The sequence below is a fragment of the Macrobrachium nipponense genome, chromosome 9 (genome assembly GCF_015104395.2).
Source record: "Macrobrachium nipponense isolate FS-2020 chromosome 9, ASM1510439v2, whole genome shotgun sequence".
In the NCBI taxonomy this organism is placed as follows: Eukaryota; Metazoa; Arthropoda; class Malacostraca; order Decapoda; family Palaemonidae; genus Macrobrachium; species Macrobrachium nipponense.
In genome coordinates, this window is record NC_061110.1 from 66,393,747 (window position 1) to 66,465,835 (window position 72,089).

Consider the following 72,089-nt stretch of genomic DNA (forward strand, 5'->3'; position numbering starts at 1 on the left):
GGGAATTTGACCCTAACCATACTTTTCTAGTGGCAGTTACCTCACCCAAAGGAGTATCATGTGCTCCAGAATATTTTCTGCAACTTATTAAATGTTCTTGTGCTATTGAAGGAAATATATGTGGAATATATATGTCAATGTAAAGGTTCAATCGAGTGTTTGAACCGATTCGCTAAACTGACGAAAGATAGAAGTGAAAAAGAATAAGAAAAAAATGAAGACAAGGCTATTCTTAGAAATATTTTAAATGATTGCTAGCTAAATGCAGTAACGATCTATCACAGTTTGTGCGGTGTAATAATGATATCTATTTATGTCTTTAATTGATTTTTCACAAGACTTTTTTCTGAATATTAGTCATTTTCTTCTCAATTATGGCCATGTATTTTTCCAAAAAACAATTAATAAAACTATTTACCTGTTCGAAAGAAGAGATTGATAAAAATGTCACGCAGAAGTATAAACTTGTAGAGATTTTTTGTCGCATAAATTCCTCAAACTTACTTAGTGCATGGATAATTTTCCCCAAAGGTGACAGAGTGTCACCCGGCAGTTTTTTAATTGTTATACCCTATAGTATTAGAAAATGCAAAAAAAACCTTGGATTCTCAACATTACCACTTCATGTGGAATTTTCAGTCGACGAGAGCTCTCTGGGGTGGCGTTTAAAGATCTGCCCTGTTGCCAATTTTACAAAAACAACAACTGATACGTGTGTGACAGACCTTTGCATGTCTTTGAGACAAACCCTGAGGCCATAATTATAAGATCGTAAGGGCTTTTCATTTCCAGGTATCTACTTTAATCTTCCTATTCCGCCATGCTCTCTCTCTCTCTCTCTCTTCTAAATCTTACATCAGTTCGAGCGTGAGCTTTTTCATGGGATAACATAGGACCGCCATTCGCTTTTTCATCTTAAAAACACCTATTTATTTTGTATACGATTGCCTTTTCTCGGCTGAGAAAATGATGTCTACCCATGGCTGCGAGATGACCAGGAATGACTTGTAAGTCCTTGTCAAAGTCACTCTACGCTTCAGTCAGGCCAAAACTTTGTTGCCATATCGTATTCAAGCAATATTCAGTCATTGTTTCCTATCTATTATTTTGTCAGAGAGAGAGAGAGAGAGAGAGAGAGAGAGAGAGAGAGAGAGAGAGAGAGAGAGAGAGAGAGAGAGATCTGTCTGTATAAATTGTTTATTTTTTCACTATACTCTGTTTTTTTTTCATCTGTCCATCCGCCTGTGGTGTTTTCGCATGGTAACACTGCGTCCCAGGCTGTAAATAGTTACCCTTTACGTACGTTTTAGGTAAATAACAGAATATCTGGGTGTACGTTTGCAACTGAAAAGTGTTTTAATAATTTACTGTATGCGAATTACACCGTTAAGATTCGAAACAGGATATTATTCAAAGCCCGTGACGCAGTGTTACCATGCGCAAACACCAGAGGCGGAATGGACAGATGGAAAAAAACAGAGTAAAGTCAAACTTACTCTGTTATGCTTTATTTCATATTTCCTTCCTCACCAATTTATTCTATACCTACGATATTCAGAAATCAAGATATTTGTAGAAAGGAGAAATGCCTCCAAAGTCCAGAGTTATACTGTGACCACCAAAAGTGGCCCCTGGAGAGAATCTTAAGCAGCTTATCCGTAGATTGAAACGCACGTGGAGCGGTTGGAAATATTGGCAACAGAACCAAAATGAGATGCCATGTTGATAGAAAATCTGATTCCATTTCTTATTATTGCATAAAAAAAACTTTATCAATCGCGAACCTATGTAAATGATTTAGAATTCTGCGTAACGGAAAAGATTTGTGATATCTGTAATAACCAGAGAGGTCTGGTCATTTTGGAAATACTGTGGATGATCCAGGGATACGGTTACAATGTCTGCTGTAAACATTTGAAGGTGGTCAAGATGGCCTCCAGCACAACCATGAATTGCATAGATGTCACTGGCCTCTTCCACCGAGTTGATGTGAACACCATTGTAGAACTTGCAGACTGCTGGGAGGAGGTGACAGTTGTAGGTGCTTGTGGGTTGTTTATCTACTAATCTTACGTATTTACTTATTTCCTGTCACTTTCATCATCTTCCCTTTGTCTTTCTTCTTACTTTTGAGGACTATTTGTTTGTCTTCTCTTGCATTATTGTTGACATTTCCAAATAAACTCTATCTCTGGGAATAAAACTGACAGCTCTTCCAACTATTTCCTGATCTAAAGTTGATGCTGGATCTTCTTCATTTGTGTTTTAACATTTTTTAAGGCAGTTTAATAAAATGAATAACTTCAGAAGTTTCTTTTGTTATGCTTTAAAGAAAGACATTCGGGTTCCATAAATGAAAAAAAAATAGCAAAGTTATAATAACGATGATAAGGAAATGGTAGACAGCATAACTGTCTAACATAAGTGGACTAAACTTCACTATTAGCTAAATATAACCAACCCTAAGGTTAAAGGTAAGCTACTTCTCTGGGCTTTTGAAGCTGAACGTCACTAAGTGATTTTTTTCTAGATAAGAGCCACCTGAAATTCCTTATCACCAATATTCTTTTTCATTCAAAGGACAATAACATGACACTAGATAACATTGATTACTAGGGGTGGAGAAAATATAACTGGGGTGAAGAAAATGAAATGAAATTGTATAATACAGTGCCTGTTACCAGGGGATATATAAATGATGACTACAACCATGTTATCCTAATCTCCATCCTCCCATTGCTCTGTAAGGATGATAAAGAATTTATCTTAGATAAAAACCTCTTATAAAAACCTCGTATCTACATCTCTTACCTCCAGACAGCTTTAATCAATAAAGGAAAAATTATAGGTAGTTCCTGGGTTAAGACGTACCCGACCTATGCCAATCCGACCTTATGAGACTTCATAATAAATCTGGGTCTGGAATGGAATATGAAATTTAGGCTTGAAGCCAAGCATTGGAATCCAGATAAATTATTCAGCGCTATAATGAATTTGGTTTAAGGCGAATATTTATGGTGATGAAATTATAAATTAAAATAATAAAATAAAGGTGATTTTCAAACTATGGTTAAAAAGTGATATCCCTCATAAAAATTATAACTTTACATTTCAAGTGTGCAAACAAGAATGAAAAAATTATACATACATGCCATATACATATGTATATATGTGTATAAACATGCTTATAAAAACAATTTCAAGTGTATATACTACATTTGGCATTGTACAAAAGGGTCAAATAATAAATTTCATTAAAAAGGTTAATGTCTTTGAGGAATCTACCAATTTTATTGACAGCTACATCCGGACCAAGCAGTTCTGCTATATCCGTGCCCACTAACTCGTCTCTGCAGTGCTGCGGAATACCTATGGCAATGTAATATAATGTGTTCCACAGTAAGAGGAGAGTCACACTGCATACAGACTAGTGCAGTTACCCCCTCTAAGAGGAATCGGTGGGTCAATCGAGTATGGCCAATTCTCAAACGACATAATATAGTTTCTACCCTACGGTTTTGTTGGAATCCAGATGGCCAATGTTCAATACTTTGTCTGATATTCTTGTAATTTTTATTGTTGGTCAGAAGGTGAGATGACCAACGTGCTTGCCATTTGATTTTTATATATGAGCGAATAGTCCATTTCATATCAGTAGCAGGAATGTGGTGGAAGAGAATTTCTAACTTTAATATATCTATCTCTTAGAAATGACCTGATGAAATTTAACATATTACCTCGTATTCCCATGTCATGAAGCTGTTTAATAATACCAAAACGCCAAGTAGTGTCATAAACTTTTTCGAGATCAAAGAAGACTCCAATAGTCTGATAGCGTTTTGAGAAACCTTGCTGAATTTCGGTTTGATAATCTTAGTAGTGGGTCCAGAATGGAACGATTTCTCCTAAATCCAAATTGGACAGATGATAACAAACCATTTTTCTCTAGATGCCACATTAGTCTAGAATTCACCATCTTCTCAAACAATTTGCACACACAACTTGTAAAAGAAATTGGCCGATAGCTTGTAGGAAGATGTGGATCTTTCAATGGTTTCTTAACAGGAACAATAATTGCAATCTTCCAAGAAGGTGGAAGAATACCAGTTTCCCATAGTTTGTTAAAGATTTTAAGGAGATAAGATTACACCGAGTCTGGAAGATTCTTCAGCATGCTATAAAGAATGTTATCATTACCGGGGGATGCTGATTCAAATGATGATAAAGCATCCCCTAACCCTTAAACGCCGAGCCGCTATTTCCCAAAGTGTCTCTCGTATGCTGGCGGCGTTTGGGAGTTAGCGCCGAAGCGGAAAAAAGTTTTTTTTTTTTTAAATCACAGCACGCTTAGTTTTTAAGATTAAGAGTTCATTTTTGGCTCCTTTTTTTTCACTGCCTCAAGTTTAGTATGCAACCATCAGAAATGAAAAAAAATATCATTATCAAATATAAATATTGGAATATATGACAGCGAAAAAAAAAATTCATATATAATTGTATACAAATTACGCTGTGAGCAAAACGGTTAAAGCTAATGAGTTATTTTTTTTCGTTGTATTGTACACTAAATTTCGATGATTTTGGTATATAATAAATTGTAAAACGATCAAAGCAACACAGAGAAAATATTATCACAAAATGATGCATGAATTCGTAACACACGGACGTAAAAAAATGTTTTTTTTTTAATTCACCATAAATCGAAATATTGTGCTAGAGACTTCCCGTTTTTTGCAAAATGAAGGGAATTGATTGAATATTACTAGACTGTAAGTGTTTTAGCTTACAATTGCAGTTTTCGACCATTTCGGTCGAGTTAAAGTTGACCGAAGGTCGAATTTTTTCTATTTATCGTGATTTATATGAAAATATTTCAAAACTGATAAAAGATACAACCATGAGTTATTTTTTGTTGTATTCTACATGATATTGAGCACATTTTCATGTATAACATTTTATGCAAGGCCTAATATAAAACGGTACGAAAATTACGACAAGGTGACTAAAGAAATTCTGAGATTTCCAGCAGTTACCGCACGCGGAGGGATGGAAAAGGTTTTTTCAAAAATTCACCATAAATCGAAATATTGTGCTAGAGACTTCCAGTTTGTTGCAAAATGAAGGTTTAGCTTACAATTCCATTTTTCAACCATTTCGGTCGAGTTAAAGTTGACTGAAAGCCAAATTTTTTCTATTTATCGTGATTTATATGAAAATATTTCAAAACTGATAAAAGCTACAACCATGTGTTATTTTTTTGTTGTATTCTAATGAAATTGCACACATTTTCATGCATAACACTTTATGTAAGGCCTAATAGCAAACGGTGCAAAAATTACGACAACGTTACTACAGAAATTCTGAGATTTTCAGCAGAGTTACTGCGCACGGAGGGATGGAAAGTTTTTTTCAAAAATTCACCATAAATCGAAATATTGTGCTAGAGACTTCCCGTTTGTTGTAAATGAAGGCAAATGATTGAATATCATTAGAATATTAGGTTTTTTTTGCTTACCAAAAAATACCAATATCCCATATATTATATATATATATATATATATATATATATATATATTATATATATTATATATATATATATATATATATATATATATACACACATACACACACACACACACACATATATATATATATATATACATATACTATATATATATATATATATATATATATATATATATATAATATTATTTTTTTTACTCTGGTACGAATACACAACTAAAAGGAATGCAGGTGAAAAACTTTTTTTTTTTTTGCATTAAACGAAATAATATACAAAACACCAGTAAATACAGATATATAAAAACTTGTAATAAATATAAAACTAAATATAAAATCAATGCAGAATACTCACTCGTAATCCTGACTCTTTGTTCTATTCTTGTTTTCTCCCTCCTCCATTGAAGAGTCTTGCATTTTTTTCCTCTCGACATGACAAGTACAGGTGGAGGAGGGAGATGTGCGCCCTTACTGCCGACGGGCCGCCTTTCGGCATTCCGCTGCGCCCTCCATTGTCCCTTGGGTAGGAGCACTCCAATATATGACCGCAGTGTGGTATTTGCGATCACACTCCCCGAACTTGCTGCAAAGTGCTACCTTGCAGGTGTGACAGACGTACGTACCGGGTGTCTCTTCTTCTGCCATTCATATGGCACACCTGGCACCGTTTCTGCCTGAGGCCTTCTAGGAGCTCCAGTGTGTGATCCCCTGGCTGCAGCCGACACACAGGGTCCACTATCCGAAGGGAAATTGGAATCTGAGAGAGGGTGGCATCATCAAGGGCGGCGGCAGCAGGGGCAGTGGCAGCAGGGCAGTGGCAGCAGGGTGGTGGCAGCAGGGGCGGTGGCAGCAGGGTGGTGGCAGCAGGTGGCAGCAGCAGCAGGGGCGGCATTGGCAGGAGCAGGACAACCGAGGTTGGCCCTCCTAACATCTGCCAGTGTTGGAATGCCACTCCTCAGGATTGAAGTTCATGAGGGCATTCCCGGCTACCTCGAGAAACTGCATGTGGGACAACCTCCAGGGGTCGGAATTGTACCCACAGTTGAGGATGTAGGCATTCTGGAGGGCCAACTGAAGGATGTATTTGAGGAGCTTCATTGTCCACCTCCTGGTTCTCCTAGCAAAGGGATAATACTGGATGAGTTGATCAAAGAGATCAACTCCTCCCATGTGCCTGTTGTAGTGCCCAGTGACAGTAGGCTGCTGGACACGAAACTCCTCATACATAACTTGGCCCTGCCGACGTGTCTTCTTCCGCTGGACGATCTCTTCTTGGATGGGCTCATGACTGGTCGTAATCAAGGGCACGAGTCGGAACCCCCTCCAATAGATGACGAAGACATCTCCCTTCCGCCGCCACTCTGTCTCTCCTCTTGCCAGATGTTGCGGCTGGCTAGCGAACATCTTGAGGACATTCGGGGCCCCACGTACCAACCGAAGGGTACCACTGACATGCACACCTGCTTCATACAGTTACTGGGGCCAGGGATACCGAGTTATAGTAATTATCCATTAACAGGTGGTATCCCTGGTTACGGAAATGATCCACAAGACCAAAGACAGTGTCACACAGTGTGGAGAAGACCCCGGAATACACAGAGAAGTCCACAACGTATCCAGTGTTGGACTCCATAATAAAAAATAATTTTACACCATATTTCTTTGGCTTCTTGGGGTTGTACACTTTTAAATTGAGACGTCCTTTGTATGGCATTTTCGGATGAACGGCCTTCACCTAGGCTGCTGTGAAGTTGTGACCTTCTATGGGCCCGTGGGCGTGCACGCACGCACGCACGCACGCACGCACGCACGCACACGTGCTCGGGCACGACTTCGCACTCCCAACATCCCCCACCGACCTGGCCCATCTCCCTCGCTATCACCATCGCTCTCTGTCTCATCCCAACAGCAAAAATCGGCGCCTCCTCCTCCTCCTAAGACTCCCCCTCATAGGCACTGAAACCACTAAATTCCAGCTCACTCTCAGGCTGTGGCTCCCGTATGGACATTGGGGGCAAATATTCGTCATCACTAACATTGGGCGTGATGTCCTTGTCACTAGATGACCAACTGCCATCAAAATGAGGACTTTCGACCTGCTCTCAATCGAGCTCCATAAGTATTCATCAATGTCCTTTTGTTGGAGGCCTCCCAAATGTTTACAAATGCCCCTCAAGACACCCTGATGCTTCCTAGGGGTCCTAAAAGGCACAGGATGTGGTCCTTGGACACTTTCGGCCACACGAGGCCGCACAACACGGCGTTGGAAAGCTGGGTCACCTTGGGTGCTTGGTCCCTCTCCAGCATCCAAGTCTAAAACTCGCCTCACACGATCACTACCAACGTTGGGACATCTCTGTGAACGTCCTGTTATGTCACAAATACTCTAACACTCACAAAAGCTCTGCAAAACACGAATGTGGCAAGAGATCACTCTCCGACGATGCGTCGCTGATGCTTGCAGGTGCGAGAAGAAAGCAATTCGCGCATGCACGCCTGGGTAATGCTTGTAAACAAAACACAGCTTGCTCCTGCTCCGAGAACTCCTAGCTTCCCTCAAGGCGCGTGATTTCAAATTTTTCGCAAACTAGGCCTATAACTATTTTTCTGCGAATATTTAAAAAAAAATTTTGTAGTTGATGTATCGTACTTCCGATTAGCACCCGACAGACAATTTTAGTCGGCGTATAATACTTCCAATAGGCATTTAAGGCTTAATTCCCTTATAAGATTCTATATTTTCAGAATTTCAATTAAGGGAAATGGTTGACTTCCTAATATTCTGGAAACGAGTTGAATAGTTCTAATAACTTGATACTTCAGAGAAATGCTCACCCAGTTTTTCAGCAACTTTATTAGGCTTGATAATAAAGTCTCCATTGATTTTCAGACAAGGCTTTGGTGATGGAACATATTTGCTGCTTAGTTTTCTAATCTTTTTCCAAATCAACCTGGTTGGAGTCTTAAAATTTATGCCATTTATAAAAAAAAGCCAGGATTCTCTTTTTACTTTTTAAAAATATTTCCTGTTTTTTCATCGCTCGTTGGTAAATAGATTTTGCTGTTGCAGACTGACTGGATCTATAATGCCTGTAACATTTCCTGTGGTAATTTTCCTCAAATTACCACAGCTTTTATCCCACCATGGAACAGCAAATCTGCGTGGTTTCCCTTTGGTCTTTGGTACAGAGTTTTCAGCACTGTTCAATATTTCAGAGGCAAAGTACTCATAAGCCTTTACATGAGACTTGAAGGACTCAAATTCCTGGGAAGTTAATACCTTCTTGAAATTTTACCCAATCTGCTTCCTTTTCCTTCCATTTAATAGGAAAATTCGAGGGCACATTTCACACAAACTTCAGATGAATGGGAAAGTGATCACAGTCATGTAGAAATTCATCTACAGACCACTTAAAATACAAATAGAGTGAAGAGGAGCAAATACTCAAGTCTATAGCAGATGCATCACCTGTGTGAACATTATGATATGTCTTAGTGGCATCATTAAAAAGTGTAAGATCATTATCATTAACAATGTCATCAATGATCTTACCCTCTGTGTCCAAAAAATTACCACCCCAAAGTGGATTGTGAAAATTAAAATCACAAAGTAGTAAAAAAGGAGGCGGAAGTTGACCAATTAAACATTGAATGTCCCTAAGAGTGAACCTCCATCTCGCGGCAGATTGTGATTTCAGTCAAAAGTAGCCCGGATAGTAATTGCTTGAAGCTGCGTGTTAAGGGGAACAATACAGTGTTGCAATGATTGCAACTCCTCCATGAGCACAGTTCCCATCTGTGGGGCTCATTGAACTTTTATTGCTAGGATCTCCCAAGGGGAATTCAACTGTAATCTATACTATTTCTTTGGTTTATTTTCTCTATGGGTCTTTATAGTAGTTTATCTAGATTGTCTTGATATATGAGACTTATGGTCAGATCTGTTGTGTTTTTTACTGGCTTTCTGATACGGAGCAAAGTGGACCTGTACTACAATAATCTTAATATCCAAGGAACTTCATTCACTGGCTGTTTCTGAGGCAGACGTACCCTCATTGTTGGCTTAATTTTTGTTACGCTTTTTATGGTGTTTTGATATGTCCATAATTTGAGCAGGTGGAGGAGAGGATGAAGGAGTTCTTACTATTTTTGGACCTTTGTTTTGTTCTTGTTCCATTTCTTCAAGGGTTTCTTGTTGCAGGAATGGGAGAGACAGAGGGAAGGTCTCATCAATTGGAGATGATTCTACTGTATAAGTAGGCCCAACTTTCTTAAAGAGGGGGGCTTCAACTCTAGCAGGCTGAGCACCTTGACAAGATGACTGGGTCTTAGTCTCAGGAGTTCTTACTTTTAAACCAGGTACAGGTGCTACATTGTTAGCTTGAGTTTTTATATGGGATAGAGAATTCAAAGCCATAGCATATGCCTTTGTTTGACCAATTAATTTTTTAGCATAACTAATGCTTATATGTTCAGCAATTTATGCATTTTGGTTGTCTTGACGAGGACCATGTTCAAGGGCTGAACAATTATTACAAATTTTATTATTTTTGCAGAATCTGGATGGATGGCCAAACTGAAAACAGTTATAGTACTGCAGAGGTTTTGATAAAAATGGTTTATCTTTGACTCTCATTTCCAAAATTCACATAAAATGGTACATCAGAGTCCTCAAAAGTTAAAATAATCATATTTGCCTTTGGAACTTTTCTTACCTTCCATACAGAAGTTGGACTTATTTCTAATATTTAATTTTCTTTCAATTCACAAAGGTCTCCTTTTCCATAACTAAAATTCATGTGAGGTCTAATTTCTTTATTGTTTCATCTTTGTCAAACTTCTTTAGTGTGAGCATACATGACTGGGTTTTTGAATTGGAGTGGATAAGGACACTGCGTTTACTAAATCTTGATATGTTACCCATACCAATACCCCCAACCTTCTTTTGGACGTACTTGCTAAATTTGTAATAGTTATAATTTTCCTCCCTTGCAGATACTACCAACCACAATGGAGGTGGATTTCTCTCAAAAGTATCATTATCCTCCAAATTTGGTTGGGTTGCTTGTACCCATTGACATGGTCTATAAACGTTCATGTTTTTAGGGGTCTTGTCTGACAGTGCTCTTTGACAGCTGATTTACAGATTTTGATATAATCAATATTGCTGCTAGCCCTGAGTGCAGCGCCATGCTCCTCATAAGCCACCCATGCTTTCCACTTTCCTTCATTTTCATCAAAGTTCACTCTTATCTCTATTATTTTACCATAACAGCAAATGAGAGAGAGAGAGAGTATTGTGGTCACATTCCATGGGAATGTGCTTTACATGTAATATTTTCAAATTATCCACTGTGTTCCACAGTGGCGAGTTTTCAATTTGTGATCACTACCCTGAGAGGTAGTAACACCACTGGAGCATTCCACATCCATAGTAGAGTCCATGCCAAGGTTTGCCATTCGTGTCGAGGCCTTTTCACTGGTCGTCATCTGTGCTAAATCATCATCAAAGAGCCCAGGAGTACTTGAATCTTTATTTGTATTTTTCATAAAGATTTAAGTAAATAAAAATATAAATAAATAAACCTGAAAACCTTAAAAAGATATATTCTTCCACCAATGGCACAAGTGAGAAACTGAATCACAAATGTCTGCGTCCCTAATCACATTATGGGCAAACCGGATAGAATGCCGAGAGTCCTAAAGCCAGAACCAGACCCCCCTGGAATCCGTGGTCCAGTCCTGCAGAATAGTTCCGCCTGATAACTCTCAGGTCCAAACATTATCAGGCAGTTGATGGTCCCACCACAGTTCCCACTATTTAGCTTCGGATATAAACCCATTCCCAGCTATGATATCTTTTCCTATTTGTCAGGTCCAACAAATTTTACAAAAATTGGAAAATTCCACAAAAGTTATTCATCATATATATATATTATATATTATATAGATATCTATATATAATATATATATAATATAAAAGAATGTATGGGACTCTTGGGTTTGAACCCGGGAATAGATTCCTGGGGTTCAAGAGCCCCCTCACCATGTAAAGGTGGTCCCAATTCGAGAGGGTAAATCTTGTTCTGACATACAATGGTTGCCTGGAGTTACCACACAATGTTGGCTTAGGTACTGATGCTAGTGGCATAGGTACAGGACACAAGCTTGTGCTACGTTTTGACTCTCAATGACTTGTGGAAGTCCTACAATATTTATGAAGATTTGAGGAACATTGCAGAAAGAATGGAACCTGGAAGACACTGTGTCCATGGCTTGTGAATGAATTTTAGGACTTTGAGGAGACACTTGAAAGTGTCACCAAAAAAACTGTTGGAATAAGCAAGGAGCTAAATTTAGAGGCGGATACTGATGATGTTAACAAGCTGCTGGAATCCCATAGAAAGGAGTTTTCTGAAGAGGACCTCATTCAGCTGGAGAAGTAGATCTTTGAGTAAGTGGTAGAGGCACCAGTCCCAGAGCCCAGGTTATTAAGAGTAAAGGGCTTGTCAATTTGTTTTTTCCCTGGTATAGGCCGGGATGGTATGTTTCGAGGTTGAGGACAACTAACATTGAAGGGTGCACCAAGATACTTAAAGGGGTCATAGATTGGCTCAGCTTTTACAGGGAACTTCAGAGAAGACGAAGAAGAAAAAAAGAACTGTCCAGCCTAGCCTTGAACGTTATTTCGAGCAATCTCCAGCACCATCTGCCACTCAAGATACGGTGACCCCAGCAATTTCTCCTAAACCAGACTCCCCAGCACTTGTATCTCTAGCTCCCTCTGCAACATTGCCTCACCCAGACTCCCCCGCACCTGTACCCCCAGCACCTTCTGCAGGATCTCCTCCTGCATCTATGGCTTCCTCATCCCTGTAAACCTCTCTACATCTTTCAAAATGCCCCTACCAGTGTGCCCGCCAACCACAGGATTAAAGGTAAGAAGTTCCTAACTTTTTTCGTTTTTATGAATTGTTTAATGTTTAGAACCGACATACGATGAAATCCGACTTACACCAAGGTGTAGAAATGGATCTCTGTCGTAACTTGGGGACTGCCTGTACTTGTGATCTGAGATAACACTGAACATAGCTGAGTTCTGAGCAGTAAAAATGATGTTAGTGAGTTTGTTACAATTGATTTTAGTAATTTAGATAATCGTGAAATACTCATAATCTAATCTTTGTACCTAAATAACTGGAGTATTTTTACTAAGCAATTGGCAACAGATAGTAACTGAAGTTGGTACTTTCAGTAAGTACAAAGGTATTTTGTCTAGCATTTCTCAGAGTAGTGTTTTGCACCGATCATGGCCTTTAGCTGTCTTTTAGGCCTTATCAATAACACAATTGTTAATCAAAACTTACGAGTACAGTTTCATAACAATGCTGCTTCTTTTGCAATTATTCGCCTCCACAAAAGAGAAATCCAGTTACTGTAGTATGCTTTAGCAAAGATTTGGAATGAATTACAAAACATCGTGTATACTTAATGCTGAACGTCTGCACAAGTAAGGCTCATTAATGTGCTACTGACACCATTCTCCTACACTTTACTTAGGACACAGTCCTTAATGGTTTTATTTCTCTGACATGCACCGATGTTATGTACATAACTATTTGTTTGTTTGTTAATGTACCCTTATTTATTGTTATTTTCTTCTCTATTTGCTCTTTCATTTTTTAAAATATGGATATTCTCATCTTTGCAAGCCAATTGCATTCTTGGCTTGTTTAATATTAGTGTTTGCTTACTCCAAATAATACTGAAAACATGCTGTAAGAAGACATTACATTACAAACTGTAAACAACGTCAACATTAACGATGCTAATGGAATATAAGAAATATGAGCAGAACAGAAAAAAATCGACATTGCTCACAATTGCTCTTTTTCTTCTATGAGATTTCTCCGAAGACCATGATACTACCAATCACAGCCTAAGGCGCAGTACTCAACAAGGAAACTGAAAGGCAGCCTAGACTCGGAATGCTCCACTGCCCACCGATTTCTCACATCCACATTTTCGGGCAATGTCATATAAAAACGAATCCAAGGTCAAGTTCTTTCTTTTTATTGAGGGGGCCACCTGCAGCACGGAAACCAGATTGACTTGCACTTCATTTTCAAGACCATTCGACGTTGTTAACAGTACTTTACAGCCCTTTCTCCAGGAACCAACTCTCTCACATCCACGTAAGTCCTTATGTGTACGTGCGTATGTTTGTACTAAGAATATGTACATACTCCGTGTGTGTCTACGTATTTAGGATGCGGGAAGTATATGAAAACACATACACACACAGGTATATATATAATGAATGGTATTGTCGCCTCTAGATAGTCGGATCTTTAATAGGAACCTTATGGCCAGCAGAAACTTCAGCATATAAATAAAGTTGTAACTGAAAATGCTGAAGTTTCTGCCGGCCATACTGTTCCTATTATACACACGCACACAGATATATATATATATATATATATATATATATATATATATATATATATATATATATACACTGTATATAAGAAAAGGATGTAATGCCTGTTGGGAAACAGGAAAGTCTCTCAGCCTTTTGGAGTAATATTGTTATCTTTATACCTGAAAGAAGCACATGAGCATTTACAAGTCCCAAGTGTTTATTTTGATATCCACTCTCATCTTGACGACCTCCGTTTTCAACACAATGACGACTAAAAGTGAATCGCTAATTTCTGAAGAAACCTGCATCAGTTAAAAAGCTAAAACTTTCTCAGCAAACAATGGTGAAAAGTACCACGGCGAATAAGAAAAAAAAGGAGGAGAAAGACGAAAAGAAAAAACTGGTCCCTCTTCCGTGGCAGGAGGATCCGAAAGCGAAAAGAATCCATTGGAAATGAGCGGCACCTCGACTTCGGTACGCAACCGCCAGAAAGGCTCCCCTGGCCCGCCACTTTCTACTACGCTTTTTGCATAAACAATTAACCAGGACGGACCATCTACGCAACTATGTCACGGAACGAGCGCTTACATGAGAGCCTTTCCTCAAGAATAGCTGGAACGTCTTCTGTCACAAAGCCTCAGACCCAACTGCAGACAATTTATCTCTAATATTTTTTCATTTACATGCACCAAGTCTCATGATCGAAGATTTGTCTGCCTATAAGTACCACATGATTGAACACACAGGATTTACATTTGAGATGACTTTGCATTTTTCACAGCCTTATTATGATGTTTGCTAGAAATACCTTTAACGTTAGAAGCAGTCCAGTCAAATGAATGAATGAATGAAACTCAGGCCATTAAAACCAAGCACTGGACACTTTCAGATACTTTTATTACTTTTCTGACCAAAACGACGACGCAATGACAGAGTTCAGACAAAGAGTAATATGACTAAATTATAAATACGAGAATGATGAATGAGCGCACTCGATGAATAATGACAAAGATTGGCAGCAATACCGAAAAATAGGAAGGTCGATCAAAATGTTTCATGAAAGAAAAATGAAGGTAAGAATGGTAGACGACAAGAAAGCGAGCAGCGACAGAGAATGAAATATGTATAAACAGGAAGTAACCCGAGATATAACAAAAGAAAACGAAGGAAGAACAGTGGTCATAAAGGAAATACTAGCTGAGACTAGCGTTAATACGAAACAGCCGAGGAGAGTGACGGGCAAAGAGGAGCAGGCGACAAAAAAGCACTCTTACTTTTAGGCGAGGACTTTCATTCCGCAAATAAAGCCTCTCGGTCTATTAGGGGCATCACTTATTCAGCACTTCGATTCCTATAGATTTTGGGAGCAAATTAGCTGCAATAAAAGGAATGGAACGACACGGAAACGGAATGAAAAGGACATATGGCGAGAGGGAGGGAGGGAGGGAGGGAAGGAGGATATAAGCTGCTGAACATTTCACGAATTCCTTTCAGTGAATAAAACACATCCACAGTTTCAAGTCTTGACAACGTCAAGTTATTGTTAGGATGCTCTTAGTCGATACACTCAAGGAAATGAAACGAATTCAAGTTTATGTTCTCGATAAGCTCCTCTCCACCTCCCTTTCTTTGTTTGAGCAAAATGGCCATTTTTTTTTTTTACATTGCAAGTCTAGAGGCTATGGCTATGATGGTCCTGTTGGCCAGAAGTCTACCTTACACCTTCCCAATCCAGTCATTCTGAAAGGGCACGAAATGCTTCCATTATTACTTTACCTGAGCTGTAATGGATTCTGCTCTTTATCATTTTCCTCGTACTACTCAATACATCCAAAATAATGCTTCTTCCATTATTGGTTTCTACCTTTGCTCTCTAAGAACATTTTGCAAATTTCATTCAGAATAATGCAAGTGGTAAAACCCTATTACCCTGATCCGTTTCTGAACAAAAAGGGGCTTCTGGTTCTGATCTGATGTCCCTAACTGTTAAATACATAAGCGCATACAACACTTCCTGCTTGAATTATTACATACACACGCACACTCACACATAGTATATGCACGCAGACACACACTTTGCTTCTTTCGCTTTGTTTTTTGAGGTGCATAATTTTTTTTTTTTTTTAATTACCCTGGTTGCTTTTGTATTCACAATCCTGCTCCTCTCCTCGTACTTCTGCCCATATCCAGCCTGACAGGCGGTGTCTTCGTCTTCCGTAACAATGACTGTTAGGACACTAAAGCTGGAGCGCGATTTGTAATACCTCCCTCATTGAATGGGGCGGCACCAGAGTGGTTGCTTCATATAGCCCTTCGAAAACCAGACCATTTCATTTCGGTGAAGCGCCGACTTCTGCTGTGACACAACCTCCACACAGCGCTAGCACCTACTGACACATGACTTCTTTCGAGGTTATGTAGCAATGAAAACTGGGGTGCCGTCATAACGGTAACATTCACATGCGTTTATTGGTCCTCCTGTTTTCAAGAAGGAATGCGGGAATGTATCTGAGAAACCTTCCTGTGAGAAGTTTGCTTCCTCCTCATCAAAACACTTCACGTCTGAAGCAATATGTCAGTGTTAGAGCTTCTTGCAAAACTGTTCTAAATCATGGCCACTCAACATCTGAAACAGCCAAGGAGGCCTTCAACATTTTTCGTCTCCTAAAATAATATGACCAAAAGTTTTAAAGCAATTATACGACTTAACGTTTCTAATAAGTATCATGAAATACTTCTCTGGTAGTATTTTATGATCATGCACGGTAATGAAGCATTTCGTTGGCAATGAGGCATTTCGTTGCTTATTGCTCTAGTCTTGATGCTAATAATTAACGTCCTCTTGCCTAATCTTGTAAGGAAAAAAAAAAAAAAAAAAAAAAAAAACTCTGACACCAACAGTAAGTCTACGTTTGTCACTGAAATTCACTTTCAAATTTATGTATAACTTTCGACTGTGGTAGTCTTTAATATCTGTGTTCAGTTCAGTAAATTTTTATCAACTATAGCAAGAAGGAATCTATTGCCTTGCATGAGCGAGCCAGGCATATTACAGCGGCGATTATTATGTCATGCATTAATAGTGTTTTTATATCTTTTTTTCTTTTATTATTTATACACACACACACACACACACACACACACACACACACACACACACACACATATATATATATATATATATATATATATATATATATATATATATATATATATATATATATATATTACACATTTCCTTGCATTAACTATAACATTTTCCGATATTATGGGTGTTTTCAGTCATTCGGCCATTCTTCAGCCTAACCACTTCAAAGGTTTCACGCTCCTCCTTCTTACCAACACTTGCCATTCATTAACTAACAACCCCGACCGACAGCGGCGCCAACAGAAACACTCCCACCAAAGAAAAACACTTCTGAGAATCTGAGGCTGAAGTACCAAAGGATTCACACAACACGAAAGAAGACAGAGTTCTGCATTTGCACTGAAGCGGAGAAAGGACTGGCCTTGTATTTGTACACAAAACAACGGCATTCTTTCCATAAAGCTCCATCAACCACGTTTCCATAAAACTGAACTTTGCCTTTCTCCGTAATACGACTGAATGAGTCTTAGCGGTATTGGAAAATGACAGCTCATTTTCTCCTGGATCCGCACAATATAAGAAAACAACCAAACAACGCTGACATTCCAGTCACGATGAATGGGATGTGCAATTCACTCTGTATTTATGAAGACGCATAATAATGACGAGGTTCTTCCCGTAATCACAGTCGAGTAAGAAAAAGAAAGATTACTTTTCAATGACTTTTACCAAACTTCGAGAACTCTGCTTCTTAGTGTGAAGTTTTCTTTCGTTAAATCTTCAAGATAATCAACGACAGATCACCAACATAGTTTGATGAAGAACAACAATATATATATATATATATATATATATATATATATATATATATATATATATATATATATATATATATATATACTACAGCACTTTATGGAGATATATCAGTCGCACTCCTTAATTTACTTGCGTGGGAAGCATTTTCATGAGAAGTGTGTCTCTCAAGGGCAAGAAAAGTGCTGAGAAAACAGCATCATGATAAAAGGGTCTCTCGAGGCAGCGGGACAAATTTCAACTGAAAGATCTCCTTGGAATCCACCATCCCCTGCACCTCCGACGGTCAAGTTCTTCCTCCCCCCAAAGAGAGCTTTGAAAATGATGTTCTGTAAGATTTTCCAAACCTTTTCCCCATTTGTGGTCAGTGGTATAAATCACAATTAAGGAATCTTGGCAACCCGGTTTCTTAAGAACAAACAACTGTCTGAACTTACGCAATACATACACAGGCAAGAAATATGCATACGTGCACACGAGCGAAGGGCAAAGTATAATTTATCTTACCTTAATTAAGTTCTGTAGCCACACGAGGTGAATATTCGACATTAATGGTGTATAACTATTTGTAAGGTCAACCCAGATGTAGTAACAGAACGACTACTTTTCTTATCCGTAAGTGATAACACTCGTTATTCGAATTAGTGCAGCTTCTACAAAAGCTTCTGCAAAGAATGTTCTGCCGACAGTGGTCACGCAGTTTTTCCAAGAACAAATAAAACGAAGTTCTCTAGTTTAAGATGCATTTACAAAGTCAGAGAGAGAAAACCGCATAACTATGCACAGAAAGCAATTTGAGATGTCATGGTCATTCAGTCTTCCAAAAATTCTAGCTAAGTGAAAACTTAGGATATCCCTTTATTTATTTATTTATTTATTTATTTATCTATTAATTTATTTACATATTTATTTATATATAATTATATATTGACTGATTTATATTCTTATGTATTTATTTTTCAACGGGAATCTCCCACGAACCTGAAACTGAAACTTCAGTATTAAACTTTAGGCGTTTGGAAGAATTGAAGTGGTGTGCCCGGCCTGTATCCAACCTTCAGTGAAGGTTGAAAGGTAGACAAAATTACTCTCTCTTTCTCTCCTCCCAGATGGAAGATAATGGTCGCGATAGTTGCCGGCAATGGCTATTGTCAATAATAATAATAATATGAAGAAACGATTACTAAAGTTCTGGCAGCGGGAGAACAGGGAAATATGATCATTGCTATTTGTGGACAGAGGAATATAGACGATAGTAGTGATAATACGAGGCTGATATACAGAAGCAATCGTCAAATATGATGCAGAGTTTGATGAAATTACATGTGACCATCTTAGAGCGTAACGAAATACAATATCTTTAAAACTCATGGATCGATCACCCGCAAGGAAAACTCAAGGACGCCAAACGAGAACGTCAAATTCTTCGCACCAAACTACACACGATTACACACACAACACACACACACACATATATATATATATATATATATATACATATATATATATAAATATATATATATAAAATTACATACATATGTATATATATGATGATATATATATATATATATATATATATATATATATATATATATATATATATATATATATATTGCGGCTGTTATTATTTTGAAGATCAATTTTTTTTTTTATTAATGAAACCGCTGATGTCATTCCATTACACAGAAGAAGAATAACTGTTCTCCGTGGTTCTTGGTTTAATGAATACACAAACATGCTTTTCCTTGACTACGTAAAATAGTGGTATGAAAAGGGATTCTGTCCCGTTCATCCAAAGGAGAACTTGTGGATAGAAGACCAACTGTGGGTTAACCCCCTGATTCAACGCAACAGAACCGGCGATGCTCCTCCCATGGAAAGGAAAAGAATGACAGACATTCTGGGAACGAAAAGAAAGGACGGGGCTCCGGCTGGTTGTGGAAAGAGACGGGCGAAGAGGAAGAGCTGATGATCATCATCATATTTTTCCAACATCCCTCGTTACTACCTGTATGATGGCGGGGCCTGCCGGTTGCCACGCTGGGATGCGGTGGCACATACACCCAAGATAGTCATATAACCTTTACACATTCGCGCATACATACATACACATACATACATGGAGACCGAGGCTGGTGGCCAAGTCGATATCGCCCCTTATCAGATCTGCGATCTCTCGTGCAGTGAGACTTTTAAGCCCGTACCACCTTGACGGACTGCTCAGCTGATCCTATCACACGCACAGGTGCAATGATTAACGTTGTGGAACAAATAAGAGAAGAAAGCCTGTACTCTCACAATTTCCCAGGAAGAATTTGGACCAAGAAAACGTGACATGAATGGAACGTAACTGTTTCCATTTCATCTCTGATTCAGAGGCTGATTTTCATAGCAGAGGCCAGTTATCTTCGTCACCTCTTTTCTGTGGGCGGCAGGAGGCGCCTCAATCGTATGTTCTGTATTCATTAACTCGTCGAGGCTGGTATCTACTACATCTGGGTCCTAACCTCAATCACTAGCCATAGGAAGATCAGCAACAAAAAGATCTCTCAGAGGTGATGCGATTCTCACCAGTATTCCAACTGAGTGCCGGGTTGGTTCTTCACGACAATAGGAGAGTAATATCGAAATAAATGTAAACAACTAAGATGTAGAGGACAAAAACAGCAATGAATTATTCACAGAGAACTGAGTATATCCAATAACTACCCAAAACACACTGTACAACTGCACATAAAAGTAAGATGATGAAGCAGTCGTGGTCACCGGCACAGAAATTTCAGGATGCAAAATTTGATCTTTTCATTGTTAGATAAATGGTCTCTATTTTCAAATCGTTCCAGTGATCACACATCTCGGCACAAAAAAAAATTAATGAATGACACGATGACTTAGTGGTCATTTCAATAGTTTCATGTCATAAAGAACTTTTTAAACATATTTTCGTTCTAAGCAGACTCATTAATAATAGCGCTCCTCCTCGAAACAAACGTCATGATTTTACCTCCCGAAACTTTTATGTGTAAATATTTCATGACCTCTGGATTGCTTCAAGTAGAGCTCTCAAAGACAACCGCTGGAAAGCAAAAAAATTGTCCCTTAGACTTTTACTTTTCTTTCCTGTTGTTATCTTCATCTGTAAGTTATATATATGTGCGCGCGTGCGGGTTAAGTACAGATAAGACTACAAATGCATATTTACGCTCATAAAACGTCTATTAAAATGTACAACGATCAATTAGCAATTAAATTAATCTAGAATTCTGTTTTTCTTAATTTCATGCTTCGTTGTACATGGCCTCCAAATTAGTACTTGAATTAACGTACTTATTATAAAAAAAGAAAGAATTAGAATGGAGAGGCCGCTGTTTCCCTAACAATTTCGTAGCAAAAAGAAGAAGAAGAAAAAGAGGTGAATCGGCATCTCTTGATTCTAAGTGAACTGCGAGCTTCAGTTCTACTAAATTCTTCTTGTTGCTGTTTATGTTTTTTTTTTATCTTTTCCTGATTAGGGGAAAATCAAAGTCACTATTACCTCTGGGTCCAGTCCGTGAAGTTAGAATATTACTCTGGGAAACTTGTGTATTCTAAACATATTCACAAAAGTTATGTTCAGCTATCACTGCAATATGCCACTGAATTCTTATGAGAACGCAACGCCTACAAGAATGGCAGCGACAGTGATAATACGACAGTGACATTGATAATGACAATGAAAATCATTATAGCCTTCAAAGTCACTTATGAGGCAACTCACTTTCCAATTTTCCTAATTAGACTGCTGATGTGATGTTGTGGAAGTCAAGATCTGTCTCGCAAACTGTAATTACTACATGACGGAGAGGGAGGGGGGGGGGGGGGGGGGGGGGGGGGTTGCGTGGTTGCTTCCCAGATTTGCTCTTAGACTAAATAGCAATTCTTCTACTAAAAGAATATATTCAGAAAGAAGAAGAAGACGAGAAATTATTGGCACTTCCAAGAGATACGGAGTATTGAAAATACGTTCAAAACCAGAAGAATGATGCAACTAGCAGGCAAAATTAGCAAGTAAATCCATAAAGCACAAGAGCTTTCGACTGGGATAATTTAGTTTTGCAATACATTATTTCTGACCTATTCCTCTCCTTGCCAAGCTTCTGAAAGCTGATTGCTCCTCAGCTCAGGATAACTCATCAGACATGTCGTGGGATTCTTGAAATAACACGCATCCGAAAAATGTCGACGTCGGCGACCGCCGTGAAGCAGAAGAAAGCTCAGGGAAGGCAGTCCTTCTTCACCTTTGGTCCGTGAGAAAGAATGCTTTAGGGGTCACACTTTGAAATAAAAAGATTGCATAGTCTTTTTTTCTGTGGACACCAATATATACTAAACCAAGAACACTGTGTGTGTGTGTGTGTGTGAGAAGAGAGAGAGAGAGAGAGAGAGAGAGAGAGAGAGAGAGAGTTTCCAAATGCTGATCGTCAGTCGGCTGAGTGTGTTACAAAGTGCGGATGAATTCCAAGTATTGTCTTGACAATAAAAGCGACATTGAATTAAACAAGTAAAAAAAATACGTCAAGTTTTCTGTACAGCATATAATGCTGAGCCGTGGCCCATGAAACATTCAGCCATGGCCTGGTGGGTGCCTGTGTTGTTATGTCTAACTTTAACCTTAAATAAAATAAAAAGTACAAAGACTTGAGGGCTGCAATTCTTTTTGCCTGATGATTGGAGGGTGGGTGATCAACAAACCAATTTGCAGCCCTCCTCCTGCAATGAAGAATCATCCACCCTTTTCCTGCAAACCTGTTTGTCCGCTCTGGGTGGTGACGAGGTAATTAGGAGCTTGGGAGGGTAGGGGAAGCAGCATCGCCGAGTTCCAGCGCACGCCAACATAGTGAGATCTAGGGGTAAATGATAACTGGAGCAAGCAGAATCGTTATGACAAGACCCGCTTGATCGATAATTACTAAATTGCTCTTCGGCAACGGATAATCTGAAGAATGAATTCATATTAAGTGCACAAGTATCCTGTTTAACACTTAGAAACTATAGAATAAAATAAATGTCAGTAGGTGACCGTGATAAATGAGATAGGAGTGCACGTTCATTTTAACAGGTATAAAAATTTTGCGAGTACATCCACATTACCGATACCTTGATGCTATATATTCTATTTCTTTCTTATATATATATATATATATATATATATATATATATATTCAAATATATATATAATATATATATTATATATATATATATAAAGAAAGAAATAGAATATATAATATCAAGGTATATACATATAATTCTTGTTGTAATTTCTCCCAAGTTGAGCAGACAGCAATTCTCATGCAGACGGAACTTATGGAAGAAACCTCAATTCTGGTCTACCATCCTCATGAATGCTTCGCGATTGTCCATCAGCTATTCATGAAAGTTACTCCTCAAAAAGAAAGAAAGAAAGAAGAAAAACACATACTTTTAGGCAAACTGGCGTTGAGTCTTTTGAGTGACATGATTAGCTATAACCAAACAGTTTCAATTACCATACAAAACGTGACGACTGTAAGAAACGTTTCTGACGTGTCATCGAGGTTTATGACGTGATTTCCTACAAACCGTCTCGGTTTCGTAAGACAGAACTTGAGTGGATATATAAATAGCTACGGAGAGAGAGAGAGAGAGCGAGACGAGAATGAGAGAGGAGACGAGATGAGGAGAGAGTAGAAGAAGATGAGCTGGGTCCAAGAAGGACAAACCAAACTCCGGTTACTCAATGGCCTCAACGAAACAGTCACTTTCCCCGCAGACCAAAGCAAAAAATCTTAACCTAAACCGGACAACCAACCAAATTACTAGTAAGAGAACCTGCGACTAAAACTCAAGTCCCTAACCCTGACACACTCAGTATGGGGAATGGCAATCATCATACTGCCAGCTATTATTATTAATCGTCTCTTTTTTTTTTCTTTTTTTTTTTTACATATCTAATCAAGGCATTTCGAGGCAGACTTAAAAATTTGATATCTTCCTGGAAAAGGCAATATTCTTTTTAAATACCCACCAAAATATATAAAATATAATTCATAAAATCTGCCGCAACCAGGACGGTGAATACTGTACAAGTTTCAACAGTAGTTTTGCTCACACCAATTACGAATGTGACTACACTATTTATTTATTTTTTTACCAACAACCATTCTAGTCATAAATCCGCTGTCAAAGTGCTCGGTTATCTATTAGGCAACACACCTAAAATTAACTACAAATGTGGTGTAGGAAGACCAAAAGGAAAAATTCTCTTTCGCACAAGTGAACGTTGCAGGCAGTAGAAGGGGAAAGGAACAGGGGGACGAATGAGCGAGCAGGTGTCAGCAGCCAGTACAGTTGCCAACGTCCTTTTTCCCCGACATGAAGCTTTCATTTGCACATTTACCCAAGGAACACCGCCTCAGAGAGACTTAACACAAAAAATATAATCAAATGAGGTAAAAACAATTCAACTTAACTATGTGAGTAAATAAGCAGGAAACAAAATTTACAAAACACACAAACAAAAGATGCAGTAAAGGAAGCAGGAAAGAAATTCCTCAAAGAAGACAATGACTGAGAATGAAAGGGAATGTTGTTGCTAGGTTTTTTTTTCTAAGTTAGCTATCACCCTTGTCGAAACGCCGAAGTCAGTCCTGAAGAGTTTCACTAACTATTAAGTCTCTAGAAACAGTTCATTAATCAACCTATAATTTTAGGAAATATATGAACCACAACGAATTAGGACGAGAGCGACCGCTGATGGGCTCAGCTGAGCTCACACCAGTGAATGTAGAGAAGATTGACCTGATCAACAGGTTTTCTCGTCGTACGTACGTCGGTTTGTTTTTCAAAACGGTACCACGAATGATCTTCGGGTCAGCAGCTCTGTTTCATGAAGTTCACAATATACAGTACTGTCTGCTACGAAGGGAAAGCTCCTATTGACTGCAGTTCTTTGGTGTGACATTAACTAGAGCGGAGAAAAGCAACAGGAAGACATCCGTCAACTAACAACTACGAGCCCATACTCTCCCGCTAGCCGTGGTTAACCTTTAGACAGCAGCTTTATCGTTAGATAGAGACGAAGGCTGGAGGGCATTTTACATCTCATGGTGGACTGAATTTATGTATCTGGTGCTACAACTACCAGGGTCGCTGACTGAGTTTCCCAACGAAATGTAGTCATTAATAGGCGATTTCCAGGAAACGATATCATCATAGCGTTACACGGCATTCATTTCTCACATCGAATCGTATCTACCTGGACGCTGTCAAAGATAAATTAGACACAGACCATAAAAACTTTAAATTCAAGACATTCTATTTATTTGTTGTCTAGGGGAATAATTTACGCTAAAATAATTCCTATACGTCGAATAAAGCACGATAGAGAGAGAGAGAGAGAGAGAGAGAGAGAGAGAGAGAGAGAGCATCATTGATAATTCAAAAGCTATGTGAGACGTAACCTTTAACTACCAGCTGGCTTGACGCACCCAGTCTCTCTCTCTCTCTTTCTCTCTCCGTCTATCTATCTACTTCCGCTGCTTCAACGCCCTGCTCCCTCTACTGCATCTAGGGATATGCATTCCACCACTAGAGGTTGGAATCTGCCTCTCCACTGCAGACAACAGTTTCTGCGGATCATGACCAAAACACATACACTTGAACTTTCACCAGCAAAATCAATCGTTTCAATGACAGAAATCTCGCCTTTCGCAAATATTTCAGTAGTAGCGACCGATTACTAAGCGATGAGATGAGCAAAGGAAATGTCAAAGAGTCCTCGATCGAAGGGATCATTCGGATACAATCAAAAGAGCGAAAGTGTACTGGCTGTCATCTGAGACTGGACGTAGTTTGTCACGTTCTGCCCTTCTTACACACACACATACACATACACATGAAGACGGTCAAAACAGAGCGTTTATCCACGATTCAGCAGGTATAGCCTAATGTGATGGTGACTTGTTATTTTCCTGGTAGACACACAGCACAAAAACACACACACACAACACACACACACACACACACCACACACATATATATATATATATATATATATATATATATATATAATATATATATATGTATAATATATATAGAAAAGAGTCATATCAAATTACCGTGATTCATATACATACATCGAGCTACAAATTTCCTTTAATATCTAATTCACTCTACCTCGGAATTAATATGTTTTCATATATGTTTAACCAAAGAGGAATTCTTTAGTTGATAAGAGATTTGTTGGCTCCCGGGCACGAACCATCGAAACCAAACAAATCCAAGACGACAGTGAAGCTTTAACCCACACCGCCACCGCAAGAGGCTATAAGTTTATGCCGCCTCTCATCTACAAATACCTGTCGCTCTCAGTTATTCGTTGTTTGGAGACTGCATCAACCCACCTCGACCTCGGTAACGTTGTAGTGCTTTTGACAGCACGTAGCCATTATATGAGTCATATCACTTTACCGTACTTCATATACATACATCGAGCTATAAATGTCCTTTAATATCTAATTCACTCTACCTCGGAATTAATATATTTTCATATATGTTTAACCAAAGAGGAATTTTTTAGTCGATATGAGATTTGTCGGCTCCCGGGACCATCGAAACCACACAAATCCAGGACGACTGTGAAGCTTTAACCCACACCACCACCACAAGAGGCTATAAGTTTATGCCATCTCTTACCTACAAATACCTGTCGCTCTCAGGTATTCGTTGTTTGAAGACTGCATCAAACCACCTCGACATTGCTAACATTGTAGTGCTTTTGGCAGCGCGTAGCCATTTTATGAGTCATATCACATTACCGTGATTCATATATATACATCAAGCTACTAATGTCTTTACATATATTATATATTCATATATTCACTATTTCACTTTGGTTGCGCCAATCACGAGTCAATAGCACAACCATTATACCGTGCAAATGAAACAGTGATAGCAAGGTATATCTTCATATATGGTGCCATCAAAACCGACCTGGATAGCATCTCCTCATACTCGTATAACTTAAGCCGCCGAAACAGTTTGAGATTTGAAGCACTAAACCCCTCAGATCTCTCATTTGTTTTATCACTGGTCAGGCTAAACTGACCCCAGGGAAACAATTACGGGCGCACTTGCATGTACCACATTCACTCTCTTGTTGTATCTGGGGAGGGTCATTAACAAAGACTTGTTCTTTGAATACTAATTTGGACATCGGTGTTGATAAATCATTATTTGTATTCCAAAATACACTCATCTGATCTCATATTACGCGTTGAGCTTCGCTATACTACGAAATTTAATCGCATGGAAATCACAAACATGAGATTCGTCACCTTTCGTCAATATTTCACATAATTCACTTCCCAAGTGTGAAATTTTACGTTTTTCCCTGCAGTTCCTGAATCATTCAACTTGCCTCTTTGAGATATGAGAGTCTGTTAGCCTTCAATAAGAGAATGCATTAATGCATCATATTTATCTTATTTGTAATTATTCAACTTGGTTTGGGTAACAATGCTAGTCTGTTTATATATACGTACATACATTATAGATATATATATATATATATATATATATATATAATATATATATATATATATATATATATATAAATAAAGGTGTTTTGCCACGAAGGAAAAAAATGAAAAAGCGAGATAGCCGAGTACTTTCGGTCCTATTCGGACCCTTTGCCTCAGTAAAGGGTCCGAATAGGACCGAAAGTACTCGGCTATCTCTCTTTTTCATTTTTTTCCTTCGTGGCAAAAAACCTTTATTTATACATAGCATCACGTTTTATATACTTCGTGATCAAGTTATTCAATCATATATATATATATATATAATATATATATATATATATATATATATATATATATATCTTAAGCAGTTTCCCAAGAAGATGGCCACAGAAAAGTACTGTACGGTCTCATGGGGACCCACATAACTTCATCTCATCTGGACTGCTAATCCTCCTCACAACAAACATTTTTGCGCACCAAACGCACGAATACAAGAAACGCAGCATACATCACGCAACTTTCGCATCTTTCGTACATATATTTTCATTCATATTATTGTTATGTTAAATATATCATTATTATTATATGCATTACAATGTCAGCATTTCAGCCATATGTACTATAGCTTCAGTCGTGTCTTGTATACCGATTTATATGTATCTTTCCATTCGTCAACAACACAATAGCTCATAAGAGCTATTGACCTATCTGTTTGTTGTCTGAATATATTAGTAAGTTTGCAAATGCTGTCTCTTACTCACGCCTTCATCACATTGGTGACCAAGGAGATGAAAAGCCAAGCCAACCCCAACAATGTCATACTCTTAAGTGACACCATCGCTGCCGCCTCCATTCATGTCCCACAATCTGTCAGACGACATTTTTGAGCAAGTTGCAGGATGGATTGCAGAACTTCAAACGCTTACCACCTACGAATTGCTGAATGACCAGCTAAAGTCATCCTTCAGAATACCATCTACCCTAAGAGCTACGAAAATCCTCAACAACGTGGGGACAGCCATAAGAGACGAGAGTCCATCGCATGTCCACAAGCAGTTACAGCGGCTCATAATGCTACTTGCCACAGATGGTCAACCTGAGTCAACCTTTGATCTTGTGAGAGAGGTGTTCCTCACAAAACTGCCCGGACCTCCACCATACTAATCAAGTTATTCCTGATATTGGTTTACACAGTACACATGGCCCATAAGACGGCGACAGCCACAAACAGCAACAGCAACATAGCAGTCCCAACAATCAAGCAACAAGGAATCTGATAGTGACCCAGAGGGACTGGCCGCCCCCATCCACAAATGAAACGTTCCCAAGAAATTCATCAAGGGGAAGACCAGGCAGAAGAAAGATGGATCACCAGAGGGAATGTGCTACTTCCATTGGAGATTTGGAAAGAAGGTCCACAAATGTGGCAAAGGCTGACTGTATTAAAAAAACATGCAAGGGTGTGACTCAACCAACTAAATGTCAGCGGTGAATAGACTGGTTGCTTCTTCGTCAAGAATAAAAAGTCAAGCACACCATTCCTTGTTGACACTGGGGCATGCAAATCATTTGTGCTAGCCTGCCCGCATAAACGACTCAACCCCACTCCACCCCCCAACCTCCATGTATCCACCACCAGTGGAGCACCACTCAAGATGTATAAGAAGTGGGATATGGATGTGTCATTTAACAGGAAGACTATAGTTGGACCCTCATCACGGCAGACATAACGATGACATTTTTAGGAGCAGACTTCCTAGAAGCACACAACCTGCTAGTGGACATAGCATCAAAACAACTGATCCCAAAAACAACTCCAGCATCATCTAATCAACAGATGCACAGACAAGCTGCCACCACAGCATCACTGCAACAGCAGAGATGACAAACAAGCTACATCGCAGCAGCTACACTACTGGCAAAAATACGCTGACTTGTACAAGGGTTTCAAAGACGACCTGCAGCGTGACTTAAAGAAACCAGCAAAACACATTATCCAGCACATGGGCATCCCCCCCTCATATGGTAACCAAACCTGATGGAACAGTGTGCCTGTGCAGAGACTACCAGCGACTAACTTCAAACAAAGCCAGACTGGTACCCGTTGCCGAACATAGCAGACATAACCACCAGATAAATGGAGCAAAGGTCTTCACTAAAATAGACCTACTGAAAGGATATTTTCAAGTTCCATTAGCGAGGGAAGATATAGAGAAAACCTCAATCATCACACCCATCGGCACCTACATGTTCAACTACAGCTGTTTTGGCCTTCACAATGCAGGGGCAACCTCCCAAAGTTATAAAGTATCTGTAATATGTTAAGACTTCATATTAAAGTTAGCTTAGAGTTAATGTTTGAATAATGTATGATCAGAATACAGAAAAGTATAATTTAAAGTCAAGAAAGAACGTAGAATAAAAAGAGAGAGTGATTAGCTTTGTTTGCAAAAGCGGACATATAATTCATTAATTGAAGCCGTGCGATTTTAGTTTTTTTTATTGTTGAGTCTGTCCTGTATAGCACATGCCTTTGTCCATTCATGTCCATAAACACACGTCATGATTGTAAGACCATTCTCGATCTTTCTATGAAACGTTATCTTTCATTTCATTTTAGTAATTAGATTCTGTTGTTGTGAAACTGTTTAACATTAGTAACCAGATATTTGGCCACTTCGTCACAATACATAAATACTTTAAAAAAACGACATATAGTAAGGGAAGACAATTGCAAATGGGTAGAGAAAACAGTGGAATTCCTAGATGGCATTAAACTCCTACCAGAGAAAGTAAAAGCAATCACTGACTTCTCAAAGCCAACAAAAATTAAAGCAGTGCAAGAATTTTCAGAGGTAGTTAACTATTATCATAGATTTGTTCCTAATACTGTCAAAATCTTGAGTCCAATCTACCAATGCCTACAAGAAAAGCCAAAAAAATTAAGTTGGTTAGAAGATCAAGATAATGCATTTCTTTCAGCTAAACAAGCAATAACCTCTGCAACCACATTAATATTTCATCTACCCAATAGGTCCCTCACTTTGATGACAGACGCGGGTAACACTACAATGGCCGCTGTACTTGAGCAGGACACAGATGATGGTCGTCGTCCTTTGGGGTTCTCAAGCGAGAAGTTAATGGCAGTGGAACAAAAGTACTCAACGTTTGACAGGGAGCTCATAGCAGTCCACAAGCCATTCGTCACTTCTGCTACATGCTCACGGGACGACATTTCGTTGTACAAACAGACTATCAACCCTTGTTGCTGCATGCCTTCACAAAGACATCAGATGCATGAGCAGCATGACAAGAGTGTCACCTATCAACAATGGCTGAATGCTCTTGTACCATCAATTACTTGAAGGGCTCAGCAAACACCATGGTAGATGCAGTATTGTGAAACAGCATCAATAGCAGAGGCGCAAAGAAACGATGTAGACCGACAAAGACGGTTGTGGGACAACTCCGCCTTGCGTGGAGTGACCTGTTAATCAATAATGGAGAGACGACCAATGTCTGCAAAACAAGTACCGGATGACCTTACCCCTGCTTGCCAGAAGGCCTCAGAAGAAATTACTCCACCCTCTCCCACAATCAGTCCCACCCATCAGGCCAGTCAACTGCCTGAATTTAGCAGTGGCATATCTGGTGGCTAATGAAAAAGGACAAAAAACTGGACGAGAGAATGAATCCCGTGTCAAATGTAAAAAATTTCAATATGTGTAGAAAGCGGAGTAGGAGAGTTCAACACAACACACTGCCGACTATGAGGGGTACAGATAGCTGTTCACTATGATCGACAAAGTTCCACGTTGGCCGAGTGCATTTTGCATTCAGCTACCAACCCGGTGGTCCAAAGTTCGATTCTCAGCTAGGTAAACGCGGAACCAGAGGAATCTATTTCTGGTGATAGAAATTCATATTCTCGATACAATGTGGTTAGGATCCCACAATAACCTGTAGGTCCCGTTACTACTTAACCAATTGGTTCCTAGTCACGTAAGAATATCTAATCCTTTGGGCCAGCCCTGGGAGAGCTGTTAATCAGCTCAGTGGTCTGGTAAAACTAAGATATAATTAACTTTAACTATGATCGACAGAAATACCAGGTGGCCTGAAGCAGTGTTGATAAGGCAACAACAGATAGTGGAGAGTTGCGTGAAAACATGAAAACTCTTATTGGATGGGTTAGCAGACACAGAGTCCCGCAGATCATCACAAGCGACAGGGGGGTCAACTTCATGTCTGCCTTATGGAATGCCTTCACAGACAGTTTAGTGATAAAGATTACACACACGATGGCCCACAAACTTGAAGCTAAAGGCATCATCAAAAGGCTACACCAGACATTGAAAGCATCACTCACCAACAGATGTCAAGGCAGTAGCTGGAGAAAGGAGTTGCCTTGGGTCTTAGGAATGACATCACACACAGCATTCAATGCATCTCCAGCAGAAACCTTATACAGCCAAGCACTAACATTGCCGGCAGATGTCTTTCAAAATCAAACAAGCCCAACATCCCCGTCTGACACCCGTAAAGCATTAGAACGGATAATGCCAGTCAAGACGACCTACCACACGACCAATAAAGTGTACATCCCAGCAAACTGTAGAATGCAAAATATGTGTTCAAACGGGCGAACACGCACAGAGACTAAAGGCAGCTCCATTTCTAATAAGTGCAGACTTACTACACCCACAAATGTTGTATCATCGGCATCGTGAACAATCTTGTTTTCCAAGCCAACAACCATATTAGTTTACACTAAAATTAACACTGGACCAAGAACTCTACCCTGTGGAACTCCAGGCAGAATAAGTCATGGTTTGCTAGAGGTCCCATTAATAGCAACTTGCTGCTTCCCACCTGTAAGGAAATATTGAGGTAATCCTTAAACTTATCCACCAACTCCAAGATACTGATGTTTAAAAACAAGTACCTTACTTGTCCAACGAGGAGCTATAGTCGTGGAAGTGTCTCATTCTTGTAAAAGAGGGTCCGAGCCAAAAATGTGTTTTCATATTTTTGTTTAATATTTTCAAGGATGGCAATAATGAGAAAAGTTAGAGAATGGACTGCAGATGTATATTGGAAGTTTTGTGGTAAAAAAAGTGAGGAGGGACTAATGCTACATGATGTTGAAATGTTAGTTAGTGATAGTGAAATGAAGCAACAAAACCTGGTAAAAGAGTTTGGAAGTGTTTTATGAGAGGACAAAATTGAAAATGAGTGCCAGGAAGAGTAAGGTAACAATATGAATGGTATGAGGATATAAATGGATGATTTATACAGATGTTTGGAGGCAATTGCCGCAGATAGTGATGTGATGAGGAGGACGTAAATCGCAATTAGGTGATGCAACGAAAGTGAGAACTATTGAGAAACAAAAGACGACGCCCTAAAATTCTTAGTATCATCAGTGTTTTGAGGGGGAGAGTCAAAGGAACGGTAGCATGGACAAAGGTGCATACTCTGAATTCTGAGAGAAGGGAGGAAGGTGAGACTGGCAAAATGTTGGATGTAAAATGAACCTATGAGTGCCTTCATATGTGGTCAGGATGAATTCTTCTTGCTAAGGTTCTCTGCACAGAGGATTCATCCTTGATGCAGTAGCTGAAAATGAGCCGGTAACTAGTTCGAGAGAGATATTACTTACTGCTGTTATTGAAAGCAATGATTTTGGCTCTGAGTACGAAATTGAGTATGAGATGAGAGTTCCAGATAGATCGCACCCTGTTTAAGTCGTCGAAATGTGTGTATATGAGAGAGAGAGAGAGAGAGAGAGAGAGAGAGAGAGAGAGAGAGAGAGAGCGCTAAATGCTATAAATCATAGAGTAAACTTTACAAAGATACGTGCACTCGGTTAGCCATTGTTTCATCATACTAATTTGTGACTTACACGCAGACGGACAATGATACGTGAAGAATGATTTCCTTGATGTAAGGAACAAAGAATAATTATAACATTCATTACCAATAAAGGACGCCAGGGAAACAATCGGCTCTAAATGAAACGAAATGAGCAAATCCCACTCGCGCGATAAGCCCCCCTTAGACAGCAACTTTGAAAAAGGTCAGAGAACATGAACACTTCATTGAAGATTATTCTTAACAATATTGATATCGTGTAATCCTATTCATGTCAATAGATATCCAAATCTTGAATAAAGTAACATTGCATACTTGAATACTGAATTTAGGGCCAAAGCAGAGGGGTGAATGGGATATTGAGTCTGCAACCTACGTGCATAAAACGGATGGTCTTTTGAACGAGTCAAACCTCAAGCGTCATCACTTTGTCCTTTGGTAGGTCTCATTATTCCCAGCCGTCTTGACGAATGCTTCAATAATTAAGGAATGTCAAGACTAAGTAGCCAGCACACTAGAGAGGATCCTTCCTTGACGTTTTCCTGCTCGCAAACAGGACTGTTATATTTCACGTTGAGGACGACTGGACGACAACTTAGCGTCTTCAAGACGGCATACCCCGGGGAAATAAGAGAAGCTTGGTTTCAACCGTGAAGGAAGCATCAAGAACTCGAGACTGCAAGCGCCAAGAAAGACAGAGGCACAAAGAGAATTCTAATGTTTTACAGAAACCGGACTACTCGCCGAAAAATGCTATTCTTAGAATATTAATTTCTAGAGTAAATATGGGTACCGGTGACCAGATTGATGTTGCAACACCTGAAAGAAGGAGTTGCTGCATCATTGATCTAAAAGGAGCATGAATTCACACATTGCCTTTGATTTAATTAAAAAAAAAAAAAAAACTCCGGCAACCGAAAGAGGGAGAGAGGCCGCCATAAAACTTCAATAGAGAGGATATAGAAAAAGGCACTGAGACGACTGCTACAAACACCTAAATTTTCCGCAGCACACTTCGTCATTAGATCTGTTAAAGATATATATGAAGTAATATTTAAATTCTTACTAAAATTTTTAGAGGCTTCATTACGTATACGTCAAACAGAGCCACACCACCAGATGAGAAAAGACACAAAATATTTTCAGTGTCTTGGCGGCAATGAACTTGGGCCCCTTATGGGATCGTTATTCGGATGAGACCTGAATTGACAAACAATGAAAGCACGACCCGAGATTGACTGCAAGCAAAGGACGAGGACTGAGAAAAACTTCAGAAGGTGCGACCATTACAATGAGGAATCAGTGATTGATAAAGTCATTATAGAAACGACACTTTGAACACTGAAACAGGGTATCAACTTATCTAACCTATTATTATCCAACGAAATAAGAACATATATATCAGTATTCTTCGGTGAAACACATGTTAATTATCACATTAGACACCAAGGCCGCAAACAGTATCGATGTTTCTAGAAGTTCAAAATGAATTGGTCAATATTTGCAGGATAAGTGACTTCACTATAAAACGACCCCATTTGCAGCACGTCTACCTTGAGATAATATCTAAACAGGCTGCTTCGGTTTTGATAAAACCTTGACTTGCTACCTTTCAACATGCAAAGAAATCAGGGTTTCAAATTCAAACTGGCAATCCAAAGCAACAAAACCAATTCTAGCAGCTTTCAGACTACTGAGCCTCGACTGATGCCTCTTAGGGGTTAAGGGATGTAACACCCGCCCCCACCCCGCAATCATCACACACACACTAAAGTTTCCTAGCTTCGTTCTCCTCTTATCCTGATTGTATTTTTAAGGACGTCAACAACTTTCGTTTAACTAACTGTAAATGTATCATCCAGCGCCTCGGGAAACTATCAGCTGATAGTTCCAACAAAAAGAAGAAATCCAGGCAAAAACTAGATTGAGCAAGAATGGAAAACAAATGAAGACTCTCGTGAAGGTCCTCTCGTAACACGCGTCCATTTGTTACGGCGATAGAAAGTATAAGAAAAAACTTGAAGAGCAAAACTGAACCAACCAACGTGGCTGGGAAGGACGCAGATCCTCAAATTCTTTTGATGTTAGTCACCTTGACAAAAATCCCCTCAAGATCTGCGTTTTGGTTTTCCCAGAGGAGGCTCCTCGTAAAACAGGTTTCGAGGAGGAACTACCGAGTTCAGTGGGGATAGGGAAGTCCGTCGTCCTATGAGGTCCACCTCCGGGGCTTTACAATGTCCTATGATTAAGGATGCACTCATAAACAAGTTTATGTTTTGTTGCAACAAACAGGAATGGTCCAAGTATTGTCATGCTGTAGGTGATGTTTTCATGCAAGGGGAAATAGAGAGAGTGAGAAAGATTTTAACCTAAATGTCAGATACAAAAACATCTACCCTTATTTGTGAGTGAGTCTTGCACACATAGGATATCCAACAGCTAAGGTAATTCCGCATCGTTTCTAGCCAAAACTTACCTGCGCTGTACACGTGACATTCAGCTTGAAAGATGAATCTAGAATACATACGCCTCATTAGTTAGCAAGAATACAAGTCAGTTAAGTTGTGACGTTGCTTCACTTATCACACCTACTTCATGTAATTATATATGTATGTATGTATGTATGTATATACAGATATACTATAATATATATATGCATTAAGCTACCAATGTTTTTTAATATAAAATTCGCTCTACCTTGGAATTAATATACTTTCACACACACACATATATGTATATATATATATATATATATATATATATATATATATATATACATATATCTACATATATATATATATATATATATATATATATATATATATTGTGACGAAGTGGCGTAGAGTATCTGGGTCTGGATACCATTAATACTTGGTGCATGAAATAGTCAAAGATCTGTGTCTGGACACCATTAATATTTGTTAACCCAAATTGCCAAGTATCTGGTTACTACACTTACCATTTGTACCTGTTAGTATAAGAGACCCTTTTATTCCCGGGTCTGGGACACCCTTTGTACTTAGGGCACAGTTCATTCAAGTACCTGGTTGTTACTTACCTCACTACGACAGACCATCTGACCCTTCATCCACAAATACTAAAAACGAACTTGAATACTCTAAAGGTAAGAGTGATCCCTTTTTTCTAACTGAACAGTCAAGAAAACAATCAGTCTAAGTTCATTAAAATATGTGTGAGGTAATCTTAATTAAAGGGCTTCACTCGTGCAAATTCAAATTTAAGTATTTCCCTGATTCTGTTTTATTTGTGGGAAAACGTCACAATTATCACTCTATATTTCTACCTAAAACAAAATAAAATATAGCTTAATATTTATATACTGGTGGAATAAAAATGCTCACATAGATTTTAAATACAAAAATTTATTTATAAATTCAAAATCTATAAATGAAATTCACAATCTCAGGGAAATTGTTATTACTTGAAATCAAAAGTTTAATTAATTCTTGAGTTAATTATTAAGCAAAGTTAAATCAAAGTTTATCAAGAAAATTAATTAAATTAAATCATAAAGCAATAATTAAACTTGAAATTCGATTTAATTAAATGCAAGTTAATTCACAAGTGTAAGATTCAAAATTTACACAATAGAATATTATTCAAACTAATTAAACAAAATAAAGACAATGCAGAAAACATAATGCATAAATATGAAAACAATTAAAGCATTGACAGTACAACATTAAGCATATAAAAATGTGAAAAGAACAAAGCAAAAGATAAATGTTTAGAAATGATAAAACCCAGAAGTGCACTTCAAAACATTTGTAAAAATACCTTATACACAGCTGCAGATTCAATCAAAAGGCCTGTTACAATTTTACACTTTTTCACTATTTACGTGGGCGCCTTCACAGATTTAACAGAAATCATACCTATGTTCAGATTCCACAAACAGCACATATATTACTAAGAATTATATGAGTGACCAGCTCGTTACGTTAAGTTACTGAAACAGCCTCGCAACCGAGCGAGCGAGAGAGAGAGATTTTGAGAGAGAGAGAGAGGGAGACTCTCACGCACGCCGCTCTCCTCCAAGCGTATGGGCGATTAGTATCTAGATCAAGACCAAAACATATTAAGTCATCTCTATAGGAAGGGCTATGAATAAGGCTCCCTTGTTCCTTCACAGGCCCGACTGCGATGTGTTTACATCGATAAAGAAAAATGCTTGGCTCATCTATTTTCAAGGGGTTGGATAACATTGCGGCTTGGGGGGTCTTTCGCTTGTTTGCGCCGATAAAGAAATCACCTAGCTAAGACATTCTCAAAGTGCGAATACGACTCCCTTCAAAAGGCTTATGAGCTTTCACCCTCTGTGTGTCTTACGTACTTCAAAATGAAAAATGGATCACTTAAGGCATGTTATCTTTAAATTTGGAAAATCTGAACACAGAAATAAACATTTCATACCATGATACACAAGTTCTGATGTGAATTAATCATATTACCACAATTATAATTGCATTCCAAACTTACATTATAAGAATATATATGTATATGATGTATATATAACATATATATATATATATATATATATATATATATATATATATATATATATATATATACATATAGTTTAGGCGTTACTTTACCTTTTATATGCATACAAATGTGCGTATGTATGTATGCATGTATATGTACATAGAAAAAGTAAATGTAGGAAGAGTAGTGTTAATGTGGAAAATACATGGTAAGATGGGATCATGAATGCTTAAAGCATTTTGAAGTAAAAGTCATGGATGATGGCAGGATGGAGGCGGGTAACAGGATATATGAAGTACGAGAGATGGCTGGTTGTTATGTTCGCAGGGCAAGCCTGAAATGTATGAGAGGATTACTGAACAAACTGCCCCTCATCGAAGTGAAATGTGAGCACTGAATGCAAATGAAAGGTAAAAGAGTGAAGCTGACGAGATGTATTATTTGTCTTAAAAGAACTGAAATGTGGAAAGCGGGGAGATACACAGACAGAATCGCGTTGAAATGGTTAGCGCAAAAGAAAGGATAGATCAGTTCTTAGAGGGCTTAGTTATGCGGGAAGAACGGAAGACAACAGGTAGGGAAAAGACTGCATAAGAGGGGTGAGGAAATGAGGAAAAGGAGAGCTGGAAAGTGCTGGATAGAAGTAACTGAAGAGGAATTGACGGGAGAGGACTCCCCTCACCAGGATATGCGAGACAGAGGAGAAGGGCCAAGAGTATTGTCAGGAGATCTGACAGGCTGCTGATGCTCCTTTCGTATAGGCGTAAGAAGTGGCTCGTGGCAAGGAAGTTTCCCGCACAATGTGTTCATCCTCAGTTCAGCAGTTACAGTGTTAAAGTGGCAGTGACCATTAACTTGTCTTTCACTGGAACCATCCCAAGTTAGGAGAAACAGGTTAGGTTAAAAACAAAAGACAGTTAAAACATCAATTCAGCTTGAGTGTCCAATGTACAGTTTAGTGATGTAACTGAGACACAACAATAAGTGAGTCATCCTAGAAACTGATTGAATCATTGTTCCTTCAAGTAAATCGTCACTGATTCTATGATTTTATATTCTTGTAGCTTTCATATCGTCTGACAGTAATATATCGCTGAACCTTTATTCTTTCCCTCCTTTTTTTCTCTCTCACTTTTTATTTATATTTTCTTTTATTCGTGCCAGAACCAAAACAAACATAATAGACCTTTTCTTGCCGATGATTACAAGGAAGTCAAGGGTATTAATGGCAGCGAATACAGTCATCAAGAACACTGTGAATTTATCCTCACCTTTGCTCTCATATTGTGAATCACAAAAACATACATTTCCTGTTAGGGGCCAGCTATAATTACCTGGGACACAATCTTAATTTTGGACGGTAATTACCGGGAAATTTCTTCAATGTTATCAAGTGACACTGAGACGATCTTCATAAATTTCATTATTTCTCTCTGAAGAACAAATTCGTTAAGTGTTGAACTTTTTTTTTTTTCCCGAGGGAAGAAATAAAGCTCAAGCTACTGGCATAACACAGCTGGTTCAAGTAACTGGTGGCATTGGTGTCAATCTCGAAGGAATCTGATTTTATGTTTAATGGGTGAATACATGGACATAAAAGCAAGGAAGAGAAAGTGCAAGCATTCTTCTTTGGAATGTTATCGGGTGTTTAATTTTCATGATGAAATGTTTTCATTTTGACAGAAATGTAGACAGACTGTTTGGTAATGATAACCCTCCAAATACATAGATATGCTTGCTGCTCGCATGTCAAGAAAAGTTTCCGTTCGCGACTGGTTGCCTTACATCAATATGATATAAAAGTAGTTGGAAACCAATGCAGCTGGAAACGTTCTTTCAACAGCTCATTCAGGATCAAACAGTACACAAGTATATTAATGTTACCTTAGATGATAATGAAGCCGTATTTGTCGCGACCGTCAGGGTATGAAGCCGTTGCACGCCATGAAGGATCGAATGTCACATTCCTCAACAATTCGCAAAAGAACTGAGACAAGTGAATACTATCTAGTCTTAGACTTATATCGAAGAATATGGGTCATGCAGTCGCCTTTATACCCACTCAAACAAGTGTGAGAAGTTTTCTCTTATTTCTCAGTCAGGGAATTGTTATCCATCCTCTCTGATGCCTGTCGGGAACGGTTAATCAAGAAACCGAACTGAACTCGGTCAAATGAGAACATAAAATGAAATGTGGCAAGAGCGGCCCTTTAGGTATCTCAACGGACATTGTAATAACTACTTAAGAGTAATTTTGTGTGTTATGTCAGTCCGTTTCTGTCTGTCTGTAATGACATTTCACCATAGTGGTGAGCCGGGGAAAATGACTGGGATTACACAAGCATTAAATTAAGCATGGCAGTTACGCAAATTTTTTGGATGGCTACAACTGAATACTTGAGCAAGAATAATTCACGGAAAGAACAAATGTCTTCGTAACACCTTGGATATCAGTGAGTGTGAAACAGTCGAATTAAACTGTTTAATAATCAAGCAAAATTCTTCTTATTGCTGAATGCAAGAGCAATTTGTAACCTTGACTTTTCTCATTTGAAATTCTCACAAGTGTAACTACTTAACTTTTTTATCTGATATTCATTCCCGGTTACGTTTCACGATATGACAGCAAATAGGAAGGAGCACATTGTATGTTCGGTTTCAATGTGTCCTCTAGTAATACTCTTGTCTCCTGATATTTCCAATGTTAATGGAAGTCTCTGATCAGGTTGTACTGCACTTACTGCTTCCTGGTGCAAATGAACTCGTTTTAACTCGTTTTCACAAAGCTGATTTCTTCAGGTGTTAAAAATCGATACGAAGAAGAGTAAGTGTTATTTGGTTTATTGCAATGTTTAATTTCAAATACAGTCTTTGCAAGTCTACATTGAATATTGATTTTTTTGTTTCATATTGATTATAAAATGAAATAATCACGATACGAGAATATTGCAATGGACGCGTTTCATTTTCTATTACATGCAAATCCTGCCTTCTCTTATATACACTGAAGTCATTCAAAAGATGTCATTAAATTCAAATATCTAATAATGACAGTGAAACTACTTTTAGGTAGTTTTGCATACACACATACACATACACACACACATGAAGGAGTAGGGTGCACACAGTGGCGTAACTAGCGTTAGTGGCGGCGGGGACGAACTCTGAAAGTGCGGCCACATTCCGGCGCTAAAAATGACTCAAGTGGTGACAATTAAGCGCACATTTTAAGCATTAACATCTCAACCATTCATCTTATTTCATAAAGCTAAAACAATGACAACAGACGGAGAGAGAGAGAGAGAGAGACGATGAGAGAGAGAGAGAGTTCCAACGGTCGACGTGGCTGCCGGAAGAGAAGAGAGGAGCGCGCGCGACCCGGGAGGAGAAAGAAACCTGGGTTGCCTTTGTCAAAAATCACTTACTGTCCAACAGCTGAGCCGATAAATTGCTGTCCAGTGTTCCGATCAGACGAAATATGCTGGACAGTCTAGAATGATGTCAGACCAGACCTGCGCAACAGATGCCCGAGTGCCGCCCGCCCCGAACAGTGACGCCCGGTGCGGACCGCTTCCCCCGCTGTTCCGCCACTGGGTGCAGATGTAAGCTGTCGTTAATACTGACAGAATTAGGATAGATTGGTGTAAAAGCGTTTTGAATATCCTATATCAAACGAATACGGTCAGTTGTGGAGTCATGCATCATTTCTTTCAGCTCATCTGCACTTATATATGAAAGCTTATCAAAATATGTGAGGCTCAGTCAAGCCTATTGAACTTTAATGACTCTAATGATAAGTTTTTTCGAATTTATGATTTGAGTATGGACATATTTTCTGTCTTAATAATAATGTCTGTCAAATCATGAACAGTGTACAGAGACCTTCAACGATACTTTTCCATTACTGATTATGAATTTTATACATTACTTGTAATTCAGGAGAGGGAATGGAACAATATATATATATATATATATATATATATATATATATATATATATATATATCATATATATATAATATATCATACATATATATATATATATATATATATATATATATATAGATATATATATATATAGAGAGAGAGAGAGAGAGAGAGAGAGAGAGAGAGAGAATTTCGGCCAAAGGCCAAGCACTGGGATCTATGAGGTTATTCAGCGCTGGAAAGGAAATTGAGAGTAGGTCCAGATTTGAAAGGTGTAACAGAAGGAAAACCTCAAAGCGGTGCAGTTGCACTATGAAATACTTGTTAGCAGAGGGCGGATGGCAAGATGGAAGAATGATAATATGAAGGTACAGCAAAAGGAACAAAACGGGTTGCGGGTAGGAGCCGCAAGGACGCTGCACAGGACCTTTAGTATTAGCTACAGCGCACCCTGTGCCCCGTGAGATGCACTGATGGCACTAACCCCCTATGGGGACTATTAATTAAGCATCGAGTAATTTCCTTTTCAAATATAAAATGTCAGCTTCATACCACACTAAACAACAGACATCTTAGACACCCTAAGAAATGCTATGGTTAGTAGATGAAAGAGTTTCTTTCTGAACATTTATGTTTGTGAATCGTAGCCGAGAGGGAATTCCAATAAAAAAGGAGTAATAAGAAAATCGTCGCGGTGTCGCTGTCAGCCTCTGAAGGCCTTATTCAGACAACAATGCATCGGCAAAGAAGGTGTCTTGCTTCAGGATAGTATTGTGGCCACAAGGCTCGTTGTTCAGATGTCACACTCATCTATGAATTGTTATCAGACAAAGAGGTTGGTTGGCCCCGTAGGCCCTCGTCCCTTAAGGATTACATTTTATAAATGGCACGACAAATTCCCTTTAACAAATGACCAAGAAGTTTGTTAGGTCAATATGCAGGAATTTCTTTGGAAATTAATCCTTGGGAGAAGTCGCAGACGACAATTCACGACTTTCTCCGACACTGTCCGCGATTCTAAAGGGCGCGATAGCTTTGGACTGCTTCGGCATCTTTTGATTTTCAACTTTCATTGCTTTCACAAAATATTGAGTATTTTTAAGGCTAAGGGCTTCATACAACACATACTGAGGTCAGTGCCCTTTGAGGTTGAGTTGGATGTGTTTACAGAAGTGGTCACGAGTGTAGCACTGCAGCCGACATGAATCTTGTCATTTCCTTACCAGACGATGAGCTTTTCAAAGACCAGTCATCAGTGACGAAGAGAAGACTGACCACTCCAAATGCACCATAAATAATTTTGGAAGAGGCGAGAGTCAGGCTTTGGTCACAATGACCATAGAACAAATTTATGAACGGTAGTTTGCACAATATATGCAGTTTTCTACTGATATTAATAGAACGTCAATATTGAAGATTTTATGGCAAGATGGAATCTTTTGTTTTCCAGAGAAGTCTTATTCTACTTGTGATAAATATGAGTTCTCTAGGACAAAACCAGTTTGCAAATTAACCCGAGGAGTAGACGCGCTCCCTCCATTCCATTTTCGCAGACAAGGACCAATGATTTACCCAGTTCAACGGACAGATTTGTTAAGAGCCTAATTAATGGAAAGGTCGCGTTGGCCTATCGCCAAATGTCATCATCGTTTGAGCGACATATCATTTAACGCTTGATTCCTCAGGAAAGCGCTTTCTAGAGCTTTGTTATGGGTGAATGATAGAAATAAATGCATCTACATGTGCAGTCTCCACAAGGAAAGTTAATTATTTATTTAGGTCTCATGGAAAAAGAAAAATATTATATGATGAAAGACTCCCTCCCTTATCTCTGACTATAAAGCACATCATTGCTATAGTAGTAAAATAATGCCAATGCGTCTATTCTATAACTGCGCGACTTATGAATACGTTCAAAAAACGATTGCACGACGGAGAAGCATAACGCATCATTGTCACTCGTGTCCTGAGAGAGGCCCTTTCTTTCATGCGATTAATTCAGCACCTGAGAATGACGCTTTCTCTTCGGTCATTATGTTTTCATTGACCTATATCTAAACGCTGGGCGTAATTCGTGAATCAATAATTACCAACACGCAGTACTGTCTGCAATGTTGCCCCCCGCTATTTTCTCTCTAGTTTCTTTGTATACGTGGTTACACACATGCTATACGGGTATCACACACCGGCCATCACGCACATCAATGCCACCCAGACTTATATATTGACTTTTTTTTTAATACCGTCTGCTTCTCGATTAAATACAGTGTTTTACAACAGCTCAGACGCAATTCGTGATATTGATTGCAACGGTCCCTACAAAGCGTGAGCCACAAAGCGGTTGAGTCTACTCACAAAGGACTTTGATCGCGATTGCCAGCGGGCGAACGGGGCAAAGCTTGCAGGCAGTCATTTATTAACTCCCCAAAAAAAGCAGCTGCAACAAAGTCAGTTTTAAAATAGTTGTAAACCAACCCTGATCTTGAAAGGCAATGCCCATCAGTATTCAACACCATTAGTGGCCAAGTATTTTGGTTACAACGTCACTGACTTTGGTAGTACTGCTGGAGAATTCAAAGCGACATCTGATTCGGTTCTGTCTGGTTTTTGCATGTAAAGGAGACAATGGCCGTTCTGTTAGAGCCTTATAATACAAGCCGACGAGGATCACCAGAATGCAGCCTGGAATACTTTTAATTTGATTTTCCGTGCTCATGGATAAGCCTAATTAAATAGTTGTGTTTCTACAATAAAGAATCCCTGTACTGTGTTAAAAAACATGCTTTCGATGCTTACTTGATGTGCTGACAACTTTACCTATGAAAATAATGAACAAGATACTTAAAAACCATAACACGAGTAACTCGTTTTAATGTTTTACTGTTAAGCTAGCAACGACTCTCAGGTCTTCAAATTCCTCCGACTTTTGGATACGTTACGACTTTTAAACAGCAGTAGTCACGTGCATCGAAAATTGAGGTCTAGAGAAGTTGAGAGGACTTTGTTGGCTTAATAAAAAATCATCATCATCACCATCATCATTATTTCTTATGATTCACACAATATAAGATTTTCACGCTGAGACAGCACTGTGGAAGAAGTTGAAATAAACGTCTCAGGGTTTTTAACGATTACCCTCTAAATGTAAAATTCCCTTGCGAAGACTCCAACACCAATCAAAATGCTTAACAAGATTTTGAGCACCATAAAAATGCTCACCATATATCACACGAGAGTCTAGACTCTAGACGTTAACCTTTGCACTAATTCCACTCATGTAGCTGCACGGAGGATCTTACTTCTGTCAAAAACTGGCGAATAAATGGGGTTACCACTGACAACTCATTCTCAGTTATACCATCTTTATTCTGGAGGAATGATTCTCTAGTAAAAAAAAAAAAAAAAAAAAAAAAAAAAGACTGCGCCCGGGAGTGAGTCGGTGTTTAAGGTACAAACCAGGATCCAGAGAAGACATTTATTCACGTCATCCAAACAGGAGAAAGCAGTATACAGGTTAGTGAGTGATATAAAAAAGCCACTGATGAATGGAAATTCAAGCAGAATTAACGTTACAGTTCATTCATTTACATCAGTATGGCCGGCGATTTTTATTTTCCTTAGTGAAATATCTCAGAACTCTGAGGACAATTTCTTTACCTGAAGACAAATAACGCTGCGCTGATTTGCTTACATGTTACTGAGGTGTGTGACGGTCCTTGCCCTCTTGTCACGCACTGATGGTGACAGGATTAAACATATGTGGCAGCAAGAGTAAAGACTGCTACATTGACAAGTAAATATTATCTTCAACATCACTCACTAATAATAGTTATTTCTGCAGCGAAGGCTTTTTAAATCCAAGTATATCTGCAATTGATATTCTTGAATTTTGAGACCAACAGTGAAATCCTATAGCTTACATACACTAATGTTGGAAATGTATGGCTCCAATTAAGTTTTTCAGTTTTCCTTGCGTTGCTGTATACATAACGAATGGTCCTCATGTCTTGATTCTCGTGATATTTACTTATATATATATACACATATATGATTTTTTTACTTATACTTGCATGACTTTTATATGTTGAATACATTAAGCCACAATTCACTGTACTTTTGGACTAACTTTCATCCAAGGGGAATTTCAACTGATAAGAGAAATGCTTAGAAATTATAATCCCCATTGGGTGGAGGTAATTCGTAATGTATAGTGAATAAGATATAAAAAGATATTTATGGCTTAATATTTTTTAACATGAAAACGTCACATATATGTGTGGCAAAAATTCACACAAACACTATATATATATATATATATATATATATACATATATATATATATATATATTATATATATATATATATATTATATATATATATATATATATATATATGTATGTATATATATATATATATATATATATTATATATATATATATATGTATGTATATGAATCACGGTAATGTGATAGAGTTATATGATGACTACGTGCGGGCAAAAGCACTACCACACCACCGAGAACGAGATGGGTTGATGCAGTCTCCAAAACAAAAAATACCTGTTCCGCGCGAAAGGGTATTTCAGGTGGGAGGTGGCATGAACTTATATCTCTTGCGGTGTCGGGGTGGTTTAAGGCTTCACTGCCAGTCCTGGAACTGGGAGGTCGCTGGTTCGCGCCTGTCGATCGCCAATTCTATTATCGCTTAATAAATTCCCCCTCAGTTAAGCATATATGAAAATATATTAATTCCGAGGTAGAGCGAATTAGGTATTAAAGGACATTTGTAGTTCAATATATGTATATGAATCACGGTAATGTGATAGACTTATATGATGACTACGTGCGGGCAAAAGCACTACCACGCCACCGAGAACGAGATGGGTTGATGCAGTCTCCAAAACAAAAAAATAGCCTGTCCGCGCGAAAGGTATTTCAGGTGGGAGGCGGCATGAACTTATATCTCTTGCAGTGTCGGGGTGGTTTAAGGCTTCACTGCCAGTCCTGGAATTGGGAGGTCGCTGGTTCGCGCCTGTCGATCGCCAATTCTATTATCGCTTAATAAATTCCCCCTCGGTTAAGCATATATGAAAATATATTAATTCCGAGGTAGAGCGAATGAGACATTAAAGGACATTTGTAGTTCGATATATGTATATGAATCACGGTAATGTGATAGACTTATATGATGGAGGCGGCATGAACTTATACGAAAATATATTAATTCCGAGGTAGAGCGAATTAGATATTAAAGGACATTTTTGTAGTTCGAAATCATATATTATATATTATATAAATGTAATAGATATATATATCTATATATATATATATATATATATATATATATATGTGTGTGTGTGTGTGTGTGTGTGTGTGTGTGTGTGTGTGTGTGTGTACTGTTCAGGATTTTTAGCCGGAAACAAGGAAAAGTAATTCCTCTTTTTTAAAAAGGTCATTCATTCTATATGCTCAAGTTGCCCCTGTGAACTGGAAGCCTCCATTCTCTCTCTAAACGCCCTCTTTGCTCCCATTGGCTGCCTAGATTTACTCTCCACAGGGGCCCTGAATGAGGGAGGAGCCTATCCAGGCTGAGATTTTAAAAGTATGTGGCCGCAGGAGCTCTGCCTCTACTCCCCCTCCATCAGCAGCTAACCGGTCCCTGAATTCTATTTGGCAGAAGAACTCAGGGAACCGAGCCATGTAGCAATAGGCACGGGGACGAGTGCCAGTGACCTAGTAGTCATAGCAGCCGGAGCCGATACCCCTCCGGCATCTTCAAAGGGCTTGAGTCTTTCAAGGGCCCCCACGGCATCGTCAAACCGACCTCAGAGAGGTTGAAGGAAGAAGGGAAAAGGGCGTTAAGGTTTTCAGAAACCTTACGAGAGTCAATAGTCTCTCCGCACTAGTGCCTAGCACAGTGCCACGCTCTTATAGAGAATTCTGACCCTCTCGATCCAGGGAAGAGTGCAAGATTCTGCTACCTACACTTCTTCCTTATCCTTTTGTAACTTTCTACTTTTGTATTGTCTATATCTTCTCTTCCATAGTTTCCTTTCCTCTTCTTCATCGCCTTTTGGCATTTATTTCCATTGTATGCTCCGCTTAGGCAGAGCTTCACCCGCCAGTTATTCTGGCCTTATAAATTAGTACTCCGCTAGGAACTACTATCATAAAAGTGCCACAATTGGCACAGTGCCCTATTCTAGACACTCAGCACTCTATGTGACAAAGAAAAATTTTAGCCAGCAAAAATGCTATTACTTCAGATATAATATTTTAAAGGCCTAGCTCATTTATACAGTGTTTGATTTCATCTTTGATTTAATGTTTCTTCCTAGTCTCTATATTTTGCAGAATTGTGATGAAATTAATGCTGTTAGGCGTCGTCTTCATAGCACGAGACAAAGTCACTTAACAGAGTCGCAGGGCTATTAACACCCCTACGAACGCGTCATATTGCATGTGTTGCCTTAAACAATAAGCTGCCACTATTATACATGATAGAATTAAGTATACTATTAATCCTATAGGTTAATTTGATTTATCTAATCATTGTTTGCTGTTCATTTTAACAGTCATATCCCAGTGTGATGTTATATTTTAAGAGTAATAAAATTTCATTTTTCTTGATTGTGCTATAGCAAATTGTTAGGTATTAGTTTCTTTAGTCACGTCACACTTTATTCTTTGATATATTGATTAAGTACTTTTCAAGAATTATATTTTTTAAAATTCTCTGCCTGTCAAGTAAACCTACATGAATATTATCATTGGCAGACTTTTAATTTATTTTATAAATCCACTCAAGTGAGTATGGAAGGCTCAGTGATTTATAATTGTCATTTGTCCTTGTTTCTGGCTTGTCTTTCCATTCCAACCTGTCTAGGGTTGAAATGTCCTCTAGAATCAATGTAAAGACGTGGGTCGCTTGCAAGGCTTCACAGAGGAATCGACAGGAAGATGGTTCTCATCAGACAGAATCCTACAGGAACTTCAAGGATGAGGACTTGGCCGAGCTGTCAGGCCAGATGTCTACAGAGAGTCCAGTCTGCAGGCAGAACAGGTGCAGAGGGCTAGCCAGGTTCAGCATCAAGACACAGGGCAGAGATAGCGCACAGGCCGAGTCGTCAGGCCAGGCCAATGCGCAAACTGGTAGGCCAGGTCAAGCCATTTTTATACACGGTCGTAAAGAATGAGATTAAAAATACTTTCCATTTTCGCTCCATTGTTGGGAAACAAAAGAAAAGAGGCCAAGTAAAAAATATTTTCACGGCTTTCTAAATGGTCAAAACAAGAAGGGGTCATTTGCACTGGATTCTGACATGAAGTATTTTACTCTAGTTCTCTCGTTTTTCGTCCATCCAAAGTCTCCTTTATACTCAAGGTTCCTTTACGTTACTCCCTCAGTTAATCCTTTAAGTTTTTGAGTTTGGTCGAGAAAATGAGAGTCCTAATTGGTGCTCGTAGCAATATATGTATATATATGTATGTATGTATATATATATATATATATATATATATATATATATATATACAGAGAGAGAGAAGAGAGAGAGAGAGAGAGAGAGAGAGAGAGAGAGAGAGAGAGAGAGAGTTTTGTTGCATGAAGTAATTTAACATATCAGGCACAAATCCAACTACTGATACCTACAAAGTTCGTCGACAGAATAGTGTGACTAATCATCACGATAAAGGACCCATTTCCATCTCATCCTGGTCTTATCTGCAATATACAAGCTGCACAAACTACACACACTCGGAAACAATATACCGGGCACAAACGTCAGCAAAGACACGCAAAAAAAAAAAAAAAAAAAAAAAAAAAAATAAATAAATAAATAATAATAAATACATATTAAAAAAGCATGTGAACATGATTGTTTTGTTGAGCAATCATGTCCAATAAAATTCTTTCTGGTAAGAAAAAGGAACGCGAAGGTCAAGGTAAGACGCTCCCTTTTGGATGTGTTGCGTTGTTCCATCAGCACAACATTTTAAATCCCATAGAAAACGATACAATTCAGATGGATATCACTAAAAGGGTATAAATTTCAAATTTGTATCTTGGCTATGGAACTGAAAATGCGAGGCTATATGGGACAAAGGACGCAGTTGTCTTCCTGGTCAGGTTAGATTTACTAAGCTTACCTGTTTTCACAATAAAGTAATTATCTTTATACAAACAAATCTTTTTTCAGATGCCCTAAAAGTATTTCTGTATGATAATGAAGGTAACAATAGTTTCAATAGAAATAAGGCAGGTTCCAAGCATACTATCCTTCCTACAGTCAATTCATATTCGATATTCAATGGGAAGTATCAAATCACTAATGAAAGCGATTACTTAATTACTTACGAGACAGTAATGAGAAGGAATGAGGTGCATAATACCTCTCAATTTTCTACGAGAGAGAGAGAGAGAGAGAGAGAGAGAGAGAGAGAGAGAGAAGAGAGAGAGAGAGAGAGAGAGAGAGAGAGAGTTTGCCTAATTCTTGCTTACCGAAAATCGTTAAACACGAGTCCATACGCATAAACAATTTACGTTTATAGGACTATCTGTTGATTGTAGTAAGTGGGCCGAGTGTCAAAGACAAGCTTTCTTTATTCACATCCATTGATCGCTTCCGTTATGGTTTTTTATAGGCGCCTGCCCACTCCGTATCTGTCCGTAAACGCGACTGTGTGACATCATAAACGGCCTAGACTTACGTGACACTTTTAATTTTCACGCATATGTAAGTTTCATCGATAACGATACTATTCAATCTTGCATGTAAGATCTGGTTCAGTACACAGCTTTCACAAGAAAAAAAAAAACGCGCCAACATGATGATATTTCACACGCACCTATGCTCATCGATGTAAGAAAGTATACGATAATAATGATGCCACATACATCAAGATTCAGTGTGAAGTAACTTACTGTTTACTTATGAAACATATTTGGTGAGGTACCTACAGGGGATTTAGTTCCAGTGGTAGCACCTCTAGCTCAAGAGGCAATCTGCAGCATTTCTTAGCTATTATTTAACGCACGAAGAGATGACATTACACGCAACCAAATATTCCATGTCATCCCCATTGTCCTTGGAAAGAGCGCCACTAAGACTTACATAAATAAGAACTAGCAATGAAAAAACAAACACAACTCGCGAGGGACATGCAAAGGCTGGTTGCTTAGTTGAGCCTTCCATCCGCTTCTTCCGTATCATGTGCACAAGGAATAAGGGCGACGCACAATGCGAATGCGTATTTATGCACAGCCACAGACCAGTTCATATTATTGAGAAATTTATAACAAATTTAAAGTAGCGTTAAATTTAATAAAAAACGGAAGCTTCTAGTTATTCAGACTCGCGTTTCTAGGAAAATTTGACAACCATATCAACTTGTATTACACAAAGGCTTACTTAATTAATGAGAGAGAGAGAGAGAGAGAGAGAGAGAGAGAGACGAGAGAGAGAGAGAGAGAGGCAATTACGCTTTTCCAACTATAAGACTTGTTCATGCTCCGGCTAGCAGACGACTATTGCATAACAACTGATTATCATCATCATATGAATAGCACGCCTTCACAAACCTTTGACTTACCGCCAAGAATTTTCTTTGGTCTCAGCTCTTCATAATCTATTCGATCTCGCAAACTGCTCAAGCCATCTTAAGATTCAGACTCTCGTAAAACATTTACCTGGACCCTTGAGCGCAGAAGATTGTCAGAAATTCGGTATCAGCTCTGCGTGTCCTATTCAGAACCTGTGTAGTATATGAAGAAGTCGCCAAATGAGCAAAGGCAGGAACCAGTTTCGGGATGGGAGCCAGGGGTGTAGTGATGGAAGGTTCGATACTTCTGCTGTTGCTGCTGCAGCTGCAGCCTTCTTACTTGTAAAGGGTGATGACCTTATGGACTCCCAAGCCAGAACAGGAGCCCAAACGAAAACCTGTAGCTGGAATTTCAACAGAAGATGAAATTTGAAACCTTTAGGCCAAACAGACTAGGAGGTCTACAATTCCTATTACATTTGCTGACAAATGTTGTTCGGTTAAAATATCAATAAATAAATAAATAAATGACCGACGAACGAAACGCTTGTCATTTACGTTTTCTTCTAAGAAAAGTGTGAAAGAATAATTTGTTGCACATAACACACGTAGGATCCAAGATGAGATAAAGTTCGGTTAAACGCAAAACAATGAACAAAGATCTCAAAATACAACCTTATTTCTGCTTATATATTATATATATATATAGTAAGTTCGTATATATATATATATATATATATATATATATATATATATATATATATATATATATATATATATATATATTACGAACTTACAGTTCAACGAGATATTATTGGCAAACGCCCGAAAGCAGTTTACAATGTAACATACTAGGATTTCGCTACAAGTAAAAGATGTCATGTAAGAATAACTAACAGGCAGACTATCAAATAACATAAACTTATGAGTGACCACGACAATTACTACTATTATAATTATAATACTAACAATAATAACAATGATAACAATAACAAGACCTATACCGAGGAACAGGACTAATGTCCAGGGAAAATGAATAATTCACAAAATTATGTATATATAAAATATAAATATATATATACTATATATTTTTATAAAATATAAATTATATAATATAAATTTATTAATCTATATATATATATATATATTAATTATAGATATATATATTAAATATATATATATATGATATATATAAATAATATAATATATATATATATATATATATATATATATATATATATATATATATATATATATATATATATATATATATATATATATATATATATATATATATATATATATATATCTCCATAATTTTGTGAATTATTAATTATTCATAGTCTGCGTACCGGATATTAAGTTAAAATATGAGGAAAACCAAAGTTTTTACTATGCGCAAAAATTTCCTGGTGCGAAACTCGGGGGTGCGAACTATGAAGAGGGAGAGAATAAAATCTTGAATAGAAATACTCGAAATAACTTTTCAAAAGGATTGAATGTAAACGTAATTTTATCCACAAAATAATATAATTTCTATCTGGTAATCATCATATATAAATTACAGGAGCACTGTCTGGCTGCGTGACACTCGTAACGGTAAGGCCAGTTGCACACGAGCCACTTTGTGGCGCCATCCCCGCCACACACCGACGCTACTATGAGACGCCACAGAGGGGCTCGTGTACTCCTGGACCAACACTAATATTCACAACAGCAAAACAAAGGTGCCACCAAATTGCAATGAAAATCTCTTAACCTACGGGATCTCGCAGGTGAATGAGATATGGATCAAGAACTTAAACTAGCAACATTAAATAACACTAAGCAGCGGAGCACTTCGTGGGAATCCCAGTGAACTGACATGAGATTGGCACTGGTAGAACAAGTTGAGCGGCACTGTTGATCCACAGGAGGAAGTAAACAACGGGGCAGTCTACACGAATCTGCAAAGCAGTCAGGAAATACGAATACCAATGACTGTAATCTAACATAAAATGCTACATGCGAAGTGAGAATTATATGAGATAATCAGTTACATTAATGCAATGGAAATTGCCAACAGCAAAGTAGTGTGTACTAATATCACTTATTTCACGGAAAATCCACAGTCGATTAAACTTACATGACTCTCTAGCAGAGATGGGAATACTAGGAATGGGAATAGGAGAAAACAGTTAAAACAGGGAATGAGTGCAAGGAACAGGAAGTGAAGGGTCGACAGAACAATTTTAATTTCAGTTACCTTAGTCCATGGACGAGGCAGATGTATTCAGAGCCAGGGCATCTGTGGAAGGACGTAGGTTGCTTGCAGAGCTTCACCAAGGAGTTGACAGAAGACACTTCTCATACATGGAGTCCTATGGCAGCTTCGTGGACGAAGGTGTTGATAGGCTGTCAGGGTGGACTTCTAGGCAGAGTCCAGTCTGCAGGTGGTGCAGAGGTAAAGGAGGCTAGCCTGGTTCAGCATCAAGAAATATGGTGGAGATAACGGCGGGCTGAGTTGTCAGGCATGATACTGCTTATACTGCTTCCAGACAGGAGTACGTACTGCAATAAGTAGCTAGAATAGAATGCAGGGCATTCTAACCACTGGGAAAGGCTAGGGCAATGTGCCAATTAGTAGGCAAGGTCAGGCCTTATCTATACCAATTCATGGAGAGTGTGGCTGCATCTGGTTTGGGATGAATTGATTCCCTTCAAGTCCTTTCATTTTCACCGCTAATCCTTGTAACTACCTGAAATGGTCATTGAACACCGGCAGAGGAAAGGTGGAAGAAAGCGTACAATAGGCTATCTTGGGTCGTGAGGAGTTTAGGTCAGGCATCAGTCGTATAGGTGTGAGAGGGCGGAGTCGTGGACGCGGAAGGCTCCGACAACAATGGTGAGGGCAAAAAGGATCACATAAAAGGGTTAGGGCAGGTCAGACAGAACTCAAGGGAGATGTAGGAATTTTCTCGACTTGGAGGGCAACTGGCTGCTATTGGCTTCTGTCAAACTGGATCTGGGACCATACTACAAAGGCCTACAAAGGCAAAAAAAGGGGGATATGGTCCTTGAGGTACAGGTGACCCTTTGGGGTTTAGCATCGGTCCGGTAGCTCAACTCCCGATGGGGTGACAAATCATGAATCATGTTTGGTGTTGGTAAAGTAAAATTAACGCGTTTCATCTTCGCTTCATTGTCAAGATACAAAGGGAGAAGAGGATAAGTGAAAAATATACTCATGGTTTTCTGAACGGTCAAAACAGAGAAAGGGGGTCACTTGTACTGGATCCTGACATGAAATAGTTACTCTAGTTCTTTTGTCTTTCTTCTTTTCGAATTTCCCTTACTTTACTCCCTTGATTTTCTTATAAGTTTTCGATTTTGATTGAAGAAAAAAAGTAAAAAGAGGGTCCAAATTGGATGCTCATAATACATATATATAATAATATAAGATATATATATATATCTATATATATATATATATATATATATATTATATATATGATATACATAATATAATTATATGCATGGTTCGAACCTGCATCTGGAGTATCAGAACGAGGACCTAATTACCAACCTGACCACCTTTTTGTGGTCAGGCAGTTAACGAAACCACGTTCTAACACTGGATTTGGGTTCGAATCCTGCTACAGATGCAAGAATTGCTTCATATGCTTCCATTAGGATCTTAGGACAAGCTTTTACAAATTGAGTGAAGATATCGAGAAACTAAGAGGGCACTGTGTTTATCATAATTACTTACGAATCTGGTAATAAATTAGTGACCAGTGTATGCAACAATATTTGCTGTTATTTGAGATAAACATGTTTAGCTCTACAGCTTTCTCTGCGTTCTTTGATCTTTACTGTTTACACAACTTTAACATGGAGGTGGATTAAGGTTCTTAACAAGAAATGTGAGCAACAGTCTTATGCCACACATTGGAGCAAGTGGGTTGCTGAATGTCACTCCGTTTTATCAACTTTGTGTATTTCCAGCGTGTTCCACAAGAGTGTGCATAATAATAATAACTATAATAATGACAGAAGCTGACTTGAAGTCCCAAAACGATTGGAAAGCGTCAATAACATAATAAAAAAAGGTTATCTCCCACTTTTACTCAATAAAAAAAGGAATTCAAGTAAGTTTGAAACATTGGAAAGTGAAATATTCGTATCTTCTGTGGATAAACTGAAAGAGAGGGACAGACAATATAATTAGCTAATTCAGTCTTAACAGAAGTTACTTATAACCGAATTATACAGCAAACTTTTGATGTTTGTTTTACCAACATTGCAAACTAAATTAAAAAGGTAAAAAAGCTGAAATTTCAATATCAAATCGCAAGTAAAACGTGTTGTCACAAGATTTTCTCGCGGCTGACCCAAAATTGGGATCTAATGCACAATAGAGGTCGTGACGTCACACTGCTACTCATGGTCCTTGTTGATCTCTGACTAATCAGCTCGTTGACAAAAAACACATCGAGTCCTTCCTTCCACATTTTTTATATTGATATGGCCCGTAATAGCGGCTTTTATAGTTTTTGCTTTCTACCTGCAACTGAGACAATTAAGCGATATGCTCAGTTCATGTGCAGGAAATGGGTACTTTGAAAGTAGGAAAAAAAGAGATCTAATTCTCCATAGATTTACTAAGGACGACGAGTGTAGTGTCGCAAAAATATGAAGTTATGACAGAGGCACATACACTTTATATGAACTCAGATAAAAAGGGCACTGTGGAAAGGTCAGATCTTGAAAACAAATTCATTACAATTTCGACACCAATATGACTAAGATTCTCCTATTTCAATTGATTTTTAAGATAGCGAGTGCTGGATTCCCTATAGTTGGTATGGTTGATGGCTTGTGGCAACAAATTTAAGGTTATGGAATTCGATAGGCATTGGCATAGATAATCCATCATCTGTTAATTCTGTGGATAATTGCTGGGACATACATGTGTTTGCTGATGCTCCTCACTTGATAATACTCATCAGAAATGCTTTCTTGGACCATGGATCTATGATATCGGACTGTGGGACTGCTCGCAATGAGTCAGGGAACTAATTATGAAAAGTAAGAGTGATCTAACGCCATCATAAACTATTTGAAAAGCATGTAAGTGTTACATGTATGTAGTGTATGGCAGTGAAATTAGAGGTGCAGTTGCTCTACCACTTATAGTGCAGTATGACTTTGTCAGAAAAACAGCTCCCGTAGGATTTCGCTGTCAAAATTGATTTTATTGCATATTCTGGTTTATTTGGGTGTATACTGTGGGAAAATGGAGGGGGCCAAATTTTTCGATCCCTGGGGCCTTTTTGTCCCGGGGGTCCCAGTACTCACAATATTTTCAAATCAGCTAATAACTAATTGAGTTTGATTATTTTTTTTATGTCTTTAGGTGTTTGTGAAGATACTGAATCCATTTGTGTCACAATTGAGTAGACTGGAAGTAAATATAATTAATTTTCAGTGCACGAGTGACCGGGACACAGAAACGGTACCAAACAAGGTACGATCGATGAAGTTTGTGACAATCTTACACACCTGGTCATGTAACACCCCTTCCTCAGGGTTTTCAAATATGACAAAGTGAGTGAAGCAGTTGCTTTTCTTAACATACCTTTAGTTTTGGGGAAAATAAGCCATCCATACACGTAAACAAAAGTATTTATTTTTTGTTAAAAAAATTACCAGGATTACACTATATAAATTATAATGTGATAACCCACACAACCTATTCAACCACATTATGTCAAATACTGAGCTTGAAGTGATCTGTTCAATAAACAAGTAATCCTCATACTATCAAATGTAAATAAGCACATACCATCTGACTAGAATAATAAAGCACTGTGTGACAAGTGCAAATGACCAGAACAAAGGATTGCAATAGTGCATAATGTAAAATACTACATATTGCACCACTATGGCTGATAGTATCGACTAGAAAAAAAGACAAACTAAATCACAGAAACCCTGGACCCGTTGTTAAGCATTAGAATCATAGCTAATGCTGTATGTCAACATGTTACCATTCACTACTTATCACTCATCATCTTCTTCATTGTCATCATGATGGTATTTGAACAATTAACAACATAACATTTGCAAAGTGGGATGCACAGAAGGCCGTTCTTGGAACAGCTGCATCTTCCTCTACATCCAGATCTACAGGCACACTTGTTCAATTCAAGCACAGCACATAGTGCAGGTAGGGTAAGGCACCTCACTCTCCCTTTTCCAGGCTCCAGCCATTTTGATTGATTGGAGGAAGGATGGGGCAGCTGGTACGATAAGATTTGTTGTACATGGCTGTGTAATTTGCCCATGTTATGTGTGGCATCAAGACAGTGCGGGTTGGTGGTAGCATCTCACCCTCTAGATATCTTGAATGGAACATCTACCATCGTAGTGCAGGGAGCGCCGTTGGACCTCTTGGGGAGTAGACATGACAAAGTGCTCCAATGGTTGGAGCTGCTCTGGAAGCTCAATACCAACCAGCTCCATTGGTAGGCATCTATCGCCAAGCTCCCTAAAACAGTTGATCAATGCATCGTCATCAGAAAGTTACAGAATAGCATAACCCACTTCTTTGTAATGCCGAGAAATTTCCCACCACAGTCAGTGCCAGAAAATTATGACGACCAATGAGTCCCTGACATTTGTGATGGCCAATCACTTTTGCTCTCTTCACCACGTCAATCTCTCTGTATTTGAAACCTTGGCCAGTTAAGAATTTGAGACCTGTTTGAGGGTGGGGCCAAGACCACCACATGACACCAAATGGAGAAGTGAAGGAACATCTGTGTCTGAGGACCACACACATATCTTGCCATTTACTTTCATCTATTGAAGCCATAACCTGGTGAGGTATCAAGGCCTCCTTGTGTATGTGCCCTCTTCGAAGTCCTGGCTCTTGATTTTGCTTCCGTACACAACAACCAGATTGAAGGAATGCAACAATTTTTCGAGCAAAGCTTAATATATCTGTTAAGCTTTGCTTTGATCTTGTGGAGGATAAGATAACATATCTGTTAAGCTTTGCTTTGATAACATATCTGTTAAGCTTTGCTTTGATCTTGTGGAGGATAAGATATCCTTCAGAGGCATGGCGAGCTTCATCTCCAGATGTACCACATTGTTGGTGACACTTCTCTTTTCTGACGTGTTTTGTTCTTGAGTGACTTATCCAGATAGTTGTCAAATACAATGCGAGCCTTGCTTTAGCTGAATGCCGAAGATACAATATGCTCGATGAATGTTGCCTGGAAATCTGATATTTTGAGCATCGTTGGAGTTTTCTTCATGCTTTGATGTACACCCATTGCATCAATGACCAAGACACGAGATGGATGACCTGCTATTACAGGGGATCTTGCATCCAATGGTTTGCCCATGGCTCCTTCAATGGCATGCATCAAACTAGCCTTGTCCCCAGGGATATAGAGTGACCCATCTACAGCACAGATTGAATGCCTAACAACAGACATCTCAAATTCACTGATGGTCTCCTCAAGTTTTGGAACTAGCTCCGGTCTGCTGCCTTGAATAATCAGAAACCTTCCTAGCAGCTCAAGCTCTTCACGTAGCTTGATCACCTTGTCTCCCATGCACACTTTTTTCTTTTGCATCCATTTAGAGTAGTTCTTCAGTTTTAATTTCTGCAATGGATCCCAAACAGAGTTTTTTGATGTCAATAGCAACCTGTCTTGAATGAAAGCTTGAAACCTTTTCTGCGCCTTTTCAGGAAAGTGTAGAATATCACCTTTTACCTTGTCAGGAATAAGAGCTGATGATGCTATGTGTTTCAGTGGTGTTTTCATTTCAAAGGGGCTTCCAGCACAGTGCAGCTCCACTGATTCACAAAAACTTCAGAACATTTGATTGTGTTGTCGCAGAAATATTCCCTGCCATTTGATAGTGCTCATTTCGTTTTTTCCCCTCAGATGTTAGGGTAAAATAGTTCTGGAATTGTTTTACTATTCTGGCAAGATGAGGTGTAGTTGTAACAAGACGGTCTAGAGCTGCTTCATCCTGAGTCAAACCAACCATGCCATCATGGCACTTCAAACCTTTAATTTCTTGCACAAGAGTCTGGTCAGTGAAAGGAACTTCTGATTTGGCCATGACATAATCCACAGATTTCAGAGCTTCCCAAGTATCTGCATCTTTTTTGAGGGCATTCATCTGTACCAAGTGAACTGGCCTCAGGCGCGAATAGTTAAGCAAATCATGCGCAAAGAAATCCTACGGGAGCTGTTTTTCTGACAAAGTCATACCACACTATTAAAAATAGGCCCAGCGTTTCTGTGAATTAGCTTGTCTTCTTTTCTGGTCGATACTATCAGCCATAATAGTGCAATAGGTAGTAGCTTACAGTATGCAGTATTGCAATCATTTGTTTTGGTCAGTTGTGCTTGTCATACGATGCTTTATTATTCTAGTCTGGAGTTGTACTTATATTCATGTACAGAAAGCATTTACATTCATAATATGATGGTTACTCGTTTATCAAACAGATCACTTCTAGCTCAGTATTTGACATGATGTGGTTGAATAGGCTTTGTGAATTGCCACATTATAATTCATATAATCTAATCCTGGTCATTTTTTAAACAAAAAATAAATACTTTTGTTCACGTGTATGGCTGGCTTATCTTCCCCAAACCTAAAGGTATGTTAAGAAAAGCAACTGCATCACTCACTTTGTCATACTTGAAAACCCTGAAAAAGAGGTGTTACATGACCAGCTTTGTAAGATTGTGAAACTTCGTCATCAATCGTACCTTGTTCGGTACTGTTTCCATACTGTGTCCGGGTCACTCGTACACTAAAAATGAATGATATTTGCTTCCAGTCTACTCAATTGTGACACAAATGGATTTAGCATCTTCACAAACCCCTAAAGACATCCAAATTATTCAAAATCGACTAATTATTAACTGATTTGAAAATATTGTGAGTACCGGGACCACCGGGACAAAAAGGGCCCCCATGGGAGGATCCAGGGGTCGAAAAATTTGGTCCCTTAAACTTTCCCAAATAAACCAGAATATGCAATAATATAAATTTTGACAGCGAATTCCAACGGGAGTGCAAGTCAAAAATTACAAAAATCTCAAACACTTTGGAGACAAAGGTTCGATTACAAATAGGCACTGGGAAAGTACAAGCCAATTCATTTGCCCTCTTGATGAGTGGTTTAATTGATTCAATTCTAGAGTGCCTTTAGATAGAACTTTTTCACAGAATGATAACGGGCTAACCGTAGAAAACCAAAGCAAAACGTTGCAAGAGATGATTCACCTATCTAGAACAATGAAAACTCAGGGAGGCAAAGGACTTTACCCTTCCCAAGAGGACCTTGTGATATCTTGCAAATCTCTATCGAACTTGCTAGGGGTGTTAGGTGAAAAATAAGGAATATCACACATTTTGACTTAGAGGTTGAATCAAGATGGACTGGAGCACTTTTTTGGTTGTATGCGACAAATGAGTGTATGCCCTCAGCACCCATCACCTATTGAATTTAAACACAGAGTTAGAGCGCATCTAGGAAAAGAGAGTACTCTACCAGGCGCAAAATAACAACGCTGAATTGTATTAGCGATAATATGACTGAGGCCTTATTTTCCAACTCGATAACTGAGAAATTCTTCGGAAAGAGTTAAGCTTATCGGCAATATCATTTTGTTTGCCAATGTAGGAATTGCAGAATGACAACGAAGACAAAGCTGTTGAAGAAGAAACATTAGAAGACACCACTGAAGCAGGAGGCTTGCAATACGCGGGTGGTTTTATAGCCTGGAAGTTTCCCGAGTTTGACTTTCTAGGAACTAAAGCAACTGAAGGAGATGGCACCTGGTTTGGCACTATACACATGAGAAGCTAATGAAACCATGATCCGAATTTTTGGAGCATTTAAAATCGGTGGAAAAGATCTTGATTTGTTATCATGGGAAAATATAACCAAAATCAGGAATAAGCACAATACACGAGATGACCGATATGACTGGCAATTGCATTCCATTGCCTTCAGATGTAATAATTGAATATTTTGTTCGTCGCCCTACATTTTTCAGGATTCACAGATCATAAATAGGGGCATTAGCTTCTCAAAACGAGTGGCGAACTAACTGAAAGGATGGTAACATAATTATTAACCTTATGTATATATGTACTCGTATATGAGTATTTAAGAGTGAGTTGTATGTATATGATAGTGAACATATTTTAAGTTTTTCGTTTTAAAATTCTAGTGTTAGTTATTTGGTTGAAAATACATACAGAAATGAATAAGGTCAACATGTTTTTTTTTTTTAATTTTCCTAAAAGAATGAATCGTAATTTCTAATATTAAAATGAGGCAACGAGGAAACAGGAAAAAAATGTTTCTATTTGCACGGAGCTTGGGCAGAGGAGAAAGCAAGTAGACCGCGTGACGTCACGTTTCTTAACCCATATCTCCTCACCCCCCCTAATTCTGCGCGTGAGAAGACCTTGTACTTGGTCATATGCAAATCGAACTGAACGCGCACACATGCATACACACAAACGCACACACACGCGCATATATATTTATATATATGTATACGTACATATATAAGACAATGTATTTCTCCTCTGAAGAAAGTGCCTTCAGGAGGAATTCCTCTTACGATTTCAGCAAGTATTTTGGGAGAAAGTTCTATGTAAGTCCCTTGCCCTAATAAAAAATGGATGTAACCCTCCACTACGGTTGCCTAACTACCAGGTGCAAAATTCACTACTTTGGTCCAGTCATCGAGCCCTGTTACTCTCACTGATGAAGCGACTATCAGGACAAGTAGACTACTCACACCTACGAAAAAAATCAATGATACTACTTACATTTGACAATTGGAGGTATGACACATGACAAACAATAAACAGCCCTTTCCTTCTTAGTATGACTGCATATCTAATTTTTTCTTCTTCTTCAAAGAGCCTAGGTATCAAAAAATGATTCCTAATCGAGAAATTCAGATGAAAAAGGAAAGAATCCAAAGACCTGAATCGGACCCAAAACAGTCCTCGAACTTTAATGCTAGATATTTAAGCTCCAAAGTTTGCAGATGGTCTGCATGGATTGATTGGAAGAGAAAAATGTTCTTATACAGGATGATCAGATTGTGAAGAAAACATCGTAGGCAAATGAAAAGTTACATAAACATATAACTATCAACACGCCATAATATTCATATCACCTTCATAGTCTTATTATAACGGTATTATTTTGGCGAAGGACTTTATCAAGAGCAGCAATTGTTAGCTTCAAGTTTCTTATTCACTAGAGTTCGGGTATTCCTTGCAGAGCGAGAGTTCAAGATTTTTGCAAATACAGTGTCAGCGTTCTTATGTGAAATTGTTTTTTTCTTTGAGGAAGGAAAACGGTTACGTGAATATAATTGATCAAACAATTCAACTTCTAACGGCCTAAATACCACTGCTTCCCGTGAATTTATGGAACATATCAAGATTAGCGAACCCACAATATATATATATATATATATATATATATATTACTATATATATATATATATATATATATATATAGATATATATATATATATATATATATTCTATCAAAGTGGCATAATATTGTCCTGAAAAATAGTGGGTTCGCTAATTTTGACATGATCCGAATTTATTTTGGGAGTCAATACAGACAAAGGAGCTTTAATGAAAGATAATTATCCTACGATTTTTTTTACTATTATACCAAACATAAATTGCATTTCGATAACTGGAAGCACTAAATTATAGAACGATAGACTGCATTCTAACACTATGCTGAAAGGTGACAAGTCAAGCGCCTTGGCATTTATAAATCTGTCATTCCAAGTACAAGTGGTAAACAACAATAAAAAAAGTGACTACTGTTCTGATCTATGCGGCTCACTGTTACACAAGTTGCGTAAAATCTCTGACGTGTTCCAACGCTGTGCAATTAGCACCAGTTGAAGGGAGTCTCTGAGCACAAACAATATTCCGAATTCCACGCCATTCAGGACGGTGAGATATAGGTTTCACTTTTATACGTCCATCTCGAGAGAAGCAGGAAACTATTGAGAATGACCTTGTGCCACTTACAGCAGAAGGCGCTGGAGTCTAAGGCCAACGAGGCAGTCCATAAACTGGATAAATGTCCCCAGAGCAGGTGCTGGGACGTATCCTCCAGCTCAGTGAAAATTTCTTGCTTCAGTGCATTTATTTTGATCAATTTCCTTGAGCATTATCTTTGTCTACTTTTCTTCTTTGCCCTTGTGGATCGTACGGATACATCCTGTCTCTTCTCTTAATAGTCAAACAATTTCATAAACTTTCAATTAGCATTAGCTTATCCTTAGTTGCATTAATATTGCCATGGTACCTTAATCGGTTACATACATTTAAAACAAACAAGAACAATATTCCCTCGCTTAAAGAAATCATTTAAACTGGTCAGTACAATGTGTCAAGAGGGGATTTACCATTATTGCTGATGACTAATATTCTCCGCCTGGGTAACTGAAACTTTGCAGAGGACCTGGTTTTCCTACTTGCAGTCAGTCCTTCAGCTTTCGAAAACTTCCCCGCCCTTCAAAGAGATTTCATTCACTAAACCCTTCGTCATCACTAAACTAGGACAAAATTTTGAAAACGATGCATTACAAAAATTTTTCAGAGGAGCTGCTAAATTATAATCTGTAATTACAGATTATATCTAGCAATTACATAATCTGTAATTACAGATTATGTAATTTTGTAATTACATACGTAATCTGTAATTACAAAACGCGCAGAAAAAAAATATTGATGGTGGGGGAGGGGGAGACGATGACAACTTTTTCCAGACGAAAGCAGTTTTAAATTAGTGTAAATAGTCACAAGTAGCAGCTGATGCTACTGCCCGCTTACATTTTCATTATATGAAGGCAAACCTGTTTTTATAACTTTCCATCTTTCTATTCATTATTTCTCAGACCCTTCAAAACATATGAACGTGGATATAACAGAATAAAAAAAAAGTTATACTAATAACAGTATGTTAGAAAAAAAGTAACAAACAAGCAATATGGGTTCGTAAAAAGACTGATAGGCTCTTCAGTCATCAAACGACAACCGAAGCAAATTGATAATAATCGCCCTATGCACAATGAAACTGCTTCACACCATTGAGCATAAGGACGATAAAATAATTTTATTCATCTGTTTGCCACTCCAATATTTAGAAATCTGTAGCATAACGCTGTTGCAATAAGCAGTCATAGTTTGGTTTTCAACAGAGTAGTGAAGAGTATGAATTTATCCTTTCGAAACGTGAAAGCTTAGAGAGTTAGTTAGATGGAACCGAATTGCCATATCCAAGAAGGTTAACTCTGTAGCCTATTCACAACTACATTTACAAAAGCAGAGACTGGACAGAAGCGCATCTTTGGGAATTCATCTTGGACTACCACTTGACAACATTAAATAAAGAAAACCTAACTTCAGACATTAAACTTAATTCTGGATTGAGACAGCATTCGAAGTAAATTCAAAGCGAGGTCAATGACACTGAGCGACTTAGAAATGGAATTCTATTATTGGCCAAAATCAAACCTGTGGAAGCAGCAAAGTTGGAGACCTTTAATTCAAGGATGAATGAGCTTAAGATGAGAACCTTCCCTACAGTCTAGTGGACAAATACGAACGACGACAACGAATAGAAAATGTCCACGCATTTGGCAATAGCTACTCATGAAACGGGAACTGGCTCACTGATGAGTATGGGAACTAAGATAAACTGAGAGTAAATAACTCGCTGTCCTTCTTGGACGAATTTGAGGTAAAAACTTGACGCCTCAAAGGTTAATTAACATTGAAAGCTGTGGTGAGAAAACGACTCGAAGATTCCAAACGGTGATTTCGGGGTTCGGAACCAACAGTCGTTACGTATCTTGACTTTTGCATAATTGTTATACGTAAGGTTCATCGTTTTTAGGAGAAGTACTTCAAGTGCTGTTATAGAAACGAGTGTCATATAGAATTTTAAAACGCCTTCTATCACTAAAACGATCTGAAAACTGGTTGTTATACTGGATATGACGAATGTCCCTTTGATTTTATAAATAATGAATATTTATAGTTCGAAATGCATCGTCTTCTACTAACAATGAGTTTGCATGCGAGGCTTGAGAACCTAACCACGAATAATTATGCATTCAAAGTAATGTGGATTCTTTAACAACCTACAAGATTAGCTGAACTGTTTGAAGCTACATATTCCCAAAGGGAATACCTAAATTTCATGCCTCTGCCACTTCATCTCCCAATTACCAAGCAACTGACCCCAGTCTCTCAAGGCTTATGGGTGAGGATACTGGGCGTGGAAAGTCAGCAGTAGCTTTTTATTTTGATCACCTCTACACCATGCAACTCTTCTGCCTACCTTGTCAGATTTTATATTTGATTACAGCAAATAAACAAAAGCACACAAACTCACACAAACACTCATACATACACAAACACACACGCACACACACACACCACACACACACACACACACACACGCGCACACACACACACACACACACACACACACACACATATATATATATATATATATATATATATGACTGGTAAAAATGTTCTGTTACAACAGAATTCCATCTAATAAAAGGACCCCATAAAAACACCAAAATATTGAGAGAAAGGTACTATATTTCAGAGACTGCTGTCTCTCTCTTCAGGTATATGAATGAGAAAAGTTTACAGAAAAGGTGGTATTTATACCAAGAGATCCATCCACAGGTAAGCCAATTTAGGTCACCCCCGCTGATAATCTTCCTTTAACCTTCTAAAGCGTTGGTTGAATGAAAACCTTGTCGATCACATCTGAATCCCATGCTCCTTTTGAGATGTTCATTACCTGCCTCTCTTTTATTAAGGCCGATTCCATCATTTGACTCTTGTACCGGCAGTTGCTGCTATAAATTATACCTGACAAATCTTGACTTCCTAGTGGCTTTTGATAAATTCACATCTGACAGAAACTACAGCCGTTAAGAGATATGTTTAAAAGGTGTGTTACTAAATGCTTTAACTGACCTAAATAAGAAATATCCTGTTCCCCGTAGATTTATGATAGCCATCCACTCGCTAAAAAAGTTAGATGTTATAATAAGTAGATCAGACAAAGACGGCAAAATCGTAATAATGGACAAAGACTTCTACCTTGACAAAATCAACCAACTCCTTAGTGACACAAACACTTACGACAAACTGACGAAAATTCCCCTCCAAAACGTCCCCACAGAATTTTTTCGGAAAGTAAGACTAATTGGCCAAGACAAAAAGAGTATTAAAGTAATTAATCCTAAACTCCCCTACTTTTATGGCCTTCCCAAAACTCACAAAGACAATCTTCCATTCAGACCCATCATTTCATGTGCCGGAGCTTTCAATTACAAAATTTCTAAATTGTTAGCTGGCCTCCTTTCCCCCTTTTTAGGCACTTTTTCTCCCAGTCACACTAAACATTCGGAAGATTTTTGTCACAAATTCAGAGAAACACATATACCACTTCTCGACATAAAACTTTTAAGCCTTGACGTATATTCCCTATTTACAAAAGTACCAATTCAAGACGTTCTTCAGTTTTTGAGGGAAAAATTATCCCCCTTTTCACATCATTTCCCATTGGCGCTTGACAAAATAAAGTTAGTTGAATTATGTGCATCTAATAACGTATTTTCATTCGGGGAATCATTCTATAAGCAAAAATTCGGGTGTAGTATGGGTAGTCCTTTAAGTCCTGTTTTAGCCAATCTGTACATGGAATACTTTGAAACTACTGTAATAAATGCAATAAAACCCAAAAACATGCTGTGGATGAGATATGTAGATGATATTCTAACATTTTGGGATGATAGGTGGGGCAATTTTAATGAATTCCTTTCAAAATTAAACGCATTAGTGCCCAGCATCAAATTTAAAGTTGAATGGGAAACAGACAACAAAATTCCTTTTCTTGATGTTTTAATAATCTCAGACACGACAGAACAAATTTACCATATACAGAAAACCAACGTTCTCACTTTCATACATTCTTTCATATACTTTAAAAGCATGTGACATTAGGGATATTCCTCTATAATTGCTGCAATTAGTTTTGTCACCTTTTTTATAGACTGGGCATATTAGATCTCCTCTCCAGTCTTCAGGTGGTATTTGTCCATTCCAGAGTGTGTCGATTAACTCTAGTAGCCAGATGACTCCATCCTCCCCCCATGTTTTTCAGGAGCTCTGCAGGTACTGTATCCACTCCAGGGGCCTTATCATTTCTCATCCTCTTGAGGGCATTTTTTACTTCCAGTGTTGTTATGTCAGGTTCTGGATCCCCAACCACATCAAATTCTACATGCTCTTCAAGGTCACTGTTTTCGTTGTTAAGTAGTGTTTCAAAGTGATGTTTCCATACTAATTCCATTTCTCGGGGTTCGGTTAAAACTGTCCCATCCACAGGGTCTTTGATTACTCAAGTGGATGGCTGGCTTCCCTTTCTATAGTTTTTGGCAGTGCTATATATGAGTTTTCTGGTACCTTGGGGATCATTTCCCAGATCTTCTCCTATTCTTCCCCAGGTTTCTCTTTTTGTATGAGCTTTTATTCTTTCTGTTTATCTAAAGGCTTCTTTATAGTTATTGTGATCTTCCAAGTTCAAGTTTCCATCCAATTTTTGCAATAATTGCAAAGTTTCATTTTGTTTGCAACAGCAGACTTTAGTGTGGGGGTCCACCAAGCAGTTTGTTTTTTCCTCCTACCTCGAACTCTTTTTTTTTTTTCTTTTCTGCACTGTATGATTAGCAGTACCCTCTACACCCATTTCAAAGTGTTTCCATTTTTCATTTGGGTCATTGCTCTCCTGTTGCATTTGTTTAGCTCTACTTATTTCGTTTTGATATCTAACTAAGCACTCCTCTTCTCTCATATTCTCTAGAACAAATCTTTCTCTCACTTGGCTTTTAATTGGTTTGGGTTTCATCATCTTTAATTTAATTAAGAGAAGCCTGAGATCTGAATCGAATGACACAGAGAAGATACTTTTTATATCTCTGACCATATTTTTGTTATTTGTTATTGCCAAATCAATCACTGATTTTTCAGTATATGCTCCCATGATTATAGAAAGAGTTCATAATGGACATCTAGTTTTGTTTGCAAAAATCAATTATGTTTTCTCCTTCTCTTTTCTGTCTCCAATGTTAAACGGTCCTAATATGCTCTCTATGCCTGTCCTGTCTTGCACAATATGTCCATTCACATCTCTTATTATTAATATATTCTCTACATATGGAACAGAATCTTTTACTTCCTGTAGATGTCTAGAATTCTTCCTTTTCTTCTTGTGGGCGGCCCTGCTGTGGTGCATAGACCTGAATTATGGTGGCTTGAAACATTCCTAACTTTAAATAAAAGCCAATACTCCTATCACACTTGAAATGTAAATGACTAATTTTTCCAGCTAGCTCTTCACTAACAATAAAACCTACTCCATGTCGTGCGGCTTTTCCACCTTTGTAAAATAACTGGTAATTGTTATGCAATAATTTTGTTCCTTCTCCTGGTAAACGGGTTTCACACAGTTCCAAAATGTCTATTTTTGTTTCATCCATAATCATGATTACCTCCTCCTCCTTACCTCGCTAAGCACTTGGATTAATTGTTCCTAATCTGAAAGATTTACTTCCCTGTCCATGTCCACTAACATTCCGAGTCAGTATGTGCCCGGACATCCTTTGATCAATGGGTCTGTCCTGAAGCAAGTCGTGCGGTTCACGAGCAATTTATAGTGGCTCACCTGCTTGCTAGGCCTGTCGTGAGCCCTCAGAGCTGCTAATTTGTACTATTCATAAGCCTATTGCATCCTAAAAGGTTACAGAGGTTTCAGCATAACTCCCAAGCAGTCTTATGGTAGGCTTAAGCCACCACACCTCTACAAGGTTACACAGCTTGTTGTCCCAATGTATGTTGGCCTTGGGACCGCAGTGGTTCTCTCTCCTGACATAACCAATAAGATTGTACACAAAGAATTCCATAAAAAAACATAGACAATTTTTTATAATTATTTACCTCCAGCTATGCAGTAAATTTTCAAGGTTTTGGTACTGAGCTGCAAAAACAGAATGTATTATTATTACATCAGCTGCAGAAGTAGTTAATGAAATGGCTAAAACTGTTTTCATTAACTATCATAGTTGGCCGGGAGAAGAATTTGCTTAAGCACATTGAAGGTCGGCATCTAACATTAATTCGAGTGCCATGGGGACCGCATATCCCCTGACAAACCCTTGGCGTACCCCAGGTTGAAAACCCCTGATTTATGGTTTAGAAAAACAGTGGTTTTATCATTTGTATAGGCAAAATTGGTAGAGAAAGGGGTAGATAATAGTTATGTACATAGACATAAACTAGTGGTAATAAAAATGTTAATTAAAATTAAAAATTATGTCTTTCCTCTTTATTATTCTACCTCTTTGCAGTTTTCATAATCTTTCACAAAAGTTTCAATTCTGTTGCACAATTCTTGAAGCTTTTCTTCTTGGTCAGGGTGGATGTCCTGGAAGTATTAGGCTTTTAACAACTTGTCTGAGTGCTCACTCCTTTTTCAACACTTGCAGAAAGACCCATATTTTGGGATGGCACCAAGTAATGTTTGATTAAAGATGGTTATACCAGCCTTCTACAGAAACCTTGGTACGTGGGAGGTCATAGACTACGCTCTGGTGTAGATTGCGAATTTTGAGAGTAAACTCAGCAAAACTGGTATTTTGCCTGTAATCCATCTGATTGTAAATTGCAACATACGTTTTGTGACACATGTGAAAAACATCCTTTGACTATAGCATTGGGAAAGACTTCTTGGATGGCACTCTTCGCAGCCTGTTCATAGTCACTAAGGATGGTATTGGGATTGAACCTGGGGCTGAGAGAAAGATGTTGGAAAAGAGGCTAAAGTGCACATGATGTGTTGTCAAACAAAAGCACAATTGTAACTATGGTAAATTTCTGTTTGTCACTTTGCTCAATGACGAAACCATTTGTCTAATTCCAGAGGGCAGAGATAGAATTCTTCTTCCCCCATGTCTCGAGGTCAATAAAAAATTGTGTTACATCTATGTGGCAACCACAAACACTTTCTTACCTTGGCATTGCTCCAAGCAAGCCCTCGATCGATCTTGTCAACCCACTGCTTGAGGGGCACATCAATGAGTGTGTCCTAGGACAGGTTAAAGTCTCACCTCATGCTACCAAAGCTTGACACAGATAAGCCTATTCCATGCAAAGATGGCTGCAAGAAACCAGATTGAAGGAATTCACAAAAGTGCCTGTACTGTGTTAATACCACTATAAATTTGGGAAATTAACCAGGAACTGTACCCCAGGTGCAACTGGAGAAAAGACGAAGTGATTGTCCACAGAAAAAATGACAGAAGATACCACAACACAAATCAATGCCCACCAGCAGGAGGTTCCCAGTGGATACAAGTATGTGATAGTCAATACCACCTGTAATGAAGGACAACTGATGATGACCACCAGAAACAGTTGTACCTGGCAGCATCAACTTTGTCCACAAAGCTTTATAAACTCATTGGAACCACACCCTTCACCTAAAAGGTAGAAAATATAAGAATATAAGTGGAGGTTCACTGTCACCAAAGCTCAGATACCCCTACTTGGTGCTCACTTTCTCAGGCAATAAAGGCTACTTACTAGACATTGTTTATCACTGCCTCATGGAATGTCCTCCTCCCAAACTAGCTCCACCTCTCCAAGGGCCCTAAGCAACTTCCTATATTGTCAATAGGACCCATGGATGTATACCACCTAAGATGTACACCCAGGATATCCACACACAGCATAGGGGAAAATATCACTGATTCCTCAAGGAAGCATTAACCTCCAGGTACAACAGCCCCAACCCTTAGTCCACCTATGCTCTATGGACAGCCTCAAGAAAAGTAATAAATGTCCATAAATGTAAGAGTCCATCCAACAGCTCAAACATACAGTTCCTAAAAACCACTAATGCCAAACTGGTTCAAAGTTAAGTTAAATATATCTTAGTTTTACCAGACCACTGAGCTGATTAACAGCTATCCTAGGCCTGGCTCGAAGGATTAGATACTTTTACGTGGATAGGAACCAATTGGTTACCTAGCAACGGGACCTACAGTTTATTGTGGAATCCAAACCACATTATATTGAGAAATTAATTTCTATCACCAGAAATAAATTCCTCTGATTCCCCGTTGGCTGAGCCGAGAATCGAACTTAGGACCACCGGATTGGTAGTCGAGCGCGAAAACCACTCATCCAACGGGGGGACTCAAACTGGTTCAGCACCTGCATTTTGGTATTTGTCAGAAGCGACACCCACAAGCCTACCCTAATTTTACTTTACAGACCTGTAGCCTACTCATGCACTGAACATAAAAACAGCGTTCCAAATTTTCTTACACTGCAATAAAGACTGGCATCTGTGGGCAAAAGTAAACTGGTGATACGGGAGGCTCAGCATTAAATGTGCATAACTTTACTTGGTATAACTGGAAAGGTGTGAAGTAAGATTTTAATTGAAAAAGTAAAATGTATAGAAGAAAATCAGATAGCATTTGATAGGGAATCAAATGCTGTAGAGCAAATATAACTCAAACGTGGTGGATGCACTAACAACACTAGAAAAGTTACTTCTTTACTGGAGTCGTTATCTGTGGGCAACGTCTCCAATAAAAGGACAGGATGACTGCAAAGGATGTGACAGTCCGCTTATCAGGAGTTTATCGAAACACTTCGATAACACGAGAGGCAACGCTCT